Source organism: Aquila chrysaetos, chromosome 17 (genome assembly GCF_900496995.4).
Source record: "Aquila chrysaetos chrysaetos chromosome 17, bAquChr1.4, whole genome shotgun sequence".
Lineage (NCBI taxonomy): Eukaryota > Metazoa > Chordata > Aves > Accipitriformes > Accipitridae > Aquila > Aquila chrysaetos.
Window position 1 is genome coordinate 6,926,679 of NC_044020.1, and position 72,089 is coordinate 6,998,767.

General features: G+C 35.9%; 1 protein-coding gene across 1 annotated transcript; it reads left to right on the forward strand.

Moving 5' to 3' along the window:
* The first annotated feature begins 6,090 nt into the window (after window positions 1–6,090).
* Window positions 6,091–53,852, forward strand: IGF1 (insulin like growth factor 1). The gene is made up of 4 exons (XM_030041246.2): window positions 6,091–6,399; window positions 10,768–10,924; window positions 45,523–45,704; window positions 53,432–53,852. The coding sequence occupies exons 1-4, from the start codon at window positions 6,337–6,339 to the stop codon at window positions 53,489–53,491; spliced, it is 462 nt and encodes a 153-aa protein (XP_029897106.1). The 5' UTR covers window positions 6,091–6,336; the 3' UTR covers window positions 53,492–53,852.
* The last annotated feature ends 18,237 nt before the right edge of the window (window positions 53,853–72,089 follow it).

Consider the following 72,089-nt stretch of genomic DNA (forward strand, 5'->3'; position numbering starts at 1 on the left):
TGGCTTCAGTCCACAAAACATTGTATAAATTTTATAAGATAAACCCCTTCTGTGCAGTAAATCATGGGAGCGAAGAGAAACGAACCCAGAAGAAAGAGTCCGAAGCAATGCAGTAGGAGCCAGATTAACTGTAAATTAAAGAAATTAAAAATGGACTAAGCAGATGTTCTTTTCTTTAGAGACATCTTATTTCATCTCCAAATAGTGTTTGTTTATAAGTAGAGACTTCAGAAAGTACTCCTTATTGTAACTCATGCAAGAATTCTTCAGGCCAAGATAAAATAAACAGGCATTTTGCCATGGGCTCACACTGTTTGCTTTGTATGGAAATATGCAACCTGCTTGTAACAAAAATTTACAGTATTCAGTTTGTCCTCTTTTATAGTTCTTTCTAAGTCAGCAAACCAAAAAAAAAAAAAAAAAAAAAAAAAAAAATCACATATGAATGCTAATGCCTGTATCTACCTTACGGAAAAAGCAAAACATCATGAAATATAACTGCTAGATGGTATTTTATATAAATCTATGATCACAGATTAACCCTTGAGATGACTCAGGAAAAAATGAATATGCCTCTACATTTCATCTAAATGTGGATGTAAAAGTTTAGGAAATGAAAAGAATATTTAAGGCCCTGCATTTTTTTCCCTCTGATACAGACATTTAAGTGACTTGTGGAAACCATCCTTCATCTAGCAGGACGCTATACGCATATATGTAAACCCCAGCCTATCACAATTCCCACATGTTTTGCCTTCTTTCTGTGCATGCAAGCACAGAGCTTATGCAGTCATATTTCTCAATTTTCTTTCTTTGTTAATTCTGACTTTTTGCTTCTTTTAGGAATAAGAAAGCAAGCAACTTTTTGGAGCAATGATGATCTATTCAGTGCTTAACATTGGGAAAGGGAGAGCAAGACTACAGACAGCTGAAACTGGGAATTTCCAGTTTAATGGAAAATTCTGGTGTTCTGATTATTCTGAATCAGAACAAACTATTTCAAAATTTCCCACAAAACAGAAATCAAAAAACCTAAAAAAATGCTTTAAAAAATGTTGAAACACATTCTGTTTGAGCTTTTTAGTTTTGTTTATTTAATTTTACTTTTCATATTTTGTATTTTTGTTTTACCAGTCATAACTACACATCATCTCATGCCACTTAATTATAATTAATAAGGAGTTTCCATAATATATTATAATTTTAAAAAATCAAGTTTTTAAATTGTGAAAACAATATATCCAATACTTGATGTACATTTCATTTGAGTAGGAAAATAAGATCAATATTTGGCTTTCTATTATTTTTAGCAGCAATTGTTTCTGAAATCTAGGGAAAAAAAGCCTTGCCAATACAAGGATATTCAAAATGGTAGCTACTGTAACTTATACCATAAATTAAAATTATACAGTACTTCATTTTATTCATCATAGCATTCTAACCACACACTTTCTCTGCATCCTAGTTGCAAGCAATAAAGTCTTTGCCTTCTTGTGATCTTAGTAAAGCTATTATTACTCCACACAGTGTGAAGTACTCGGTACTTTCAGTTTACAAGTCTGTGGATTAATTCTGACCTGTATTTAACACCGATTGTTTCTACCACTACTACCTATAAGCATTAATTCTGGACTGAGGTTCTCAGGCATCCAACCTGCTCTTGAAACACTTGTGGGTTTTTTGATCAGTGAGTATGAAAGGTTTCAATTTACTTGATCCTCATTCAGTCATGAAACTTGCACTTTCCCGGTTTTGCCCAAGTGAGAAACTGGTTTTCATGGCACTGCTCTCTCCTTTGTGTCTCTTCAATATTGCCGACGTAACGACAGCTCAAATTGCATGCCCTCATCCTCCCCATCAAATTGTTTTTCATGTAGTGATGATGCTACTTAGGCCACCATGCGAAAAGGTGCTTGGGTTTTCTTTTTAAACAGTTCATTAGCTCAAATGAATAAGTAAAATGATTTCTTTCTTGATTTCCTAACTTTTAACTTGATGAAAGGAATTTTCCACCATATACTTGATTTGCCACTAACTTCAACACAACATTCCATATGAATAAAATACTCCCTTTCACCCCTTTCTCCAAAATTGTTTCCTAGAAAAGAAAGCCAAACTTCTCCAATAGTAAACACGCAATATTTTATAAATCATTCACTAGAGACTATAAGAGCTAAACAATCATTTGTGTGTTTCAGGAAATAATACTAACATTGCAAATAACATTTTATCTTATCCAAAAGTAAGGAGATGATTTATGAAGCAAATAAAAAGAGACAGCTCCAAACCAAAAGAGCTTAAGCTGGAGGATAAGCAAAGGAGAGTAAGGAAAATATACACTCAGATCATGCTGAAATTCAATGAAAATTGTCGTGTTCTCCACTTTAAAACCTCTTCACAAATGGATCACAAAAATAGTAAATGACAGAAGACAGAGTATCTCTATTTATGAAGAAGCCAAAGGTAATACTCAGGCCAAAGGCTGCACTTACAAGAATCCCAGATCAGCATGCCAGAAGAAGGCCTTATGGTGGGGTTCAGTTACCTGCAGGTGCTGAAGGCCATTTGAGATGCCCTAAAGTATGCAAGAAATTTATATGAGGTCAGCAGATAGGACACAGAGACTTATGGGAAACAAGTATCACTGTAGTGGAAGCTGGGGGCATGCAGGATATCCCGCAGCACTGAAAATGACACTAGATGCCTAGATTTAGGCAAATTAACATGCTTTAATGTCTAATATCACGATTTGGGACCTCACCCCCCCCCCCCGGAAAAAAAAAAAAAAAAAAAAAAAAAGACCAAAAAATACAGTTCCCATTGGCCCAGTGAACTGAATTCAGTAACCAGTCAGTAATCTAACAGAAGACTGCTAAGGCATCAATCCTTCAAAAGGTTCTTCTGCTTTTGGCTGGGGGGTAGAGAGGAGAAGGGACATATTACCCATGGCATTCAATATAGCTCCATCATCTGTTCACGCTGCATGAATCTTACTGCATCTGTGTATGTTCTCTGCAGGATGAATGTCCTTAAAACAACATAATAAAAGACAATTTTGTCTCTGCTATTTTCATATAATGAGGAACAGCTGTTCGCCAGCCACTGTGTTTATTGTCTTCTCCCATCCTGTCTTCCACCATGGTCTCAGCCCTACCACCGTCTCAGGTGATATCTATTATAGTGATTCTATCTGGGTTCCAGAAAACTTACAATCCCAATGTAAGGAAAGAAACAACCGTTACAGACAACAAATAACTGCATACAGGTAAGAGTGATCTAATATAGAAGAATGCAAGAGGATGGCATGCCAGTTGCCTTACTATAGTTCAGATTTTTTCAGGCATTGTTGCAATATTTCTACCTTTTAAGGAAGGATTTAAGGAGGGATAATATATTAATTAGGATAATTGATTATTTGTAGTTTTGCTGTCTTCTATAAAATGGAGTTCTCCCCAGAAAAACTGACACATGAGCTCTACAGCATTACAGCACATTAGTGATATCACAGGAGTATTAGAGTGCAAAAGATGAGGATCAGAACACAAATTCCTAAATATCTGATTATCTATGTCTCACACATTTCATATATCTTTGTGGCTATTATATCACTGTAGGTTATGCTTAAGAAACCAAACAAAAATATATATGCTATTGCCTTTTAATGTAGAATAGCTATACACATTCCAATTAAATAATTTTTTTCTGATCTGGACTTCTTTTGTGAGTATTTTGTTGACTACCATATCCTCTGTAGTCTACAGGTGCATTTTATTCAAGGAAATTTATGTAACTGCATAAGCACTCAATCATAATGTAGTAATCATACAGTACTTTATTCTAAATGGTTTATAAAGTAAAAGCTATTATATTTAACAAGGGAGAAATGAACAAATCTCCGTTAGTTAACAGACTGCTATACTGACTAGAATATTATCACCAGAATAGAAGCTATATTTTAGGAAAGTAGTGATCTCCAGATCAATATGTCCCGAGAAATGTTTAATTTTCTAGACAAAACCAGAATTACTTCGTGAGGAAAAGCCCTGCACTAACAGTAAGTCTAAAGCTTACTACCAAACCCCTCTCTTGACTCTATTCTGGCTGGAAAGAAACAGGATTAGCAGTTGTGTAGAGACACGACAATTCTCTGGCTGCCCTGAAAGCCAAAAGTTGCATCTTCTGCTGCATGCTGCTCTCATGGCCGAGAGAAGCCTGGTGAAACCTAGGAGAAAGCAAGCAGTGAGGAGTGAAACGAGGGTTTGAGGCGCAGGCAGTGGGGAAGCAATGAATGAGTGGATTCTTTCTGTTATTTAGGAAGAAAAAACCAGAAGTATGTGTACCCATCTGTAGTACTGTAAAAGTGAAAGATAAAGAATATCAGAGCTTTGATAATTTGTCTTCCCACATTCTTCTATTAGGCCGGTGAAATAAGTAAGTGATACATGTGCCACGAGTTGCAGCAGGCTACGTACGTCAAGCTATGTGTAGAACTGTGCCGCTATTCAATGACCTCTGAAATGCAGAGGAAAGAATAAAACAGACCAGAATATTAAAATACAGTACCTGCAGTGCAAATGTGTATTAGAATACTTGAAATACTGGTATTACCTGCACTAAACAAACTTAACTCAAAGCCCCCCGTGATTCTGCCATTATGCTACATCAGAAGAAATCCCTTCCAAAGATTAATCAGCTTAGCTAACCGTACACCGTTTAAAACTGCACAGGGCAGAGTATTAGCCATTCATAGAGGATACAAATAGCTAAATGTGCCCTTTCTGCCTGGCAAGCACCATATAGATCAAGGTGGATCTGAAAACTGAGAGGGGACCTGGGCAAACACGATCTCAATTGTTATTTTCAATAATAAAGTACAGCTAGCACCTCAGCATGCAACTCTCACTTGAGTGCAAGGGGACAGGGACAAAATGCAGTGTTCTGAAACAGCTTTTATGGAAATCATGCGCTGTTTGGTCTCTGGAGCTGTAGTCTTGTTTAATCTTCTACTGTTAAATGCCATCTTCCAAAACCAAAGGGTAACAAGTACAAATTGTATCTATAAAACAGCATCACAACTTTATTCTCAATAGCTAAGTATTGAAATGCAAGCATACATTATAAATAGAAAAACAGCTGGCTTGGAGCACATTGCAAGCCACTAACACAGTTGAGGGATTTGAATGACATCATAACCCGTGAGAGCATGTTGCTGGCCAGCTGGTGTTATTTATAATATACTCATAATTGAGGAAAAATAAAAAGGCAAAAGTTAGGTATTGCAGAACTAACAAAGTTGAATTGTCTCTCTCCCAGTGTCATTTAAATTGTTATCAAGAGTAATTATGAAGATTACTACTAAAAGGGGGGAAAAATCACTTTATAATTACAGCAGCACACTTAAGATAAATGTCACGGAAGCCCCCCAATCTGGGCTACTTGTGTTACTATATTCATAGTACTGTAAATTCTAGGAAATGATACGACTTCTCCTGTGTGGTTGCTAAAAGATCACAAAGCTGTTTCGCCCTATTTACAAGTAGTGCTCAACAATTCTGTTATTTTTAGCAAATTACAAACTGCTATCTTAGGGTTAATAGCACAGAGAGTTGGAGGTTTTAATTGTTACTCAGCATATAGGCGTGCCAAGTCTAATAACGTAAAGATGCATTAAGAAAAAAGTAGATAACCGACTGCCTGTATTTCTATACTATATAAATAAAATACCTGTGCCTCTATGCATAAATAAAATATGTACATACAGACAAAGGTATGCATATATACAATGCCCTTACGTGTGTAAGTTTTTATATATTTGAAATGCAGACACACACACACATAAATACAAATGCACACATAGCTATCTGAAAGTTAACCAGAATACATTTTCTTATTTTTCATGGCAGCACAAGCTTTTTTGTCTGCTCACCCCTCAGTCACTAATTCACATTCTTTTAAAGGGAAAAAAATATGCTTCTGTGCTCTAGTTTTAAAATGCAAAGGTATGATGTTATTTGTCACCATGCCCAAAAAAGTCCTTACTCGGTAACTTTGCCAGAAGAGGGAGAGAGAGAGAAGGCAAATGCTCCCCCAGCTGTTTCCTGTCTACAGTGTCTGTGTAATGTAGATAAATGTGAGGATTTTCTCTAAATCCCTCTTCTGTTTGCTAAATCTCACTGTCACTGCTAAAATCAGAGCAGATAGAGCCTGCGCAATGGAATAAAGTCCTCAATATTGAAATGTGACATTGCTCTCAACATCTCACATCTCTCTGGATTTCTTTTTTCTCATCATTACTGCTAACAAATTCATTTCCAGACTTTGCACTTTTAAGAAGCAATGGAAAAAATCAACAGTCTATCAACACAATTAGTTAAGTGCTGCTTTTGTGATTTCTTGAAGGTAAATCTTTATTACTATTTCAAATAATTTTTTAGTTTTATTTTACTGTGTATTGTCTGCTTCTGGTTTGAAGAGTATTGTGCACTTTTCAATAACATTATTTTAGAACTGAGAATTATTTATAAATTGCTGAACATGCAATTTTATGTGATCTGGAAAATGGCTGTATGTAATAGTTGCAATTACATAGATAACTGTAAGGGTAAACTATTGCAGATACATGTCTTAAATTTCACTTCTATTCAGAGAACTTTGCAATTTTTCAGTTATGTCATTATTAAAGGGTCCAATTACATCATTGTCTATATTGTTAATTAATGCTTCTGAAAACAAGAACTTTTAGCTATTTTCTGCAGGTGCAGGGTTTTATAGGAAAAAGGTATTATTCACATGTTAAGTTTCTGCAGTTTTATTATACACATTTATAGATAAAATGTTCATGCTTTCACAGGGAAACTTTTAAGGGATGTTGTCACTGCAGCAATTTTCTGGCAGCATTGTAGCAGTTACTTGTTTTTTGCTTTCATAAATTAAAAGTAAATGTGAAGTTCCGTTTGTTTTCTACACTAGAAACCAGCTGCAACTCTTGCTGACCTTGCATATTTGTATAGCTTAAGCAATTGTACATAAAGAAAATGGAAATTCCCCTACATGTTCATCTCCAAGTTTTCCCTTGTAGGGAGGGCTGTTTCAGGAAAGTTTGCTTGTGAAGTTTCACGTTACGACCCTGTAATTTCTACACATTAATGTAAACTGTCTTTAAGTAAATTTGGCTTCAGTAGGTGCATTGACCTCTGTTTCTCTCAGTTGGCCCTAGTTCAACTTTCCATTATCAGCAAATTTATACCCTTCACGAACTTTTTTCTTTAATATTTTGCAAGGACACTTATGCAGTTGACAGAATTCTCCTGTTTTAATTGTTTAGGGCCTGATTATTTTTTTAGAATGTCTTACACTTAAAACACACTTATGTCATTCCTTAATGTGATTCAAAAAAGGTCTGTAATTGCAATGGATGAAACCATTCTCTTAATGTATAAATGGGCATCCTTTCCAATATACTTGAAAGATGAGGCTGATTTTTTTTAAGTATTGAGCAAGGCACTAAGAGACATAAAAGTAATGTGCTAGTTCTTCAGCTGGTGCATCCTGCCAAGCTTCCTTGGAATCAATGGAACATATTGATTTAGGTCAGGATGTAGCCCAGATTCTTTAATCAAAGTTAGCAGTATTTAAACCTTGATCCATTCTAGAGTATATATGCTTTATTTATATAATAATTACTAGTGAATACTGTTATTACATACTAATTACATACTTCTACTATGGCTTGGCAATCAGGTCCAAACTTTATGTAGCAAAATGTAATTTTGAATATAAGTCTTTTTTTTTTTAATAGCAAATAATAGCTATATGTAGCTATTAGCTATAATAGCATATACTATCCATAAAAATCTTGCCCCCTTCAAGATATTTGCAATTATTGTAGATGTTCTTATATGTTATTAAAATCACCAAGCTTGTGAAGAATTCTTATGCATAACTTGTGCCAACTGATAGTTTGTTAGACGAAGAGGACTTACATAGAAGAATCAAGAAGTAAAAGAGATCTAGAGTGTTCATATGTGACATTCCTCTGTGGTGCCACTCTTCTGGACTATTAAAAAAGGAATGCAGCAAAAGCTGGTTATTTTACTGAAAAAAAGAGGAAATTCCAGCTGTGAAAATATGGTCAGTCATTCTATGCAACTAAAAGAAGTGCTTAACCAGGCTCATCCTGAACCTGTATTCAATTTCCAAATGTAATTAGATGCTTCAATAAACCCCACCCACATGCCAATGCATTTTCTTTTAAACTCTCAACTTTCTAGTCAAATTGGGGACACTGCAAGCACCCTGCCTCTTTGTAAAGAACCTGAAGCAATATTGGATTACAACTCTGTATTTTCTTAAGAATATTCCCCTCAGACATAAATGGGAACTTTGATTTTATCACAAACATATTGAATCAACTAATGTTATGTTTAATTAAAATGATGAAGCAAAGTTAAAGTTTTAAACTATGTTTTGGAATTAGTTTTGATGAAGCAGCACTTAATTTAACAAATAATTGATTGAGCCCTAGAAACATGTGAGTCTGTTTTCTTTTCCCCAAAGTTTTTACTTGTTTGAAAGTTCTTGACTGTTGTTAAATTTGGAGATAAAGTTAGAAATTCTCTGTGGTTTATACTGTGCAGACTTTTTGGCTTCCCCTAAAGGAAAAACAGTAGATAATCTGTTTTGTTGTAGTTCAGTGCTGATATTTATCTGAAAATGCAACCCAGCTGAAAAGTCTTGAAAAATACAAAATTGTTAAATGTCTAAGATTTATGTTTATTTCTGGCCCAAATGTTATACAAGAACAAATTGTTAAATACATAATGTTCTTGTATTTGTAATGTCTTTCAGCCTTCTGAGGCGGTGTGCTAAACAGCTTTCTGCTTTACCTCCTCAGAACTGGGAACCATCTTAAACTGCAGGTGCATCACATTTATCTTAGAAATTCAAAAATATGGCAAGGGAAGAAAGAAATTGATGTTGTTAAGATATGGAATCATTACAGGAAATAATGCCTCGTGTTATCATCACTCATTTATAATCTGATCTTCCTCCATTTGCCATTGAAGTCATATCCATGCATTAAAGTTTGTTGGGTTTTGCATGGCAAAGTTGGCTAAAGAGACTTGTGTATGGGAAAATAATTATTCTTTCTTTTTATGATATATCATGGGATTTAGATTTGTTCGTTATTTTCACAGTGGAAATATCAGAAAAAAAAGGGGGATAATTCCTGATTTATTTATAGATTTGTCTCTTACTCAGCTTTGACTTAAGTTGAAATAGGGGACTCATCCAGCAAGGTGCTAAGATCCCTTGCCAAGAAAATGAGCCTTCTCTAGTCAATAGTTTTTAAGAATTCTTAATACCCCACTGGATCAGATCCCATGTGAGCAGACAATAGATAATTTCATAGGTTTTCTGAAAGTTCAGTGAAAAAATAAGATTAAATGGTCCCTGAAACCCTGAAAGAAACTTTAGGGAAGATTAATCATTTTACTCCAATTACTTTGCACCAGTCTGCTAATACAAAGCCGTTTTAAGCCAAGGTTAACTGTATGTGCGAGAAAGATTTGTAACTTTTACCTGACTGCAATACTAATGTTAACCTTGAAAGAGAATGAAATTAAATTCAGATTTACACCTTTCGAAACTAGTATTTTTGGCAAGTGATCGGAATCAGTTCAGAATATGCATTAAGCACATTCTTCACTGTCCTGCTACTAAATATAAATAGCTTTTCCTAGTATTTAAAAAAGATAATGCTATCTTCTTTGACATGTTGAGTAAGGTCTTTGGTTGATATAAATTGATATAAAAGGAAGTGGATAAATGGAATGGTGCAAATTTACACCCATTGAGGATTGGTGTTTCTTCAATCATAAGTCCAGGAAAAAGACAGTTTGTAACCAAATGTAAATGAGAAAAGAATTATCACCTCTGTGTATACCTCATAGCCAAACCTGACTAAGAGGATATAATGGAGGTCATTGCTTCCATCAAGTAAAAATACAAATCCTTAACACTCCCACTAGTGCTCCTCTTAATTTCTTGAATGCTTCCAAATGTTAACTTGCCAGTAACAGAGAACTGTAAGAGTCATTGAATGCAGTCCCCTACTATGTAAGGTCCCACATCAACTCTTCTGTAATTTTGGCAAGCTCTACCTTGAAACTTCTTTTGTTTTGTCCTGGTATTTCCCTTTATAAGGTGGCTGGAGAACCATGGAGTACTAATTATGAACCCTTTTCCTATTGGGCCAAATTTCCTTCCATCCAGTTTACAGCCATTTATTCTTGTGCTGTTTGTTAGTTTAAATAGCTCTTCTCTGTCATATGCCACCTTCACCTGCCACAGTACATGGGCAGGTAACTGTCATATTCCCTCATTGCCTATCTGGTCTCAGACAAAACAATTCAAGGTTGTCTAGTCTTCCTTACTTTTATTATTCTGGGCTTCTCTTTGCCTGTCTGTTGCATTCTTCCATATCCTCCTTTTGCAGGAGCAACCATAAATCATAGTTACTACAAGGTTCTCTAACTACGTGTGAATGTGAACCAAGAATATTCGCCAGAGGAAGTAATCACTTTACAAAATACATGGACTAGAATATGTAGACAGTTGCAAAACTATGGTGAGGCATTTCCTGGTACTGTGTTTATTGTCTAACAAATTACAGTACATATGCATTTTCAACTCACAAGGGTGCAGGAGTCATTTTCTTTAGGACTCTGTTGGGAAATTCTGACACTGCTTTTGCTTCCTTGGCAGGTGAAGATGCACACTGTGTCCTACATTCATTTCTTCTACCTTGGCCTGTGTTTGCTTACCTTAACCAGTTCTGCTGCTGCTGGCCCAGAAACACTCTGTGGTGCTGAGCTGGTTGATGCTCTTCAGTTCGTGTGTGGAGACAGAGGCTTTTACTTCAGTAAGTCAACCCTTTCTTTCATTCAACTGCTAAACTTTTCCATGTAATCCACTGGAGTTTGCAACTGCTCTGAGTGAGTTTAGGAATGACCAAACCAGGCTGCTGAGTATGACTAGTACCGTCTATCATGGAGACACCCAAGTCTTCAGCGACCATGAAGTCTCAGTAAAGAATAAAGCTGTGCCTGCGTTCAGCCTCTCTGAGTTTCTGACAAGTTTTCCTTTTCAGGCATGTTATTATTGTTTTTAACCACTTTCCAGCTGCTGCTTTTCCACCTGCTATATTACTGCTTTCTGCTGACCTGCCACTGAAATTAAACGAATGAAAGCACATACTAGACCCAAGATATTCGTGAGGCAGAACTGCATGTACCTGTTACGTCAGACTACTTGTAAACAGCTTAAGTACACATTGTATCATATTAAAAATACACTAGGCTTCAACATCTGGTTTTTAAAAAAGAAAAGCTGGAAGGCAACAAGCAGAAAGTTACCCCATCCAAGTATCCACGTGCTTCGTCAGTTAAACACAGGTGAAGGAAAATTAATGCATAGTGAGATAATAAAGATTAACACCAGTACAGAAAACAGATAAAATTAAATCTGCAATAGTGTGGATACATTACTAGTCAAATAACTTTTTGGAGCAAGACCTACACTTTGGAACTGAACATCACAATATTTTTCCTTTGCTGTGATATAGATTGTGCAAAGCTGGGGTTGTTAGATAACTCTTTTATCTTAGTACCTTCTTGCAAGTGCTGTCAAGATTAAGATATACACAACTTGTAAATAATAGAGATCTATTTCTGATTCTCAGCTATGTGCTACTCAAATAACATAAAGTGGATGAAACTTTTAGCTAGGAATATATTAATTCTGAATTTATTCATTAATATATTTATTCAAGAATTCAACATGCAATAATGTGTGCTTTTAGTCCCTCTGAAGCTAGTGTTTACTTTTAATATTAATATATGCTTGTCTGAAGTTACCTCTCCTTCAGGGCCTCAGTTACCTTTCCAAACAAGAATATAACTAAGAAAAGGAAATCTGGGGTGGTTAGGCTATAAAGCCAAGAAATTAACTGAAGGGGTTTTTTTCTATTTATTTTTATATTCTTTGTAAGGTCCAGGTTTTGTACCTTGGTTTGCTTTTTGTTGTGGTTGGTTTGGTTTGTTTTTTGTTTTTTTTTTTTACTTTTATAATCCTCATTTTAGCCTAATCACTCTTGCTTTCTAAGCTATCACTTTTGTTTTTCTGATCTTACCCACCTAATTCCTATTCATTTCTATTCATGGAGTTATTGCTTTCAATACTTGTCTCCTTGCTTGCAATAAAAATAGAAATCCAGATTCTTGCACCTTTAATTTACAGAAAATCCTGATTTCCTCAACATACCACCTGCAGACATTTTCACTGTCTTCATGGCACTTTCTATTAAAGTCTACCTTTGAAACTGGGAGCCTTAGTTTCATATATGCAAATTAGTTCACTAAAGAACCCTTTTTTTCCTGTATTTAACACTTTAGCTAACATTAGTAAACATCTATTCTAGGGTGCTGTTTAACTTAGTATTCTGGTGCTAAACACAATATTAAAAATACTGGAATCTCTCATAAAGGAATTTACATTTTTCTACCAACTCTTTATGTGTTCATTTGAACACCAAAATCTGTTACATTTATCAGCAGCTGAGTTACACTTAAGGGGCTACTTGAGTGTCCTACAAATACTTTCTCTTTGTGGCTGGAAGGAATGTAAGGGAAGACGTTCATCTCCCCCTCCTGTTTCTGCACCAGAAAACAATGAGACAATATACTGCATCCTGAGAGCAGCATAGCAGGGTTTTTTACTGTGCATGTATCTTAGGCATTTTCCTAGTCATTCCTCTCCCTGCAGAATATTTGCTGCTTGTTCAGAGAACTATCACACTTGCTTACCACAAGAGTGGCTGTTACTGCCAAGCAATCAGACTTACTGTTACGTGTACTCTTTGTATTCCTCAAGGTGAGAGGACATGTGAAACGCTAATCATCAGCAATAACTCTCTTTGTTTTCAATCATCACAGTTATTCTAAGGTTGCACAATCCGTTTCAAATCTCTACATTCCCTAAGCTAGATCATACTTACTTTAAAACACCAGGATGGGTTTCTGAAGTTTTAAAGGAGATCTTTACCCTTGCAATCTTGAGTTTTATCTGCTGTCAGTAAAGGCTTTCTCTCTAGTTTTCTTTGTTGTTTTTCTACATTCTGAGTTTTCACTTGACATAATAGAACTGTTGACACCATAAAGGTCTACATTGTATTTTATGGAGAACTGTGGAAGGTTTTACTAATGAATGACCACCCTGGTTCAGGAAAGTCTTGCACTGTTGTAATCAACAGGAATTTTATGGACTTGATACGTGGCCCTTGGATGCTAAGTAACGTGTGTCCTCTACCTGACTACTTCTGATTCACGAGGCAGCAATTTAATCTGTTTTAGCCTTCTCCCTCTAATTTGTTAGTGTTTAATCTAAAATATAGAACTATAGAAAAGTAAGTCCAGTGACAGTGGTAAAACAACTTGAGATTCTCATAACAAATGTATTACAGAATGCAGCATGTTACTGGAAGTTAAAAACATTACTCCATTTCTTGGGACTTTTTAAGAATGCAGAAGTAAAAATCCAGTGAACTTTCCTTTATTGGGAAGAGGATGTCAATTTAAATTGTATTTTAAGCCTTCTATTCTCATACTCTGGTTCCTTTATATAAAGTATAATCAATGGTAATGTTTGTCTTTAACTTGCACAGGAAATAGCTGTGAGGGAAGGTTTTTATTCCATCATTCTGTATGTCACTAGAGACTCCAAATATAAAGAATACCTTTTGGCTGAGGTGGATCTCCCGGTTCCAATTCAAGGTCAAAACTTCTGACTATTCCTTGGGAGTTGTGGGTGGAAATGAAGATAGAAATAATTGAGTTACTTTCTGTTGAAACTCTACTCCACAACCACAAGGCTATATCTATGGCTAGGACTGGAAGGAAAAAAATTCCTTTATATAGTCTACTCTGCCCAACTTCCTAGCTATAAAAGAAAATTCTTTACAGCTTCTGAAGAAATGCCCCAGCTGCTTACCACACACAAAGAAAAGTATTGACTTCAGGAGGAAGTCAAATGTGGTTTCTACCACTCCCTTTCTTCACGACGTAGACTGGCAAGGAGCATTTCTTAAAAGGTTTTTTAGGGGAGAACACTACACAAATCCCAAAATAGAGCATCTGCCTTTTCCTTTGGTCACATTTCACCCCAACCAGCACTGGCTGCTTCTTGGACAGCTTCCTCTCTCCCATGATTCACCTGGGAAGAACAGTTTGTTGCCACCTTTTATCTAGCAACACCTCTCTGGCAGAACTTCTGCCACTCAAGTTCCTGCACGCTTCCTGATGTTAGGAGAAGCCAACAAACAGAGAGCCTGGCCACAGCTACACAAGTGGCTATGCTTAGATACAACTCTTCTCAATTAACGTTTCTCTAGTCTCAAAAACTCTGGATTCAACAGTCATGAAGCAAAGTGAGACGGCTGCTGTGTTCATTTGCATTTTAATGCCTAGGAAGGTCTACCATGCCATTGCTATTACAAAACAATGCTGAGGGCAGAGAATGTTGGAAAAACTGAAAGGACAAATTACAGGAAACTTACAGAAGCCATGGCCCAGGAGGGGGGAAATTTTGCTTGAAATAGTCTAGTCTTATGACAGGAATTTACTTTGTAGATTAACCAAAAAAAAAAGATTATTTTTTTTTTCCTTCATACAAGTTGAATTTGGTGGACAATCATTCATTCTTGCTCATGTTGTTTCCTGAGGACTGTTACTACCATGAGATAGGAAAGCAAATGTAGTTTGCTCTAAGGAGCAAATGCTATATTCTTTTTTATCTAGTTTCTTCTCCTTTGAAATATACCTTTTCCTTTTCCAATAAATGGATACCAGTTTGGCTAACAGTACGCACAAGTGCCAATAAAGAAATACCTTTCTTGTTAGACACTTTCAGTCATTCTAATTTCTAAAGCCCAAGTTAGATGGCAATGCTTATTTAAAGCCATGGCAATCAATTTAAAGAATTAAAAAACCACTTTTTTTCTGTTAAAAAACCTGCTTTGGGCTTATGGTGAATCTTTTGAAGCATCATTTGCATGGAAAAGAAGGAGCTGAATTTACATACCTGACACAATGGAGTTCCTCTGATATTCTTCAGAGAATGGAGAATGATCTAGGACATGTTGCCATATGCAAAAGAGTGAATCCCATAAAAAACAGGCTTTTCTGGTATCCAGCCTAATGGTCTTTGTGTCAACTGCTTTGTGGAGAATCATTACAGATTTTTACTACCTTTTTTTCCCACTAAAACAATCAGAATTCTGTGATGTCCTTGGGAATATACCCAGCTGTGTGCAACATAAGACTATGGGTTTATAATCATCAGAAAATCAGGATAAGACAGCGAACATAATTTTGGGTAATCAGAGATGTCATCAGATCTCGTTGCTTTGTAGAACTAAGGTATATATGGAGGAATTGCTGCCTTACAAAGGAGGAAATAAGGGGCATAGCAATAGGCAATTACGTTTTGCTGCTTCCATTTCCCCTTTAGTTAACAGCTTGTTTACTTCAGGAAGTCTGCTTTTAAGATGTTATTAAAGTTTCTAGGCCTGTCAAACCTATCAACATAATTACAAGAGGTGGCATGACACTCAGTTCTTTAACTACTCCATACCTGTAAGGAGCTATGAGTCATTAGCTCCTCTCCGTGTCCCTGATTGAAAGGAAAGTTAATGTTACAAACCCAGGAGAGGCATGCTGAAAAGCTGCCGTGGACACACACAGCCTGCGGTGTCAGTGACAGCCTTACAAATCTTTGCAAAGAAATGCTGGTCATCTTGGCTATGTTCACACAGCAAGACCTGAGAGTGTTTTTCAGTTCCTTGGTCTGGCTATATGCCCCATTCATGTCCAAATCCTGTAGCCATAGAAGATTTGAGCGTATTCCTCAATCTTTATCCCCAGGTTCCTTACTTCTTTCAGGAAAGCTAGCCTGGAAAGGAGCTAAGATGTGCTTTAGCCAGGTCTGCAGGGTCAGTGGTCAGGGAACCGGGACTATAGGCACAGTTATTGATATACTTCTGTAAGAAAAAAGACAGCTCTTGCTTCTGGAATTGTATCACTGTGTAGTCAAATAACTGATATGTTAGTATGGTGTGTGCTCTATTGCCCCTGCTAGTAATCATTGAGGAAGTTCTCTGAAAATAAGCCAGTCTTTGACAGAATTTTGTGCTTTTTTACCACATTAAGAAAGGCTAGGGAGTGTTCATAAAGGCTAACCTTAGTTTAGTGCGGTTAATCTTCTGAAGTTACCTCTTTAATAACAGAGAAAGAGGTTCCGCCTTCTTTCTCCACGGATCACACAGTGAGTTTAGAAGGATTTAGCCTCTAAAACACACTAAATTTAGACTCCTCAAACAGGTCTCCTCTACAGCTAGTTCTCAGTTCGCCAAGGATTTCATAATTTTTCAACCTTTTCATTAAGAGGGACTGTAGTAGTAATGATAATTTTAATGAGGTGACTGGAAGCAAACCATTTATATAAATTTCAGCAAGAAACATCTCTGCAGAAAGCATCCACTACCAAAACCAAATAAGTACAGTTTCTTCAGAAGTTCAATTTATATGTGTCTATATTAGTTGTTAGATGTTAGAGATGCTAATGCTTTTTATGGTGTTTGCCTTTATCTATGCACTAGACCAAGTTTCAAATTTGGTCTCAAATAGCAGAAAGCTGTTATTTGACATTTGATTCCCTAACTGCTATATGTGTATTTAATACATTGTTTAGTCTCATGTTGGATAAAATCACTCAAAGAAGCACTTGGCAAGATCAGCATTAATTCTTGGCATAGCTGCCCCTCTTACTTTTCCACTGAATCTTAAATACCAAGAAAAACCCTTCACTGACTTCAATTCTGGCATATGCTCTATGCAATTGGCCAAAACCTTTGCATATGGACCTCTTCACTTATTCTGGTAATAATCATGCATTTGCAATATTTGATCAACAGCAGCAAGAGTCACAAGGCAAATTACTCAGTTTAGCAGAACCACAGAGTCTCTTAATAAAAACTTTTTACATTAAATACTTGAGCATCTAGGGCAATCTATACAGAGTGCTCATTCAGAGAAGGAAGTTCATACAGCCATTTCTCTAGAGGTTATTCAGCACTTTAGCTCTTATGTATGTTTCAAACCCTCTTACATCACTGAAAATCAAAGAGACTTAAAGCCATTTTCATTTCAGAGCTTTGCTAAAAAAGGATGGAACTGAACTTGTTTATTAAACCACACCCATATATCAATATTTCCCTATGATAAAAGCTTAATTGTTAAAAAATATGACAACAAATGAAAGGGGTAACCAACACTTATGTCATTTCTCAGTCTAGAAATCAAGACAAAAGAAATACCACAAATGTATACTTATTGAAGAATTTATGCTAAATTTATCTCTGGTAATAACCACAGGAACTTCCATGTCAAAAAGAAGAAAAAGCCATTAATTCATACTTTCTTTGTGGTGCATTTAATGCAAAATCGCTATGTAAGATATAGTCCAAGTACTGGGTCTAATTGTTAAGTAATGACAGTCATATTTCATGTTTGTATCTGTGAATGAGGTTCTGAGAACAGGAATTTTAACACATCCATAGCCTTTGGAGGGGCATATCGTACACTGACCAGTCGGTCACTCCAACTTACAAAAAATTTTGCATTGTCACTCTAAGTAAAAGTTTAAAAAATTGAATCTAGTTAAATACTAAATGTCTATTTCAACCAAAAAGCTGTACCTTAGGCATGGGTTAACACATAACCTTCAGAATAATAGGATAAATTGCTTTTTTTACTGCATCAAAGCAAGAAAAGACAAATGCTATTTTCTTTTCAGACTTCTTTAAGTATTAGACAAATTACACAGGTGAGCTTATCTTGCTAATTTTATCTGAGCAACTTTTAGGTTAAATTTCTGATTGCCTCTCCAATGCCAATTCCTGGTAAATTGGTTTGGAATTCCTTAGAAAACTGCTTTGAATTCCTTAGTAAACCTAAATTCCTACAAAAATCAGACACACATCTGAGGTACTTGCTGTATTTTCTGACTGAATCCCATATACAGTCAAATTTCATATGTTTTCAGTGTTCTTGCTCTTATGAGACAGAGTGGAAGCTGTTTGCTTACCTCATGTTAAATCCTTTGCTAGTGAAAACTGGAATAGCTTCCTTTTATCAAAGAAACAATTTAGGGCTCATCTCTCTCTTTTTTTTTTTTTTTCCCCCTGAGTCTACAGCATATTTATATATTTCCCATCTTACTTTTGAAATTTTCTGTGATCCCAGCTTTCCCATCTATGTAATATAACTGTTCTAGAGTAAGAGAGTGCCTCCAGACAGCAGATCCTTCTGCTTCCTTATGTGCCCATAAAAGTGTGGAAGTAGGGAATGAGTGTCCTGTTAAAGCACTTCCATTAGGAAATTATGACTCACACCCAAACCTGAAATTATATGATTTTTTTTGATACAGAACTATTTGTTTATAGTGTTTGTGTCTTTGTGTGTTGGGCAGAAATTTACACAGGGCTGAGTACGCAGAAAAAAGAAGGGGTTGGCTCAGACCATTCTGACTCAATCCAGCCCAGTGAACAAAACTGCTTTCTTTCTGAAAATAAGTATTCTAGCAATACTTATTAACTATTTCTATCTCCAAACAAATAAGCACTTAAGTAACACCCCCAGATCCTACAAACTGCAACTTCTAAGGAAAGTAAATATTACTGAAAATTGTTTTGACTTCAAAAGAATGTTAATTAAACAGCCATATCCTACTAAGGCAATGGGTAAAAGCTGAAATTACGCACACAACTTCATATTTCACAACAAGTCTGTATTCTAAAGAATATTTTTAAATATATGGCTTATGCAAAGGTAGAAAAAGTATAAGTGTTGTGGGGAAAATGGTAGAGAAGATGTCATTATGGTTGTGGATCTGAAAAGATTAGTATATTCCTAATAAGCTTTGATGGCTGTGTGGTACTATATATAATAAATCCAGTTTACAACAGAGGGATTTTTTTCAGACTTGCATGAATTATACTGAAGGTTTCTTTTAACTCAGCCCCATCAAAATGACTAGATAAGAGCTTCTACTGTTATAATGAAATTTTTACAACTTCCTTCTGTAAGTCTTCATTGATTACTTTAGGTTACATGAAAGCTAATATGGACATCTATTTTACGTTAACATAGCAGGTTTAAATTGAATACGTTTCATACCCTGAAACTTCTGCAGACAAGTAAGATGTAATAATTTGTTTCTACATCCCCTGAATTCCTGAATTACTAGTCAACAGGTCTTCCATGAAAAAACTTAGTTTTTCCTACGTATTTCAAGTTTTATGTTTCTTTCCATTAAAGTTTCCAGCCTTTCACAGACATATTTAGTTTGGCAGGAAGAATCTGGTGACTCATAGACTGAAGAGATTTGAGAGCAAGCTACTGAAAATGTATCTAATTTCTTCTTGTGTAATTTGGGAGCAAGCTACTGATAGTATGTCTAATTTTCCTAGTTTAATCAGATGTATTATTGGCAAATACATGTCCTGAATAAAAGCCATGTTTATTTCTGAAATATATAGCTGAGGTTAAATGCAAAAACACCATCTATATTTGCTTTTAGAACACTTATATTTTTTCTAATTGTTTCTGGCATTTTACTCTAAATCAATGGGCACTGAATGAAAACAGAGGTACTACTGAAATAATTTGCATTATGATCCTATTTATATTTTGGAATTCAGTAATATCAAAGTATTTCTTACTGACGGTTTTTGGCAGTTTTATTTTCTTCTTTTTTTCAAGGGAGGATAGTGGTGTAGGAAGAATAGGTAATGTTGTTACACCTCCACGATTCATATAGAGAAGGATAGATGTATTAGAAAAGCTCTCATTTGTATTTTATGTTGTTGCCTGTATTGTTCCTTTTACCTCTTTTCAGACAAAAGACTTTTAAATTCAGTTCTCTCTAGTCAGACAATCTGTGACAAACACAATTTTCTTTCATCCTCATACAGACTGAACCTTCTGAATGATAAAGATTAAACAGAGCTTGATCCAATATACACAAGGAGATTCTGGTTCAGATTCATTCCATCTACTTTTGGGCACTTAAATGAGGTATCTGAGTTAGGAGCCTACTCAAGCTCATTCTACAGTCAGTGAGAGGAGAAAGAAACTTTCAGAGCTCTCATTAAGTTCTGAATATCCCATAGGACATACTTTTCCTTCTCCACTAAATTAAGCAAGGAAGCTATGGCAATTGTACCCTTAAGTTAGTTAAGTCGGTTGAGTAAGGACCCTTCAATAAGAGCCTAAATTTTGGTGGGATGACTCGATTTAAAACCAGACAGTGAACTTCAGTGTGGAGATAAGTATGCACTCATACGGACCACATTTCAGATCAAAGGAAATCCAAGCTTATTTTAGCTGCCATCATATAATACAGTTAAGCAAAGACCCAGAATATGCCTTATGCAGGTAACACCAGGTGGAGTTGCTCCTTTGGCCTTTAAGAACTGCCAGGCCTTAGTCTGACTCAGTGTGAATCCTATTGGACAAAGCACTCCGCTCTGTGACAGTAAAAGGGAAAAGCTTATCTATCTTTGCTTTCTTGATATAGTAGATAGAATATACTCTTACACGCCATAATAAGTAACACTCCTTCACATTTTATTCTTGCATAATGAGACAAGTGCACTCCCCCATGCATAAATAATGAAGCAATTTTTTACACTGCTGTTCACACAGATTCATTTCTATTCCTATGAATACACGTGGCCCAGCAGTTTTTTAAGAAATTGAGACAATAATAATATTTAAAACCTAGAGTGACATCTAAATATCAGACGTCATTAAAGAAGCATTTTCTCCATTAGAATGCTGTACCATAAAGTATTATCATGGAGAAAGGACACAGAATGATGCTTAAGTACAGTTTTGAGATACTCATTGATACAATGACCATCCAGTTTTGAGATACTCAGGCACTTTGAAGATTTAAAAAATAGCTACTGCTGACCTAATGAACTCATCTATAAAAGCAATAATATGACTGAAGTAAGACAGAACCCCACCTGAGGTTGTTAACCATTCAGTGAGTTGAATCAACAGCACAAAGTCCCTGTACCTTCCTCGCTTCAGTTCCTCCCTTCATCCATGGCAATATAGAAACAGTACAGCACCACTTCAAAGATAACCACATTCCATGATCTTCTCTGAAGTGATCCCTTTGCAGGGAAGAGTAATTGCAGTAGTTAAAATTTCCAAACCAGCTATGGGGGGTAGGAATTGTACTTGAGTTGTCCAGATCTTGACCAACCTTTTTCAGTAACTGTATTGTTTTGAAGCAGTCAGAGTAAAGCACTAAAACCAAGAAAGGATTATTTATACTTGCTATGAATAAATATGTTTACAATTTAGCTTATTTCAGGCTACTCTTAATATTGTGCATTGTACCATTTGCAGTTGGTCTGGCTTGAGGGAAATGGGGTAGAAATGAGGGTAGTGTTTCCACAAGATTCTCTCACTTCACAGTTATGTAGTGACTTCTCTATTTAAAAGTCATGAAGGGTGATCTTGTATGAGATACATGAATGATTTTTGTACACTTGTAGAGTTCCGCTGCTATTTCAGGAATCAGATACAGTAGATTTAATATAGCTATCCCGAGATAATATGGTCATTCAAAAAATAATAGGAAGATTTTTTTGTAGAATTTGACCCTTATCTTTCTGGTTTGCAAACAATGGAATGAAATTCTACAACTGCAGCGCTAATGGCGTTAAGTCAACTACTATAATTTTTGTTACACAGTCATCTTGGTTTTGAAAGCAGTAGAAGTAGATGCAATAAAATACAACTATTTCCTGTTATCACTAAGATGAAGACTAATAAAATGAGCAGAATTCATAAGTGGTGAAATTCTTATTGACTGCTGCTCTTTTCAAACATAAATTTATACTCTGATATGAAACAGATGAAGCTCTGTGAAAACAGAACTTTTTTTTTAATAAATCAGGCCTGAACCCCCCTTCAAGAATCAAATAACCTGCAACAAATTTTGAATGCAAAACGATTACCTTTGAATTATGAAACAGGTGGGAATGCCCTTGTTGGGTTTTTTTAGGATGTAATATAAAAAAAAGTATATAGTTATGATTTCATATGGCAGAGAAAAAAGAGACATTGTCAAGGAAAAGCTGATATATAGTATAATAAAGAGGGGACAAAGATGATACCAAAGAAGGGGAAAATAGTGATGTATTAGTAATCCAGGCTGGCCCTGTCCCGGAGTTTCTTCACTTCATAATCCGCAATCAGGAGTCCATGGATACTTACTCAAGGTTATCTATTAACTTCAGTTGGCTTTGGCTCAGTGCACTGAGGATAGTGTGAGTTAATTTGAGGAATTCTCTATGCTCACTAAAGAAAACATTGATCATTGATTTTCCTAGGTCTTTTGGCCATAAGTATCATTGCACCACAAATATTTTCCCTTGACTGGATTCCCACTGGTTTCTAACTAGTCATCTGTTTTTCCTAAGAACTACCAGCTGAACTTCTGATATTTTTCCTTCTGTATTATAAATATAGCAAATAGAGGCTCTTCTGAGCAATCAATAGATACTACTTGTGCCTGATTTGAAAAGGGTACACGTACATCAAAAAACTCCTCGTTTTTTAACATTCATTCAAACCAACCTGAAAGGTTTGTAGTGTAATTTTAAAGTTCATCTACCATTCCTGGTACAAACTATTAAAAATTATCAATTCTTTGTACATAAGTGTTTGCTGAAGTGCCTAAATTGGTCTTGATTTTGTGTCTGGTAGATGGCTACATCTAAAAGACTGAACACTAACTTTTTAGAAGTGTTAATCTATTTTCAAAAATTAGTATGAGTCTCATGAAAAGTCAGTGAGACCTTGGAGGCTCCTAAAGGCATACGAGGCAGATTTTCAATGTTTTTTTAGGCACTGAAGAGGCAGATGGACACTCAAGAGATTTTTCAGAAGCAGTCATGTATCTAATTTCCACTGAAATCAATGATAGGTGGTCCTAGGCAGGGTTGTTTTTTTTAAAAAACCTAGGCATATGCCTGTGTTTTTAGTTGCCTTTGGAAATACGAGTCAGAGTCCTTAGCTACTTGTCTAAATTTTGCTCATGGACCTTATTGACTACTTGTGAAAAAGCTATCACTATTAAAAGCTCTTTAAAATAAGAATTGGCATAATGACTTGGCTTCCTCTCTGACGTTAAACATACTAATACGCTTAGTATGAAATCTTCTTATTTCTAGCATAAATATGTGAGGCATCAGATGAAAGCTAATAATTTCCCAAGTGAGCTAAAAATAATGAAGGCTGAATTTGAATAAATATTCTAAGAGGCATTCTGGAACAGACAGTGGTTAATAAGTACTGTAATGCTACCTTTCTACTAACCTCATTTGCAAGATGCCAAAGCCTAAACATGGACCACAAACAATACAGGATAAAGATTGAACATGAGTAAAATTATAATAATTGCAGGAAGTTGGAGACAATGCATATTTTATTGGGTTTTTTTGTCTTCTGACCAGAAAAATATAATTTAAAATCTCTCAAACTTCTTTAGGATGTCATATTTTGAAGTTTCATGTACTTGTGAATTAGACCTAGTCTCCACTGCAATGAGACCACCTGATGACACCTAAATTTATTGCAATAATTCTAAATACGTTGTAATATAGGGAGTAAGAGAATCTGCAGGTGTTATTAAAAAGTATTAGTTTGCGTAAGACAAATAATGCAGGACTGTATGAATTAACACAGTTTTTAAACATGTGCTGCAACTCAAACAGAAGAGCTTAATGAAAGAACTAGTGACTTAAGCTGTGGTCTTGAGAATCCCTTAAAATCAGGGAATATTAGCATTAATTTTGGTCACAGGCCAATCAGTTTTACATTATGATACAGTCCACCACTAAATGACTACAGTCTTTAAAAAAAAATTGTATCCGAAGTTATGCAGGATGCACGCTTCTTGGGAGAAGGAAAAAATCATTCAAATATTTATTCTGTCCTCACTATGTAATGGATGGTCTCATGCCCCATTGACTTCCAAGATCCAAACACTGCAGACAATAAGAATTAATATTTTCCTCATAAACTCCTCCAGAGTGCTCAGCATAGAAGTATTTGATTGCAGAACCCAGACAAATCCATTTTATCCTACAATTTCCTAGGAAATCATCTGTTTCTTTAAATTTTTTTGTTGCCCTAGTAATTGCATATCCAACTGGAGATGGCAAGGATTTTTTCTGCAAAGTAATTTTAACATTTCTGCTAGTACTTGGTATGTTCAAAACAGAATACAAATGACAATGAATTTAACCTAGATATACAGTGAAGTAGGACCTTCCCTTTATACAGAGGAAACTGAAGCAAAAAGGCAAAAGTAGATTTTAAAACATGCAGCTGCAAGTGTGCCACTTGCTCAAAAGCAGTTTCAGCATATACCCCATCCTACCTGAGTTAACAAAGCACTTCTGCCAAGACAGCTGGAAACAAAAGCAATGTAATCTTCCTCTCTTTTTATTCAAATCTAAGCACCTTTCCAAAAAATCATTAGCCTCTTTCTGCTTTCATTGGAGCGACAGAAATTACCTCATCCTTGCAAACTGCAGAAATTCCAGAGCAGCTGCTGTGCAGGGCAGCAGCAAAGCACTGACCAAGAATAGTTCTTGTTGCCAAGTGGCTGGTGATAAATAGAATTCAGTGCAGAATCATTTAAAATTTTAAATGATGGAAATCTCTTGGTCAAGAGATCTGATTTTAGATGAAAAGGTTAAAAACAATTAAGAAAGAACATAAAACCAATTCTTTTCCTTTTCAACTAAAGAAGGAGGTCATGAAAGGTGGTACAGAAAATCCCTATATCTGTTCACAAGAAGTTCCTGGAGTACCGTGGTTGTGTTAACACCTCTCAGACTTGCACGTTAAATCTTCAGCTGGAATAATTAATTTCCTATCTTCCGTAATGACAACATAAATTAGGCTTATCCGTTCATGGGTAGTCAATAGAAACTACCAACTGGATGAGAATTCATTCAAGTAATTTTATGATGTGAATGTTAGCAGAGACCACCAATGCATATCTCAACAGTCACTATAATGTTTTTCACATATCAAGCTTTGTTGGCAATGGACAGTAATCTACTAAAAAAACCCCACTTCATACGTCAATTTGGTTTTTTCCTGCTTTCCCCACTCTGCATCACTGTATTGTATGCAACACGTGGAAAACTGTTCTGAACAACCTAAACATATAAATATGATTTTGTTGGTCGAGTCCATCCTAACTGTCCTTAATTTGACTTTTTTTTTCAGACAAAGGAACTGATATGGCAAAATATTGCCATATTGCCTGTATAGATTGATAATATTTTGATAAAGTTTTCATTTTGCTGTTTCCCTATAGTCTCAGGAGATGGAGAGATGTCTTGGAAAACTAAGACCTAATTTGTATCAACAGTAGATTGATTTCTTGCTGTAACAACTATAATCACAGAAAACTTGTGGCTGAAGTAGGCAGTTGAAATCTGAAAGTCCCATTGTTTCTTAGTTTGAGCCACTACAGAAAATCCACCTTTTCTTTGAACCACCTCTACCTCTTTGGTTTGTGTTATATACTTGTGCCATGTTGAAAACAGAGTCATCATGCTGTTTTAAAGTGCTGCTTTGAATTCTTTTTAGACACATTTAAACTAGAGTAATTTAGCTGATGGCTGCTTGATTTCAGTGCAGCCAGTGAGAAAGCAAGCAATCCAATGACCCCAGGTTCACTGAGATTGCTGGAAAATAAAAACAAGGATTTGGAAGGCCAGTGCTTCAACACATAAAGAAATATATTGAATACTTCAAAAGATATAAAATTCTTAGAACTGTTGGACAGGCTTCTGTGTGTGAACTTTCCTGTCCAAGTGGCATTGCTAAATACCATGGCACCAGTCAGAGGGCTGACATCATGTTGTTGTGTAACTCATAACCATAGCAATGTCACTTTTTAAAGTGCATTATATGTGCATTCAGCAGCTTAAAATCTCAGCTGTGTCAGATGTTAAACAAAGTACAATTCAGGAGATTTATTTTGAAATATGAGCTTTTTATAAAAAAAAAATATAAGGGGAAAAGAAAATGTAAATCTTGTTAAGCCAATGTTAACACTGGAAGCTTGGGTTCAGGCAACAGACACAGTAAGAACAGGTTTCATCACCAATATAACTCATAGTGATATAGTCTCGTAAGAGAGCTAATCCTGATCATTTTAATGGACAACAATAAACTTGAGCTTCTACATTACAAATGGGCCACAATGCACCTAAATATATGCCATCAATAAATAGCATAGTACTCCCAATTGCTGAGTAAATGGTCTATCTATCAGTCCAAGTTAACTTATTATAGGTTAGGCCCGACAACTATAAGCAATGGAGAACAGCATGTAACAGAAACTGGGAATGTAATCCTCCTCTCTTTTTCTTCAAACCTAAGCACCTTTCCAAAAAATCATTAGCCTCTTTCTGCTCTCACTGGAGTGACAGAAATTGCCTCATTCTTGTGAGCTGCAGAAATTCCAGAGCAGCTGCTGTGCAGGGCAGCAGCAAAGCACTGACCAAGAATAATAGTTCTTGTTGCCAAGTGGCTGGTGATAAACAGAATTCAGTATTGCCAGGTACTAGTAAAGGGAATGACACATACCCTTTGCCTCAAGTGACATGCAGTAGGGAGTATCTGGTGTTATCTGTTACCTCCTTTTAGAATATCGGTATATTGGAGCTGTAAACCAGAGGCACTATGTTGGACTCGTCCCTTTATGTGATCACAGTCATCAGCAGTGATGTAATGTAGCCATTGCCCTCTTGATAATCCACTTAGGAGACCACTAACACTGCCTTTATGATGCATAAAAATATGAAATAAAGGCTTACTATACCCTGTTGGCTGTATCCTATTCAATGAGTTTTGAGGCTATGCTTTCACAAGATAAGGGATGATATGCCCCGTACAACACCATCATCTGGGGTAGACTGAATTACAGCTTCTTTGGCAAAGATAAAAGGACCTGAATTTCTCTGGTAACGAATAACAAGACCACCATCTGGTCTTTCAACACTTGGCAATTATAACTGCTACTTAAAGTGCACAAGAATTCTGGACACAGATTACTTCCAGCATCAAACCCACAGTCACTTGATTTCTTGACATGCTGCATAAGATTATCTTGTTGCTAACCAATTTCTCATATGTACAGAAAATGTGTTTATAAATTTTGCACCCATATAAAGAAATGGTGAGATGTTGAAATGTATGAGTCCAGCAGTACACAATTCTGGCTAACAGAGTCCCTTTCTGTGCAATCCATGCATCCAGAAATAAGACTTCCGAATACAAGAAGCCTAACTGGTGTAAACTCTCTCTCACCTTTTATATTTCAGAGGACAGACCAAGTGCTTCTGTAGATAGGCAATGGATAAAGAATAAAGCAGCTGGGAGGGCTATGACTCTTTCTAGCTTTGGGACTAACTAGCTTACTTAACCTTGAACAAACCGATTTTATCTGTATTTGTCTTACTTTCACCATGTGTGAAAATGAAGCAAGGATGTTTATTCACCTTTTAAATGCTTTTGAAATCCCCTGATTCAGGTAACCATTCAGATCCATCCAAATACTATTTTTCAGAAGCTCACCCATATATAACTCCACCGCTGGAAGGGTTAAAGTTTTAAGCAAAATGCCACATTGCAGTAAGGATAGTAAATTATAGGTAATAGTCTATCAGACTTAGGAAGACAGTTCAGTAAATACAATAAAAATAGATCTGTTTACATAAGGGATAAAAATTGGCTACTACTTCCAAACTAGAAGTTAATGTATGCCATATTTCTGCAGAGAATCCCTCAAACTGTTTTTAAACAATACTATAACAGTTACATAAAACTTAATGGCAAGTTAAGTAGATCACCCCAGCAGGCCCTCTGCTTACTGCAAGTATATGGCACAGAGTTCATAGGTTACTTGAGACTCACTCTCCCAGCCAAACGAGTCAAACAATAACACTTCTAGGCACTGAAACACTTTTCCTTGGATTTCAGCAGAAGCAGATGTGGGGCTGACTACACACTGAACAAAAAGAATATTTTGAAAAGAGAATGGCAGCAAAAACATAAGCTCAGCTTGCAGTTTATCTGTAATCACCCTTGCCTTTCACCTTGACACTAGCTTTCTAATATTACCCTCTTCATCTAAAGATCAGTGCAAAGCTTCAATAAATTGGAAGCTCATTTCTTCATGTGTGCTTCAGATTCCTCTGCTAAACAAATTGGTGCAGTGTTTCAATCTTCATTTTACTTTGGGGTGTAAGTTCTGAGTCATCATCATTTAATTTTCTCCAAGCCTCCAGCTCGTGTTTTCTGTTTTTCTTCCTGGATGTGTCATAACAACTGAATTGTACCAACCCAGTAAAATGGTGAAGCCTAGCAGACATCTGCCAGCAACAAAATACAGTGCTCTCACTCTAATTCCCCACACATTCCACTTTTCACACCACTTTCCTTGCATCCTCTCAATAAAGTGGTAGAGCCTAGTAAGCAATTTCTTTTCATTCTCCACAACATTCTGCCAATGCTAACACAGAGATGAGGCAATAAATCAAAAGAGTCGCCTCAGAGAAGAGCTCACTTGCCTTGCATGCTTTTTTACTAGCCCTGTTTCTATCAATATTCCCATGAGGTTAACTTCCCTGAAGTCAGTGACCCCCCTGTAGGTAAGATATCTGTCAGTTCTGGGTCAGCACTGTGTTAATGAGCTGTGACGATATTATTTTTCAGAATTGCTAAGTAATTTTGGTTTGGGAAAATCAGTTGAGAAAAGTTTTACTCTTTCAAATTTAATAGAAACTCCTTACAAAGTTTCTAGTATTCTCAAGGCAGGAACAGTAGAAAAAAAATCCCTTAGTCTGAGCTTTGAGATATCCATCATTAATTTAAAGGAGTCAATACTCTAGTACATTTCTTTTAAAAACAGTCATTATACATCCAAATTGCATGCAGAAGAAAAGAAGGTGAGAGTTAGCAGTAAGAGAAAGGTGTTAACAAGCAAGGCAGAAAAAATTCATCTGGAAAGAGGTGAAAATGATGAATCAAAAGAAAACATAATTTAAGACAGAGGAGCCTTTAAAAGTTGGTAATAAAGTTCTGTATTTGGCAGCTACCTTACCTGAACTAGGACTTTGATTCCTTTGAGGGTGAATCATGTTTGAACCAGGTTTCAAGGACAGTTCTCCTCTCACAAACTCACAGCACATGCAACTGTGTCCAATTTTTCTCACCAAATCTGGGCTGGGCAGTAACTGCACCATGTACTAGCAATTGCACGTCAGTGGCTACCTATAGAAGTATTGATCTTGCAGTCCCGCTTAGCGCAGAGCGGGAAGCAGGCTGTGAAGCATCTCTATAGAAATACCCACACCAGATCACCTAACCACAAAGTAGCCACATCTCAATTAACTTCAGTCTTAGTAGAGTCCAAGAAAAAATGTTTTTAAGAGAAACCTCACCTCAATGTTCAGATGGGGAAACGTCAATATCAGACAGCAGGTTCAGTTATGGTAGCAGTAACAAATGATAGCAGCCGTTCTGAAGAGCAAGAGAGTTGCCAAATGACAACTCCTTGACATTATCGTGAGGAGGGTATAAAAAGAAAAACATTTGTGGCAGCCCAACTCTTCAGCTAACTGAACCGGTAGATACTTATACTGGACTGATAAATACCTATACCTACCTTTACTGATAAATACCTCAGAACCTTGGAAATTTGCAATGTTTAGGTGAATTTCCACATGCAGGACACAAGTGTACATATCTGAACCAAAGTAATTGCCCTTTTGCCTCCTCCACAAATTCCACCTTCACATCATGGAAGCACAAGGGTTATTCAATAAAATAGCCATACACTTCAGAGAAGAGGGACTTACATTTTAATAGGGGCAAAACCATGTGGCTTCTAATCTTATTGTAGGAAATGACTCAATGGTTTTAGCCGCACCTTTCACTCTTCCATTCCTTTACAAGAAGACGACAAAAAACCACCAAACACTTATCAAAGATGCACAATACACAAACCCTGAAACCTAGACAGCTAAGTTTTGGTTAAGTTATAACAACATTAAGGCAATGATTAATACTAGAAAGTGTGAGGCAATCTGAAGTTTAGGTGTTGTTACCTGCTCTATCAGTGTCAATGGCAATATTGTGGTGTCAAAGAATGAAAATTTATATGTATGATTACCAAACTTTGTGTTTGGCTGCTCAGTTGATGATAGTGTTAAGGGACATTTAGTTTGCTTTTGCAGAAGTATTTAATTTTCAAACATTTATATGCACTCTGTGCAATAAGACAGGATGAATTGTTCTTTAGGGATTGGGCTGCCCCTCACTGATTCCTGCTTGAGCTATACCAGATGCCATATAGCCCATCCAGAAGAGCTAACTCTTAATCTTTCTTCTTCTATATCCACTAAATACAACTTTATATAATTGCGCCAGAGCACTGAGACAATAATGAATGAATGGTCCATGAAGAACTCTGGAGAGGTTTCAGCAATTTCTGTAAGGAAATGAGTCAAAATGAATCTGAGCGAGATAGAGGACATGGTGCAATAATGTCTGGTTTCTTCTGAATAAAAAGAAAGAAGAAGTGTCCTATCACTGATATTTTATCTTGAGCCAGTATGGTATCTAATGTGAAAATTTACAACATGAAATAATAAATTAAGAACGTCTGTTCTATTAGGAAACAAATATACTACTCAATAATTACTACCAGCTTCAACACTAAAATGTTAACAATATGTTTGAATTTTTAAAGACTGCATTTCTTAGCAATTTTACAGCATATCATTTTGAAAGACCTTGTAGATACTTGCCAGATGTGATACAGTGGTCGAGGAACACTACAGCAGAGAGCTTATTTATCCTTAGATCACCCCACTCTTTTTCTCTCAAACCAGAGAAATGATTTCTGAATTTCCTAATGATCTTGCAAGATAAACATTGAAAATTAGTAGAGCTAGAAATTACTATATTAAAAGGAGTATTATATTCTTTAATTCTAGTGTTAAGTACATAAACCTTTCCTAAGTCCTACTTATCAGTACAATGACGTCATCCTGGAGTAGGGAAAAGGATAATCTTCCTTGTTGCTGCATTATTGAAGAATGGCAAGGAGTTCTGATAAATATACTGCTCTTCACGCATATAAGTTTAATTGCAGCCAATACTAAGCAGTCTTTTACATAGGATGGAAAATGTTGTGGATTTTAAAAGCCATATATCATTTTCTAGATTTCGAGTATCTTTTCTCCCTACAATACAGCAACATGTTCCAAGCATTTTTCAATGCTTCCTCTCTGCTCTTTGCCTTCACTCCACCAGCTGTCACTCCAGTGACATTTCCCAAGCATGAAGCTGACAAAGAGCAGGGCAGGGCTTAAGTGCTTAAGCTGTGGAGATCAGTAGCAGTATTTTAAAATATCAACATAACTCAGTGTTTTGGGAGCAAGTTCTGATATCCTTACTTGAATGGACAACGCTGTTTACTACACAACCCCTCACACTGAATACAGTTCAGTTATTTTAGAAACTTAAAAGGTTGCTAAACTACAGCAGACAGCTATTTTGTCTGTAAATTTCCTGGTTTGCTACTGTAATACTTCATTTAAACTAGAAATGAAGAAAGCCTACCCTGATTAATACTAAGAAATTTCTGTGTAGACAATTAAGAAAACTATTAATAGTGCAGAAAAGAGGCCAAAGGACAGAGTACAGGGCAGATATCGGAGAAGTGTTTTACTTCCTGATTTGCACATCTTCTTTACCAATTTATTTTTCAAATTCCAGAACTGTATTTACAGGTCAAAATTATCTGAAGTTCTGGTCTAAAAAAAGTCAAGAGGAGTTGTCACATGGGGGTGCCTTCCTCCAACAGTTAAGTTTCCTTCTCACTTTGTAGTTCTTGTGTTATTTGAGCCACTGTAGTCCAAGATCCAAATACTGACAGGAAAAGCTACTGCGACATGCAGAGCTAGCATAAGCATTTTCTTCAACCTGTAAAAATACAGGTCCCACTACTGAAATTAAATCAGCTCAGCCCCTCTAAAGGCAGAGAGACAAGTTGACGTGATTTTCAATAGCCTCCAAAAAAGTTACCTAGTGACCATAATGTAAGGAAACTTTCAAGGTAAGATTTCCAGTTTGCCAGCTGGCTTGATTACAGCATTTACCATTCACCTGTGTACCTATAAACTGAACAGGGAGCGAATGTTAACTTCTCTTTGCCCAGAAATAGTTCCGTAGTGTTTCCTTTCTCCCCACGTTATGTGGTAAGAAGGAGGAAAAACTATCACAGGCCTCTCTAATACTGCTCGTGAGGTGACAGTATCATGATACGCAGAAGCAATTTCTGTGACGCGAAGACGCGGCAAGCCTGTTATGTCCTATAACGCAGGCATACCCTTACACTGCAGCATGTTTCCACTGCTCTGACTTGGAGGTTCTGCCACACTGCTAACCAAGGCTGGAGGAGCCCTCTAGTGTAAAAACCAACCTGAACCGACCGCCCATATTTTGCACATAAATAATGCAGCAAAACAATGACCACAGTGCCACTGTCAGTCCCCAGACATTCCAGCAGCACATGCTGGCCAGAAGATGTGACAATTATAAAACCTCCTGGATCTCAACACTGAAGGAAAAAAGGTATATCTACTTACAGCTAGTCTTAATGGCTGCTACGGATAATGTGATTTCGGGGCTAATGTGTGACCAGCCATAAAACCAGCCTTAACTGAAAAAGGAAACCAAAAACTTGAGAATGGTGCAGAAATAAACTGCAGTCCCTGTCAGATAAATATTTGGTTTAAATTTTTCAGTAGAACTTAACCTTAAGAACAATTGATAAAAAGCATTTAAAGGACAGAAAGTCTTTTTGTAAACCTTATGTACTAGGGTAAATTTTATCTATTATGTGCTGATCACTCATATCTTCTGGAGGCATAGCCAGTTTGCCCTATAATATAAATAATATCCAGGAAATTACAGTGCTCAGATCTATTTGCTAGTGATACGGCTTCGTTACAACAGCTCGATCTCTCTATCTCTTATGATAGAGAAAAAAAAAATTCTATATATTTCACTACAGCAGGTAATTCATATAATATTCACATACTATATACAGTTGAAGACACAAGAAGCCATTGGAGAGGCAGCGTATGCCTCCATGGTACCTGTAGTATTCTATGAGGATGCTGCATAGTAGCTGTTGGCAAAAGATCACAGCCATGCAAGTAGAGAGACAGACACGTAAAGAGAGAAAGATAGAGATTCAGTCCCACACAGGTTCATAATATGCAGCTATTTCCTGCATCAAAGCTTTCGATTTATGCTTCGTATCACTAAGATTACAAAAAAATGGCAAGGATGATGCTTATGTTGATTGTATTTTATTGTCACTAATTCTAAATGAGATATATGTTAAATTTATCTGGTCTAAACCCAACTTTGTTCTGAGGTTGTATAGAGAAAACCATATGCAATAGTGTATTTTTGTGTTTTTAATCTTTAGAGTGATCACAGTTGATTGCATAGCAGTTTTATGATGCTGGATGGAAAGTCAAAACAATTATGAACTTTAAATTGATAACAACTTATTTAATGCCCTGCTGTCTAACTGCTAGAGGGATAAACAAAGAATACCTAGAATACTAGAATGACTTTAGGAAATTCATTAGAAAAGTTCTGAAGTGATATTAGAAGAAGAGAAGTAGTAATGCATGAGAGGCATAAGCAACTGACAGATGAGGAGAGATTGCAAATAATTAAGCAAAATCACAAGAGAAGCAGTTTAGATAATCATTTAAAAGCAAAGAAGAGAAAACTCAGAGCCATTTTAGACAAACAGAATTGTGAAAGTGACTTCATTTTACTTCCCAAATGGGGAAAATGAGTTCTGCAAAATTAAAGCGTCATCCCAGTTAAGGCCCTTACGCTGGAACTTTTACATGAACAGCCACTCTCACTAAACTTGCTGAACTTCTCACTTCCGGACAGGCTGCACAGCCTCCTTGGGTTATTTTGGCACCTCCTTTTCTGGCTAGCAAAGTGGACTTCAGAGGAATGTAAAATGAAAAACAAGGGGAAAAAAATTAATCCAACTTTCCCAAACCACAGAAAACTTTCATTTGGTATACATTTTGACCAAAGGTTCAGTGAGAGCAATGGTCATATTTTATCCAAAAATCACTCTCAATGGAAAGAACTCTAAAAAGTTTTGGTCCAGAAGGGCTAAGAGAAAAAAATATTGTACTGCTGGCATCTACATCCACACTCAAAATGTATAAATACTAAAAGTGCAGGAGGTTGCAAGTATTATCACAATTACGCAATAGTAATTTTAGAAGGCAAAGTCAGAGGAAATTGTATAGATTATTCCACTTCTAATGACATTTGAGTGGCTAACAACAAAGCTAATTTGAATATGTTATAAAAAAACCCAATTTTTAACTGCACATCTATAATATCTCAAAATGACGTAACCTCTCTTGGACATTTGCCCATTCCTTTAGTTGTATCAAGTTAGATAGAAGAAGCAAACAAGAAAAAATTACAAGGATTTTGGTGTTTTGGTGCGGGATTTTGTGTGGAAGTATTGTTTTCTGTCCTATTTGATTCAGTTTATGTATATCAATATCAGATTTAATTGTAGGATTAACTACAATTAACTACTTAAGGATAGTTATTTGAAAATACTTATGATCTTATTAAGTCAAATTTTGGGTACCAACAGAGTGTGCCTGAACATAATTTTCCTTTGTACAGCTTGACTCTTAAGGTCATATTTGAATACTAGATTATTAATTTCAAATGCAGCTAAGTAACTTGTAACTTCAGAACTGAATATCAAAAGACTCACAACAAAAATATTTGAAAAGGCCTTAATACTGATGCTTATGTCCAAGCAATATCTTCAGACACAACTCAGAATCTATGCTTTTCAGATGATCAAAAGCTTTCTTCAAAGTCCTGCAGGCTTTGAGATTTATTAGCATTTAAAGGAATAAAAATTAAATGATAGATGTTGAAGGCTTGAGAACTAAAAAGGGCTGTGATTTCTCATAACCAACACAGGAATAAAAGAGATTCTTTAGAAATGCACTTCATAGGAATTACTTGGTTCCACTTTCTCTTTTTCTGTGATACCATGTAAGCCCTCCACTGGCCAAGTATGCTTAAGACAAGTATTTTTTTCATTTTTCCACAATATTTTGGGGGGGTTTGGGGGGTTTTGTTGCATAACCACCATAGCTCCTGAGCAGGGTTAGGCTCAGCCTGATGAAGTGGACATCGTGATGTGCAAAAACACTGACCCAGTGCTGGGAAGAATGATTCTGTAGACTGAACTACATCTAACAGAGTTAGCATTTACAGACTCACCTTACACTTTAATAAGGTGACACAGAGTCAGCTTACCCACCAATAAGATAAATGAAAAAGTCTACACCATTGTAAGCATACTTATTCACAGCCCTTCTAAAGTTTATAGTATTCCTATAAGCAAAACAAAAGGACGGCAAGATTGACAAATAAGAGAAGCCATTGAAAAACATCTTTAACTGATGCAGAGGTTTCAATCATTAATCAAGTCTAAACAAGTTGGAAAGGAAATAGTAAAAGAAGAGAATAATTCTGGTTACTTAGAAAAACTTCTCCTTAAATGGAAATTAACTTTTAAAACCTTTGAACTTCCCTGAAAAGGCCATTGAAACTTGGCAAGTGAGAACTTAAAAAGATCTACTCAGAAACCACATTCCATTTTAAAACCCGTGACTGGAGAGGGCATTGTCAGCCCTGTAAAAGAAGAATTACTTCCTATTTGCTTCATAAACCAACGTTACTGCCTATAAGCACTTCCATTTTCAACAATCCTACAGAAACTGTAGGTTTGGTATTTAAAATGGTATACTGGAACCAATTCTCCCTGCACTATACCAGTGTTCCTTTATAATCCCCCGTGCAAGTCTTCAGTAATAGCAAGGTGAGTGGATGGTCAAGGAGAACATTTCATTTATTATTCAGTGGTGACTTTTTCTTTATGTTCCTGGCACTAGAAACAATTCTCCTAGCTCCTATTGCAGTATTAAATCACTAAAGAATGGAGCTACAACTGGTAGAAAACCAGTGTGAGTGAAAGGTGAATCAAGCATAACAGTATATTTTAGCTAGGTTTGGTTCTGGTTTTGTTTCCAGACACAACTCACTGTCCCTTTCTCATCCCAGTGACTTCATCCTCACTCCCTAATGACTATGGACTCCACTGGAAAATTTCACTTCTTCTTTCATCTCATTAGACAAGTTTAACAGGAGCATCATGACCTCAAAGGAATGCTTAATTTCGAGATTAGATTCTTACATGCCCTACTGACTCAAAAATAAGGTTAAAGGAAGACAGGTATATAGTTAAAGCATTAGCCTTGTGCTTATGTTGATGTAGGTTCAGTTCTGGCACTGTCACAGCCTTCTCCCGGGCAAATAATTGATAGGTAGGTGCCATAAATATTAGTCAAATTAAGTACTACCTTTCTCTGCAAAGAGGTCTCTCAATTTAGGATAAAGTACTGTTTAACATCAGTGAAGCTAAAAGAATCTGTCTCTTAATCTTTCTGTCTTAATTCCCTTTCTGAATGTAGTGGTTAATTTGTCCTTTCTAATCAGGAATCTTGTAAGTCAGTCTTCACTAGTAAAAGTATCCCAATATGCCAAAAGTAGCAGAAAATCAAAAATAACTTTTCTGGAAAATAATTCATGTTTAAAATGTTGGCCTTAAGAAAACTACATGCTGGACTTCTATCAAAAGCATTAAGTCATCTTACCGCGCATAAAGTAATTTTTGAAGTAATTAAAATAATGTCATTCTGACTTGTACAGAAAGGTTGAATAACTGAAATTCTAAACAAGATTCAGATAATACTGCACAGGCACAATGCTGAATATTGTTTATTCCTTATGCTCTGTTGCTGCATCATTGTACAAGGTTGGATGCTTCTTGCTGACAAAGCCCTCGGCAATGATATCAGATCTTACTAAACAAAGCTTATAGCTCTAGAGCTTAGAGCACATTTGAGTAAATCCACTGAAGTTAACTGCATTAGACAAATACAAAACTAGTGTAAGTGAGAAGTGAGCCAGGCCCTTACTGTTATCTTCTTTCTCCCTCCTGCTTTCTTTTCTATTGTCACGCTTGTTTCTAATAAGGGAATGAAAATTGTCTACCTCTATAGTAGATAAGATGACGGTGGCCTGCGCTCAACTGCTTAATCTCCTGCAAGTGCTAGGGCTGTAAAAATAGAAATAAAAATTAACGTGTGTCAATAGGCGCACTTCTGTATAGTGTGACTAGTATTAGACAGGAGTTACTTAATGCGACAGCTGTTCATACCTTCTGCCTTTAACCAGATGATGATTCCAAAATGCAGGAACAAGGGTACCATGTTTGTCATTTGTTATTTGCTTTCATGTCTCAGAATACAGCTGAGAAAGAGTACCTATAGAGATAAAAATCTTGATTACACAGTGCAAAGCAATGTACTGCTTTGTTATGTGGTCAGCGGCATTAACCGCACAGCAGTCGTTCTGCTTCACATTGTACATCATTTTGTTCTTACCTCCTTCAAGGAATCACATCATATCCATTCCCTGCAAATCTCTTTAGATGCCACTAAGATAGTATTTACTCACTGAACTGTAAGGTTGGAAGAAAAAGCAAGTGATTGTTCATTATCAGCCTGATGCAAAGCCTACTAAGGGCAATGGAAGTCTTTTCACTGATTTTAATAGACCTTGGATCAGGTTATATAAAGTAGCTTCTGGCACCAGATTCATCAGGACATGATCCTGACTGCACTAAAAGATTTCTCAGTGACTTCATTGATGCTAGGTTTTCACCCAGTTATGGTTTTTGCATTGTTATTCATTTGGTAATCCAAATAAAAGGCAGTTTTACATTGGCTATGGGATAAGAAAGGTATGAAAGTTCCTATCATGACTGATCATCCCTCCACCACACCTAAGGGTGAGCAGTAATTATTTGCTGAGAGAGCACATACAAGAAGAGGAGAGAATGTATCCTCATTATGGATGGGTGACTGTATTACCATTGTCCTCCTTGATGCACTACAGGGGGCAATATTCAAATGTAACAATGACCTACTGGTTTCTAATTATCTTGTCCTAAACCCCGATAAACCTGGCTATTCTTGCAATAGTGAATTTCTTTCCAGCAAAGCATTTCCCTTGCCAAAGTATATATTTTTTGGCAGCTTCTGGCACTTTCCAGCCCTGGAATCTGACGTAGGCTTGTAAATTGTGCTAGGTTGGCAAGGTTTTCACCTTCTAGAGCACTGAATTGGTGTAAAATAATACATTATATTGTTTCCCACTCTTTCTGCTATTTTTTTTCCTCAAAAGAATTCTAAACTCTGAAATTTCCGTTTCATATCCCAGTGCAATACTCACAAGACTCTAGGTCTTTCTCTTCACACGTTGCAACTGGCTTAGGAACTACTGTGTGAAGCATAATGGCTCTATCACATGCTTCATATACTTAATGGCCTCCAAAGCAGCCATTCCATAAAAAGGGCAGAGTACAGTGCAGCTATATGTGAGAGGAAATTGTTACAAGTGCTATACTTTGGAAATAAGTTTAGGGGAAGAGGAGAATTTTTTTTTCCAATTAACTACACAATGAAGAAAAAAATGCTTCTGAAAGCATATTTCTAGAGGAAAAAATTACCTTCTTCAGCTGTGTGGCAGACTAAATAAACACAGACATACAAATTAAAAATCAAGACACCTTTTGGAATAGATCTACATTTGTCAGCTAACTGACTTTAAAGAAGCGAAATAGTTATTTTACTCTCCATTTGAAACATCAAAGAGTTTTCATTTTTTCATAAGGTGCAGCTTATAAATCTTAATTATTCAGGCAAAACATTCTGTGAAGTCTTAATAGATTTCTCTTATAGATCAGTACTAACTGAGTGCCTATGTTTTCCCAGTCTTACTCGCCTAGAATTTCAGAGCAATGAGCAAACATCTTGCCTTAGACTCGGTAATTAATGCAATCCAGTATTCCACAAAGCAGTAGCTCTAGTGCAGTATCTCAATATTAACAAATGCATATGCTTTCATAAAGATTTTACTTGTGCATACTGATAAAGCTTATCCTCTATTCTCATGCATATTAAATTAGACTTCAGAGCTAGAGCATCCATTCATTGAGCATTTATAAATGCTAATATATGCTCATTTTGATGAATACAAACAAAAATCAGTCTAAGCATAATTATTTTTTGGCACTAACAAAACATTGAAGGAAAATGGAAGCTAAAAATTAAATATTGTAGCTTCAAAATGCATGCAACTTATTTACATGAAAATCAGATTGCCTACTTCGCAACATTTAAACCTTGAGGTATTTCTCTTAAGGGACTTTACAACGGTTCACAAGATCTGTTGTTTGCTTGTTTGTTTGTTTTAACAGTTCATAGAAGTATCAAAATACAGGCATTTCCTGCTGATTGAACATTGACTCATAATTTTCCAAATACAGATTAGAAATTCCAGAGTACCCTCAAGAAGTATTACCAATATAACATTAAACCATTTGTCTAAGATCACAAGGAGACGAAAAGTGATATCAACAATCTCTTATTTTGCATATGTATGCATTTATCATGAATACTAGCCTGATGTACAGAACATAGTTGAAGAGGTAGGGAGATATATAATTAAACAGTAGTCCGGCTGCTATGCTTTTTAGAACAATATGTGTCATTACATTTAATCGTTAAAATGGAAATAAAAGAGAATGGCTTTCTACTCTACCAGTGACACGCATTTTGTGATTTAGGACAAATCACTTTCAATGGAATTCATTTTCTTTGAGTTCAGTTACCTAGAAGTTGTGCGTATACTCTAAATCAAGTAGCTTTATCTGTAGTCGATGAAGGAACACAGGCTCTTTCAGAGGACAAGGATTCATTTCATTTTAAGGAAAGCATTCAAAGCAGGAATAAGTCACTCTCCAGACACACCTGCTTGTTGACTTGACTATCTTAAACTAGATCCCTAATTTTCAGATAGTAAAGCTAAGTAAGGTGAATCTCAAACTCAGCATCCCTAGTCTTCTGTGCCACCATAAGGCAGATAGTACATGCAATTCAAAAATACTCCAACCACCAGCTCCCAGTCTGGAACTAGTGTACAGGATCTGCTTGTCCAGTTACTACATTGTAGTACAGCACCACAGACTCTCAACCTTGTTGTTCAAGCTACCGAAAAATTCTGTCTGCCTGACCTACTGCTTCATAGTATGCTTACGTACATCCACATACTGCAAGCTGCAAACTGGGCACAGTGGTAAATGAGAAAAGAAGTTTGTCATCACGCTTCTCTGGAGGATCCCTCGCAGAAGTGCCCCCAAACAGCTATCAATGCTTGAAAATTGTACAAATTGTATAACCCTGATGTTTTGAAGGAAACATTTTGAGTTTCTCAGGACAAGATTATAGTACAATGATAGGTCAATAGCCTTTCACATTACTTTAAAAGCTGCAGTTCTAGCTGAAGATTGACTCTAATAGTAGGTTAGGAATAAGTTCACTGTTTTTCAGATTTATGATGTTTTTCTGAATTACAGTCTAAATGGCATTCTTGGGCTCTATTGCTGGGCTAAAAAAGACACTACGTACAGCAAATATAAAGAGTCACATAAAAGCTCCAGGACACGTTAACCGCAGTTCTTCCTGGAATCTTCTAAACAGCAGATGAGCTTTGTGTTTATCCTGGGCTATTTCTCATGTAATTTCTAACGTTAATGCTACAACAGTAGATTATAATTCTCCACAGAATCCCTAGATAGTTTGACAGTTGAGACTTCTATAGTCCACCTACACCAGTGCTTCTCACATTGAAACCATCAGTAGAGCAGAACCAATGGCAGCACCAGGGAGATATTTTGGAAAGACGGAAGGGAACAAAGAAATGAAGCGTAAACAAGCCCTGCTGAATTACTCCACTGACTTTGCATTATTTAAAGGGAAGTGCTGTTAGTACAGAAGCCAGCTGTTTAACTATTGGAATTCTGTACCTTGGCCTGCTTTCAGGGGACTTCAGAACAGCGTGACTAGACTTCGTATCTGCCTGTAGCACATCGAAAGAAACATTCACATATTTGGTACAGTAGATTAAATGAGAGCCAAAAATTCTATTAAATAAACTTTGACCTACATGATATGAAACCTCTTTTGAGCTAGCAACTGACAAAAAAGGAAAGAAAGGAGATCAGTGTACATCAGCAAAAAGGAATGCCTAGGACTGTTATATGTCCACAGGCAGCACTTTGAAGGTTGAGTAAATATAAGGAACTTTTTGATAACAGCTGGAAGGCAGCACTCAAATTGTGTCAGAAAGACGAGAAAGAACTATACGGGTGCCCAGTATACTGACACAGCAGGATCAGTCAGTATTTTAAGGCCACATCATAAAATAAAATTAAGGAACAGAAAACTGTTAAAGCACCAGCCATTTATTTGCTAATACAGATTTTGGTCTAGAAATTAACTTAAGTGTTTAGTTACATCATTCCCTATGTAGGAGAGCACTCAGGCATGTCCTTACTGTTGAATATGTGCTTTAGTCCAACAGACTGTGTAGGAGCTTGAACATTTGTCTAGATCTAAGTGCATACTTTGGTAACTCGATGAACTGGGACCACCTGCTCCTGCAGTCCTTCCAGAAGAAGATGGGCCAAATATTGATAATATGGGTAGAAGTGGTAGTATCTCCTTGTAATTCTTTATCTCATCTTTGTCTGCAATAACATCTTTGTATACTGCAGCACTTAAGAGGACAGCAGCAATTTAAAATCTCTTGGTTTAAAATTAATTTAGACATCAAATAGTTCTCAAAAGTAGAGTCCAGAATCATTGTTACTGAAAAAGAATAATTTTTCCTATTTTTTTTTTCTATTTATTTGCTCTATCTGTTGTATAGCACTTTAGGTAATATCACCTTCTATTTCATATGAATTTTAAGTATACTTGATTGCTTAGGTCTTCCAAAAACCTTAGGAAAACTTTTTTTTTCAAGCAAAAAATTAAAACCATTTGACTTCACAATACTAATGTTATCTTTTTTATGAAGGATGAGCATTTAGTATGCCATGTAATACATGAATTGTTATACATGAATATTTCAGTCTATAAATAAACATCAAGTTTCATTGCTGACCACATCACCGATGTGCTAGTGTTTCCATTCAAGCTTCGTACATGTACTATGCTGTTTTTTTAAAGAGTTATAAGGTATTATATCCTCCTTCATAAAGTTATTTTTCTGTCAGAAAGAAAAACAACTCATAGACATCTTTGGTCTGTCTACAGTAAAAATAGTTGTGAAGTACACTGAGATTTTCACCTGAAAGATTCCAGGTTTCAGGATTTGTATTAACTATTTATGCATATGATAGTGCAGGAGAAATGTTGCTACTGATTACTAAATAAGGCGGGCAATGCATCAGGGGTTATTCAAGGTATTTTATCAACTTTATGAATGGTTAAATTCAGACGCTGAAGGGTAAAATAACTTCCACATAATCACACAACTAGATAGTAGCTAGATCAGAATAAAACTCAGAATTGACAACTTCCAACTAACAAAAAAATTGTGTAAGTTCCTGCTTGACTTATTGGGAAGACATCATACACGAATAAATGAGTGATGCTATTAAAAGTTAGAGTACACAGCTCTAGTTCCTCTACGTCTTGTACCATCAAAGAAAACCTACCTAGCACGAATGTCATGAGCAGCTACCATTTGTAAGATTCTTTGAAGTGCAAAATATTACAAATCCTGAAATCTTCTATTGGATTGATAGAATTTTTTTAATAGGTAACATCTTTTCCAGGTAGAAAGGTCGTGATAAGCCAGATGAGACTAACCAATGAACTGTCCATCCTTATTTTTAGCAGTAGGCAGGGAATCAACCAAACCCCTATGCCTGTTAGCTGCTATGAAATACCATTTAAAGGAAAATTCTCAAACAGAAGCTTTTAGACTGTGTTTGCTCATGAAAAACTGGCAGACTGAGAAAAGAAAGGTAAGCTTAACTAATCAACTATTTGTACCTACAGTTCAGCTGGACCTATTAGGAAGAGTTACACCTGTATATCCAGGAACAGAATTTGCCCTTCCATGTTTTAAATGGGAGCAAGACAAAATGTGGAGCAGCTCTGGGTATCCTGTACAGTAATGACACTCCACATTTTACCATGACTGCTAAATTTCAAAAGTATTAGGCTAAGACAACCTGATTAACAGACTTCAGAAAAATCTCCAGGAAAAAGCTTGTACTTTATATTGTAATTCAGTGAGTGAAAATAGTCTGGGGAAAAAAAAAAAAAAAACAAACTCTGTGTCTTAGTATTTATAATACTTTTCAGTGATACACAGAAAACAACACACACACACACACACAGAGACAAATCAAAATATTACTGTAATCTACTCTTGGCTGGCTGTTCTGTTTAGTCTTATGAAACAAATAATTTAGCAGGCAATGTACAGTATAGAGGCCCTCAGTGGATTGCAATATACTAAGTAAGCATGTTTTTCTTTTTGTTTAATTTATAGTCCCTGGAAAAAAAGACATTTAAAAACCTATTGTCTGGGTTTATAAAGCTCATAGGGATAGTTAGTTCTTAGCTGACTGTATTGCTGGCTAAAATGTTAGACATACTTTACCACTAGAGGTCTTTTCATTTACGGATGTGCTAAGGCCTCAAGGGTTCTTCATCAGTGGACATATGTTTTAATCACAGAGAATTGCAAAATGCAGTGTTGTCTTCAAATTGACAACTGCAGGACAAGTATATGGATATTAACCTAGAATTTGCTGTGTAAGCATTGGAGCCAATAATTTCCCAAAGAGAAACTGAATTTTCATCTTTTTTGATACCCTTATTCTTTATCTAGCTTGAGTAATTTCTTAAAAAGTAAACTCCTGCCAAAATCTGTGAATAACAGATTTTTGGTCTCAGTGATAAAAATGAAGGGGGGCGGGGGGGGGGTGAGGGGGTGGGGGGAGAAAGAAAAAAATTGCTGACTAAATTGAGTTACTTCATTTTTTGGCTCTTGCTGCAATTTTCTTTCCTTTTTTCCACATTTTTGGGTTCTTAACCAACGTGGATCATTCTGTAAATGGAAACATTTAATGCTTAAAATGTCAAAACAAAACATTTAACCTTTACAAAATTTTACTGTCTGAAACCAAATTCTACCAGAATTTTAAAATAGATGTAGTAAGTAAGCAACTACTTATTTTTGTGAATTTACTGTTCCTTCATTTCTAGTTAGTCATAACAGGGCAACTGAACATCCAACTGGGTTGCATACAAACAAGCCCAGGAAATAATTAGCCTGTAATCTTTGCATAGTATAGCAGAGAAATCAACAGTTACTAAAGAACTCATAAATCACTGGAAAAAAAAGAGAACAGTGTAAGAGTTCTATGAATGAAAACATCACCCTTTACTGGAGCTGAGTGAAAAAATATTTGCCAGTCAAGTAGTTTGTACAGATGCCCAGTGCAAAAACAAAACACAGGAAAGACCACGTTATGTCAGTCCCATTTTCTGTCTTGTGCAAAGCTATAGAATATAAAATCTTCTGCTTTTATCTGTCCTATCGACCATCTTCCTATTTCTGCTGCATTTCATTGCTTACTTTTTTGCCTTATTTCCTGCTTCCCACTAGTTTTTGAGCTTGCAGATCTTGCAGCCTGTGCAGTTGTATACAGTATTTATTTCCCCTTTGGAACCCATTCTGACTTCACATAGTGGCTCAGTGTAGTCTTTTTCATTAGAAAATACTTGCCTACAACACAGGCATGATCTATGATCTTTAAACACCAGTCAGCTCAACAATCAGTTTTTATCCAAAAGCTAAAGGGCAAATTTCCTTTGCAAGGCTTCTAAATGCCAGGTTTCAGCTTCCTCCCTCTCCATTTTAAATGCCAAGGCAGTTCAAGAAAATCTTTTATTACATTTCTAAGAAGATACAACTTTGCTCAAATGCTTACATAGCAACCACCCATAGACAGAGATCAAAGCTGGCCTTTTCCAGGAACATCTTTTGAACCTGTGTCTGAGAACAGGGTCTTAGAACAGATACACACAGGCAGCTTCTACAACTGTCATTGGTGACTCAGTTAAAATAATGCAACTTAATATGATTGCTTCTGAGATCTTTGCATTTTCTTTCTAACATAAAAACTTTCCATTTGTGTTTTGAATAGGTAAGCCTACAGGGTATGGATCCAGCAGTAGACGCTTACACCACAAGGGAATAGTGGATGAATGCTGCTTCCAGAGTTGTGACCTGAGGAGGCTGGAGATGTATTGTGCTCCAATAAAGCCACCTAAATCTGCACGCTCTGTACGTGCTCAGCGCCACACTGATATGCCAAAAGCACAAAAGGTAGGCCAGGCTGGAAAACAAAACAAAACGAAACAAAACAAAAAAACACAAAAAAAGAACCCCAAACCCCTGCCTATTTTAGGGAAGGAAAATTCTATCAAGGCTGGTAACATAGCAAACAACTGATGTGTTCTGCCTACTAGGGACACTGAGATTTAGTGGAGTTTTGGAAAATAGTGTCCATGGTAGGAAATAAGTAAAAAATGGTGTGTTATATCTCATTTCTTAGAACACTGAATAAAACATGGAATTGCTCAGCTAGTAGTTGTGAGGCTTTATCCTGCTACTGGGTAGTAAATGACAAGTGCTCACATCATTCAATCATAAATAGCACCTAAGACTTCTTTCAACAGAGAAACCAAACACTGAACGTTTAACAACTGATCTATCCAGAACCTCCTCACTCATCCTTCCTTGTCAGGAAGAGGTAGAGTGAGTGATCAAGAGGGAAAACACAGTCTTCTGCTATTCATTTTATATGTAAATGAACAAATGATTTTTTTCTTTCCTCATTATTTTGGCCTTTTTTTTTTTATCTATCAGAACGAAATTAACTGCATAGTCACTGTAGTCATTACATGCTTCATTTTAACTATTTAATGTTTAATATGTATATTCTCCAAGCACTTCAAATATTCATTGTTATTATTTGTATAGTTGTGGAGTTCAGGGTATTCAGATTTTTGTTCCTGTCATACTAGATATATACTGTACATATATGTAGTTAAATCTCATCTCTCCTCAACAGAGGCTATAGTTCAGTAACCCATCTCAGACTAGGCTACCATTAAGCTCACGTCCAACTGTCTCTCCTGTTTGAGTTCTGAACATCTGTTTTACATGTTATCTGTCATCTGCTGTAAGCCTCTAGTGATATATTTTATTGCTGTTGACCCTGTCTGTCCTACACATATGTTGACTCCACTCCTGCAGTTATCTGAAAATTTTTTCTTATAAGAATGGAACTGCATGAAATCCTAAGATTTCATAGGAAGTCAGGAAACCAGCACTATATAGTAATTTCCTTAATATCACCTTTATGAAAAGAACAATTTTAATTGTTCCAGCATCCATTTCTTTTCCATAAGTCAAGCCATAGAATGGAATCCTTTCACCTCTTCCTCAGGAGTATTCAACCTTTTAAAATAGTGGCTGTACGATTCTTCCGGGGAAGTATCACCTTAGCTGTGAACACCTCAAAAGGCACACATGACGACGAGTGAAGTCCTCTTCAGGTAGAGCTCAACTATAGACAAGAAAACCCTGTGGTTCATTCCTGTCTGGGCACACACAGATTTAAGCCTTGCGGGAAAAGAAGAAAACAGGCTTAGCCAGCAATCTGTGTGCTCCGTCCAATACTTGTTGCTAAGGTGATGGGTAAAACATTCTGTAACTTCAAGTAAAAGGAGACAAGATACCTGCCAGCTCTCTGATGGATCTCCACACCGCTTTCCTTGGAGGGCTAAGGAATGATGTCATTCTTTAGGCAGCTGTCCTCTTCCCAGCTCAAAAGATAGGCAGGAAAACACTTTTCTTACAAGCAGGAAGGAACAGAAGAAAGGCCTTGCATCTTTCTGCAGCAGCAGGGGAGGTAGTGTTCAAGAGGGAATACTGGAAGAAGAAAAAAATTAGAAGGAGTATGTAGTAATTGAAAGAACCTAGCTGCAGAAGAAATCATCCGGGAAATTAAAAGGAGAAAAAATCAAGATGTGGAAAGGGCAGTAAAAGGACAGTGAGGAGCAGAGGAAAAGAAAGGGAGGGGAATTAGATCAGAGAGGCTGAGAAGATGAGAAATGTTGAAGAACTGAATGAACCATGGTGCATTACACAGAAAAGACAGGATTTTGAGAAGAGGGGAGAGAAAATAAAATTAGAGAAAAATTAATATTAAAGAAAACAACACCTTTGAAGAAAATGTATGTGAAAAGGAGAAGAGAGGTGAACAGAAGCAGAAAAATCATAAATGCTTCTTGATGGGAACTTGATGATAAAATAACAGTAATCTGATGGAAGAAACAGACTGAAATTTTCATTAATATCTGTGGATGGAGAAAATTAGATTGAGGAAACAAAAATACAGAAGAGGTAGGAGAAACTATTATTCAGATCTATGATAGATAAAAGGAAAATACAGGGAAGGGAAGAGAAGGGAAACAATTCATTAAGAAAAACTGTGTGAAACACCTCTGGTACATATTCTTAAGTAATTATTTTTTCTTGCTTTTTGCAGTCAGCTGTACATGCCTCCATTAAGAAAGACAATGTTATGTTCATACTTTTTTCTTTGGATAGGCTCCCCCAGTATGAATGCATTTAGCTAATTCATAGTGTTGATATGTCACTGATTTTAATTAAACAATTAATTATACTAAAGTAAAATTATTTTTCAGTTGAGCAATTTTTTTCTGCTTTAATATATTTTTCTCTCAATATTATGTTATTTATGAGACATATATCTTGTACATATAAAGTGAATATATATATGTAAGATAATATATATGTCCTCTTTAATATTTTCTTATTTAGATACAAGATTTAAGGCAGGCTTAAGTGGAATACATAAGACATTGTACTGTTATTCTCAGATTCCATACACAATCAGTTTCTTATGCTTTTCATACTTCTAAAGTAATTTTTATGTGGCATCGCCTCATAACCTTTTTAATCAACAAATACAGGATTTGGGTTTTAGTTTAAGTGTTTTTGTAAGTAAGTGGTCCACATTCCCAATTCCTTGAGCAGATCATTCCTCCTATGCACAATTTGGTAGAATAACTTAGTTCAACGGCGCAGGGCTGTTCTGCTTGGAGGTTATGTTAATGCTGATCTTTAGTCATTACATTACAAAAGTTGCTACACTACACGCACAAATCTGAATGATGAGGGCCAGGCACTGAATGATTAATGTCGGCTGGGAACTCCCAAAATGCCTATCTGCTGCTATAAGGCCAACATGAAGAACTAGTTTTAATCCAATTACAGAGACTGTATGTGTAGAGTTTTATTTGTTTGTAGCTAACGAACAAAATATTTCTTTCTCTATAAGACCATTATTTGTCCTGTTCTAAGACCTTCACTTACAAATAAATATAAAAGTATATTGAAAAGTGAAAAATAAACACATTGTTATTATATACTTAGGGTTATTATATACACAGCATACTTCACAGATTCACAAAAAAAGAAATGAAGAAATCCAACCAACCTGGAGGATCTGTTGGTCGCTCTTTTACGGATCACTCATCAATTACGCTCATCCAATGCCTGTTTTGTTTACTTGCTTGCTATTTGAATACTCTGTTGAAAGCTTTCAGTAGAATTCTTACTGTTAAAAAATGAGAGATATTTAAGTTTTCCTCTTGCCAGAACTAATTAAAAAATAGGAAGTGATCAACTGCATGATACAAATCCATTATAAAATTCTACCTCAGCTGCAGTTAGTTATGTATATGAGCAGAGATTATTAAAGAGGACACAACTTAATCATATGTCAGCATTTCTAAAGCCAAGAAAGATGTCCCTGACTTTTTAACAGAGAACAGGTGTGAAACCAAAGCACATTACAGATCAAGATGTTTTTTAACCTAAAACTATAAGAATAATTGTTGACATTGCTTTCAGATTAAAATCTCATTTAGTGAGCAAATACATCAGCTCGTAAGGTAGGAGTAAGGAAAAGGGAGAAACTTTCAGTATTTGTGCTGGAAAGCAAAGTAATGGTTTCACCTATTTTTACACTAAGTTTATGTTTATAGTTCTAAACTGCGAAAGAGGAGCAAGGAGGGGAATTAAAGTTCTGTCTTCAGTGTACATGGTTCCATCTAGCTTTTCTTTCATTCGTTTCTTTCTCTTCTGAGAAATACTAATAAAAGTTTAGTCTATCTACCCTTAAGTGAATTAAGTTGTAAAGCAATTTGGGAAACTAGTGAACAGAACATCGAAAAAACCCTTGTTCTCTATTCAAGCAAAGGAAATAATTGAGCTATTTCCACAACAATTGTGTACGTGAGGGAAGACTGACCTTTTTGAATGAACAGTGTCACAGAACCAGTGGCACAAAGTTCTTACCAATTTAAGGCTACAAGGTACCTTGAAAATTATTACATGAATGTGAACACTGGTAAGGCTGATTTTAAAATCCAGTAAATAAAGAAGAGGGAAAGCAAAAAAAACATAATGCCATGCCATCCCCTTGCACCCTGAGCAAAAGGACCAAAGAGGGGTACATCTTGATATAACTTTGCTCTTCCTCAGATTTTTAGTCCTTATTCTTCTTTAGGCCTCATATGTGGAAAATACACATAAATATATATATATACACTAACAAAGTATCAATAGGAAGCAGATTGTCTCAAAAATCCTTTTCAGATTTTATCTACTCTTCAAAATTTAAATAAATACTAAGTGGGACTAAGAGAGAGAGGGAAAAGATGTTAATATTTTTAGTGTAAGAAAATGCCATTAAGAAAACAGAAAAAGTATAACATTATTTCTCATTAATCTTTCTAAGATTGGCAGATTCTTTTGTATCTGGCTCAATATCAGCTCACAGATACATTTACAGGCCAAAATATGCATAATGGCACTAATCCTAATTTCTACAGCCATGCCACATTACCAAGCCAATGGGGGAACCTTTAGGTGTACCAGATGGAAGAACTTGGCCTCTTCGTTTCAGAAAATTATTTTCTCCCGTTGCTTACTTTCCAGCCCTGTTATGATGTTACTGATCACACTGCCCACAGAACTAAAAAGTTTTCAGAGACCCCAGGGAGTTCTTAGCTAAGATATCATGCCTGTTACTACAAACATTAGACTTTCCATTTATTACCAATAAAGCAAGAGACCTTTTAATGTCAATATGAGGTTTGAATGTCCAGCCTAATAGGATAAGAATGCTGCTGCATGCTTCCCAATACCCCTCCATCTTAGTCAAATGATCTTTACTATCACTGAGGTTGTCGTTATCCTTATGTTAATGCTGCCGTGTCTCCAAAGATCCATGCTTAAGGTGACAGGCTAGAAGTCTGCACTGCTCTGTTCCTGAACTGACTTATGCAAAGTTGACATTTTGCACCTGCCACCTTAAAATGCTTATTGTCTTTGTCTGGGTCTGAATATCAGTTCAGAGGATCTGATAATGAAACAAGCACCACAGATAACAATTTTATTTCTAATTACCTTTTTTCCAAAGACTTGAGAAATAAGGCAAGCTTTTCTATAGCAGTGCAAATGCAGGTCTGAGAACCTGATTCAGGCATTCACACTGTTTTTTTTTCAATGGTCTCAACACTGCATACTTGAAAAAAATGTGTTATGTGGGTCAAAGTATTTTCTGGCATGCATGTTACTGCTGCCACCACCAGTGCCACTTTGTAGTTATTCATCAAAATGCTGATTCCAAAGGAGAAACTGTTCTAAAAGCAACCTGCCCATCTTCCCTCAATTTCAAAGCTAGCCTGTGTATTATGACAGCTCTTTTTCTATCTACATGTCAGTATTAAAAGCTATAACCAAAACCCTGCTGCATCTTAGTATTTGCTTTATTTGGATGACAAAACCATTTTAAAGTCAGGCAACAACAGCAGTGGAGAGAATTTATATTTTCATTTGGGAAACATGTAGTTAATTTTCAATCTAAGTATACTTTGAAAGCCACTGTAATGCAAAATGGCTGTTGTTTCATAATAAGGCTCTCACTGTCCATTTTATAGGTCATGAGTGTGCAGCTTTTAAGAATGTATGACTTTTTGCAACTAAAATGTAGCATATAATTTTCCCTATATGCTTGTAAACTCTCTTCAAAGAGGAGAACCTAGGGGCAGCACTGACCAGGATATTTTACTTTGTTGCCATGAGGAAAAAACCAGGGCAGATGAGTCCAGGAATTCCTGTTTTCTTAGTTCATTGTTACCAATATAAGCATTTGTAGCATAAGGCAGGATCCTTAACAGTGGCAGACTCCTGTGAAGTGCTGCAATGATGATTTTAGTGAAAATCAGTGCAAATTGAAGGGTTAATCCAGAATGAGTACTTCAGGGTGAAATCTAAGGTACAACTTAGGGAAAACTAAAGACAGAAAAGGTATTTTTTGAAAAGCTGCAAGAGAAACAGGCGACGGAACAGCAAAATTTTAATTTATGGATAAGGAGATTTCTGTTGACATTTCTGTTTCTGTATTTGACCCGTGCTGAGGAAGCTATTCTATAGCGGTATTAGCAAAATTTGATGAAGACAAGCCAGTATCCTACTGAACTGATCACAGGAATAATGACTAGATGATTAATCTCTTCTTCCTCATTTAGTATTGCATTTCGGACTAAGAATGTCTAGAATGGCAGATTGCTAACAAAGACATTTCTTCATTATGAATACTTTGCTATTAACAAATTTGGCTTGTCAGTGATGATAAATCTTAGTTTGGCTCAATGTTTTACTTGTTGGTGGTATAATTAATTTAACAATTACTAATACTGCTTGGGGTTTTTTTATATTCTGAAAATAATAATTCAACTCATATCCATCAGAACCCAATCCAAAACCAGTGAAAATTAATAAGCTCTATGTGAGCTCAAGTTTTGTGATCCTTTGCCAGTTTCTGATTTATTTTGTGTTTAATAGATACTAGAGGCAAATGGAAAAGTTATATATAGAATAGTTTTTTATATAGGAAATCATTTTTAAAAAGCCACAAAACTACTGTAATGCATCAAATCAGCTTCCATTTTCTTTCTGTCCATCAGAAAAGCAGGCAAAAATTTCATTACTTTTTAAATTTTAGAGATTACATTTCCTTTTTTTTTTTTAGGGCTTAAATAGCAGATAATGCAGTGGTAGAGCTGCATACACATGCCTCACCTTTCTCAGGGAGATTTTTTATTTTTGGCTTTTCTTAGAACAACAGACATGATTTCAGTTAACTGAGAATTTTACTTCTGATGAGGATTATAAATATGGAGAGTCACTTAAGAATTCTGCCTCTAGTCTGGTACTGAATATGAAAAGATTTGGGCCCAGCTAATATTTACCAGCATGGCAAATAAGGAAATCAAACTGAAAGATCTATGCCACAACCACCACTGCTGCTGGAAACTGGCCTGTGCATGGAATGACAGTGAACCAAGGGCATTATTCATTCCAAAGCCCTCTTGATTTGCCTGGCACATCAACAGGTCTCTTTTTGAAAATACAAATTATTTGGCTGCAGCTCCTGCAGTGAACCCACACTTTTTATCCTCCTAAAGGCCTTATCCAACAAAAACCTTACACATCTAATATGCCATTTATGCACTATGTAGGTAACAGAGTCCCACTCAGCAGTTTTGAAAACCTCTGACCACTGGGTACCAAAGCCCAGGAGGCTCCATAAATCTTGCAGTTACAACTCTCAAGTTCCCTGGCCCCTAGACATCTTGCTCTTGCAAATGTCCTTGTTCTGAAAGAAAGAAAATCTTTGGTTCCTACTGTGTGTCTAAGCCCATCCAGGTTCCAGTATGCAGATGTTTCCTCTGCCAAGATCAACAATGGCAGCAATCAAAGTGCTTATGCCTGGGAGAATGGGGAATTTAGTGTACAGAAGTTTTGTATAGTTAAGTTCTCTGTGAACTGGCAGAAGGGCTCTAACAATTCCAGCATTCAGGATAGCTGTTTTCCCACTAATATGAATTTTGTGGTCATACAGCGTGTTAAAACCTTTCTGGAATAATTATTTTTTTCTACACCTTCAGGAAGTGCATTTGAAGAATACAAGTAGAGGGAACACAGGAAACAGAAACTACAGAATGTAAGAACATGCCATCCACAAGAATGAAGAATGAATGTGCCATCTGCAGGATACTTTGCTGTAAATAAATTATTTGTTAAACATTGGAAGACTTAAAAAACCCTATGGTTTAATAAGCTTGATGCAATCTCAACCAATGGGCATTCTCCCAGCGAACAATGCAACTAAACATTCCAATATTAAGTCTTTAGAGAACAGAACATTTTAACCAGCCCAGAGCTAAAAAATTCTGTGGTTGATATATTACTGTTTGTTAACCTGTTTTAAATGTCCTGCACAAAATCTCTTAAAAGTCCTGTGCCCCTCAAAAGCCTACAAATTTATGGGCCTTTGATGGATCCAATTGCACTAAATTAACCTATGAACACTGGCTGCTGGAGTCATTCATCAGCCTTGTCTAAGTGGTGGTTTTTTTATTTGCACTTCTATACAAGCAACAGGCTGTTTGTTTTACAGTGTCTGATAACATTGTTTGTCTACCCCTTCATATTTGCACAGTTTGACATTCCCAGTAACAGCAGCAGTAAGGTAACATATACAGTTTTAAACATCCATTAATTCCATCTGTGGCATTTTGACAGAATATGGGTTATAGATGCATTTGTTTTAAGACAGTTTTATTTTTCCTTCTCTTGCAAAGATGCAGTTTATTGCAATTTGTGAGACAAAAGATTTTTGAAAGCAGTTAAAGCATACATAGGCTCTCAAACCATTAATGATTCTTCCAGGTAATTATTTTGCAACAGTATAGGTAACTTCTTTCTTCCTCCATATAATGCAGTATGTAAAATTTAGCATATCAATAATACACATATATCAAACAGTATGTAAAAATCTCTGTTTTATAGTACAATGGTGCTATTTTATAGTTTGTTACATGAAAGGGTCTGGCCAAAATGGTAAAGGGTAAAAGCAAATATGAAAAGATCAAGCCAAAGATTAAATAACAAAATAGTTTTTAAAATACTCAGTTTAAATGAACTAAAACAGATTCAAATTCCTTCATGGAAATAACTTTCCCATCTTCAAAAGAAAATTCAGATACGTGTTTCCTTTCAGATGTGTGAATGGTGGTGTTTTCACTTACAGTTATGTGGAACACAAATTCATAGATGCCTAGGCCCAGAGAAGACAATTAGAAAAAACAACCCTTAAATGACTTCAAAGGGTAGCCCATCAGGGCCTAAATCCTTCTGAAATATCAGCATTCTATTCAAAGGTAACAGAGGGTTACTCAAGTTCTCTGCCATTTTAATTCTTCCCACAATCAGATGTGACTAAATTGACTGTTAATTAGGCTGCTGCATCTCTCTGTAAATCAGAAAAGCTAATCTAATCACCAAATTACAGTGTGGAAAGAGTCCTCAAGAAGAGGTGAAGCATAACGTCCTTCAAACTGCTGCTTACAATAGCCTTTCATGCACTCTTGCGGGAGACATATTTCTGGGTAATCTCTGCCCTGTAACCGTGATAGGTACTGCACTGATTCTACCTTGACTGACACTGTGTCCTACGCTGCGTTTCTGTAAATCAACTCAGTGCTAGATCGGCCATGCAGTACAGGGGGACAGGCAGCCAACAGTGTCCCAAGGCGAGTAATAAACTTCTCCGTGAGAGAAGGGAAGAGAGGGCAGAGGAGAATGCGCCGTCCCACCCCATCCAGAACTGCAATGTGGTTCCTCTCGACTTCTTCCCCCCATTCCCCTGCACGCGGTAAGCTCAGACAAGGGGTGAGGTATCCCTTGGTCAGCCCGAAGGAGGGCAAGGAGACTACTGTATGAAGGGAGCAGTTAGGGAGATGTTAGATTAGATCTGTAAAGGGAGTATCTCTTTTTAAAGGCTCAAATCTGCCTTACTTTCTACTACATCCATGGGAGTAGATGACTGAACTATTGATTACAACACAAGAGAAGAATCTCTGCAGACTGCATATGGTACAGCTCCTCAGTAGTTTCTTGTGAAACAGACAGGAAAGGTAGGTTATAAAAGTCTAACAAATTATTCTAGTTCCTTTTTTATCCCCATAGAAAATTTGGGGGTTGTGTTTTTTCCAAGGAAAGTGCAACATATTCCTATGCAATTCGTTAAACCCTCCACTTTCTGAGATGCATGTTTACACGCACAATAGGCTGCTATCGCAATGTAAAAGCAGAACAGTAAATGAATAAAAAGAATATGTCACAGCTGTCACTGACTGAGATAGTTATGTTGAAAAAGGAAGAAAGTACAGAGAAACAGATGGGGAAACTAACCTAAAATATTTACCACCAATTCAACAAACAGAGGTAGCAATTCTGATATTTATCACAGCTCTTACAGGCCTTTTTTGGCAGAGGGGATGGAGAGGGAAGTATTTTTACTTCAACGGCTGTTCAGAATTCTGAAATGTATTCTAAGAATAAGCCATTATTTTGATGCTTCCACAGACATAATACATACTTCCATTTTGTGTCCCATGACTGACTCTGTCCCCTACCTCCTCTGAAGTTCTAAGGGGAGGAGGGAAAGATATGAGCACAAAAAGCAATTTGTAGATCTCTGTGGTGGCAAGTTACTTCATAGCTAACATTCTACTGATGCTCTGTTAACATAACTGAATAACCATACATCATTGTGCTATTTAATTCCTGTAAATTAATTCAAATTTTGGTCTTATTTTGGATTCATGCACTCACATTCATGCCACCATATTTCCCCTGTTGAGAGATCATAATTAGAAAATGTCACTCATAGACAGCAACACCTAACATCAGAGCTTGACTATCTAAACAAATTAGAATAATTCTTGAAAGAAACTACACTAAATAATGAATAGCTACAAGCTTCAAAGGCAATGCTTTGCTTTACTAGAGAACAAATGGTATCACAAAATGGAGAGTAGCTCCACCACCATAGAGGAGAGAAATGCATGGATGGGAAATGCATACTTGTATAAGAAATCTCCAGTCATATGGCAGGGAGCACATGATATACCAGTCAGTGTGAAAGATAAAGGGCTGCATTAGCTTAGTAATCTCAATAAATCTGCTACTTAAAGAAGTTGAAGCATGAGCCAAAACATCTCCCTCCCAAAAGTACAAAGTAGTCTGGCTTGAAAAACTCCTAATTAGAGAAATTGAAGGGTTCAGCTGGATTTTCAAAAGCACTCCAGATATGTAGGAACAGGGCTCCCACTGGATGCCATTGATACTCATAAATCGCTTAAGTGGTAAAGAAAATCCCACTCCCCATCCTTCCATATCATGTAAATCACATGACAGAAGTCACAGATTTTTGCATTCTAGAACAGACATAAAACTCCAATTATTACACAGAATGTCACTGAAGTGCGGAAGTAAAAAAGTGAATTAAGCCTCATTACTTTCAGTTAGTTCAAAAAGGACTGCAGATCTAAACCCGCTGAAGATAATATATCTCTTTAATCAAGGTAGCAAAATTTGAGCCTCATCTCCATAGTAACAATAATTAATCGTTAAGCGTTTGAACGGAAAAGGTATAAATTCTATATTCTGCTCAAAATGTACTTACAAACCTACACTTATATTTGTGTGAAAGACTTGTATGAGGCTTATTTGTACCATCCAGTCAAGAGAGAAAAGATAATCAAATAAGGGAATATTGTGTTCAGTCCCTGTAGGTACCTTAAAGTAGGCACCTTTTGCCCGAGACAGATTACAGTCAATTTTTAAGATTAAAGGGTAAATTAGTGGTAGGCTTTCTTTACAGAAGTGAATTCCATACACAACTAGTAGCTGTGTTCAGTTGCCCCATGAGCTGTTTGTTGACCTAGTATCAATGGTTACAGTTGATTAATGAAGACTCTAGGCCAAGTACGGTGTCTTCTTGGCTCTCCATTTTGACAAGCACATGCGTGATAAGACAAGTTCAGAAAAGTGTATGTGTATTTGCTTTACCTCTTACTGGTTTGGCCAACAATGCCAAAGTGGTGCTATTGTTTTGTTTAAGAAAGTACTTGACTAAAATATAAAAGAAAGCATAAATATTTTTTTAATGTATGAAAATGACAATTATATAGGTATGGTTATTAAAATAGAAGTACAACTAGCCATAACTTTTCAACTTTTTGTCACTCAGTAATGGCAAAGAAATCTTAAATCAGTGGAGATGGGGCAGGAACAAGAGTCAAAATGCCACAAAATTTCATAGACTTGAAATGCAATTCTGAATCTTTACTCCAAGTCAGAAATACAGATGAAGACAAGCATTTAAAGTCAGGGAACAATGGATATAACTGAAAGCCTGTTCAAATTAATGCAAGTCCTATATCATACCAAAGATTTTTAAGCCACACTCTAGCATGAAATCAGCGTAGAGTTTGGCTTAAAGTCAGTGGCATGATATGATTGAGATTTTCATTGATCACACATTTTTATTTTTACCTGATTACCTTCTGTCTCATGGCATGCCCCCCAAAATTCAATAATCTTTAAAAAAAAAACCAGAAAGAAATGCATCTGATTTTAAAAAGGAATGAAAAAATAAATATTCCTAACATGAAACTGATGCTATTTGTAATTCTCACCAGTTTCAAATGTGAGAAAAAGTTGAAATACATGGCTAACAGTCTGTGAATTTTTTTTTAACTTTATGTGGTCACTATGAACATCCTGATGTGCAAAATTTCACATTTCATTGTTTTGTTTTGAAATGATGGTAAGTTAAGCCCAAATAGAGATTCTTGGAACCTATAGGCTAGATAGAATACTTATGTTCTGATGAAGGTATAATCAATATATTTAAAATGTTTTATTTTTAGTCAGAAAAGGAATAGTAATAATTTATTTGGGGACTCAACCTATACTGGTCCCTCTTTTAAGGATACTGTTCAGTGCAAACAAGTCTTCCAAATGCCAAACTTCTATTCAAAACCAACATTCATTCCTCCCTCCCCCCAGCAAACATAGTTAAAACACTATTGCAGCATATTTTATTGTTTGTCTGTGTGTTTTGGGGGGGGGGGGGGGGGTTGTTTTGATTCACTTTGTTTTGATTTGGGGGGCAGGGGTAAGGAGGAGGAGATGAGGCTTTCAAGTGATTAAGATTTTTTCCTCTCGGGTACAATCCACAAAAAATAAAGAATTTGCCTTGATGAGCTTACTAATTATCCAATTCATCTGTGGAAGTAGCATTAAGTAAAGCAACTAGATTAAAGTTGTCTTGAAAGAAGGAAAAATGTTATTAACACAAAGTTTTTACTCATTGTGATCCTACACTATACATTTTGCTTCTCACAGCATTGGAATATTCTACTGGACTATAACTGTCCAAACACACAGTATCTGATATATATATAAATCTTCTTTGATTTTTTACATGAAGGATGTTATGGGAATATCTGAAACTTGATTACATATAGTACAGTATAGAGATACCAGTCTAGCAGAGACCAAAACTAGAAGGACCTCCTTGATGCTTACATTAGGAAATCTTATACTAGTTGCATAAAGGGTGTGTGTATGTATATATAGATATATACATATATAGAGACATATGTATGTATATGTGTATATATATAAAATGTTATAACGTGTGCACATGTATATTATGCTTTTCTTCTTTTTCCTCTCAAGTAAAATTTAAACTTCTTGCTTTTTACACATTATTTCTCATGGATTATATTCAATAATCCAACTGGAATCTAACTGTAGAAGAACATTGTATAATATGGGTGTCACAAATCCACCTAAAGAAACGACCTGATTTTTAAATCATAAGATACTTCTTTGCTGTCATCAGGCAAATTTATTTATCTGTTTAAGCAGAGACATAAAATACTAACTCTGAGGGCCTTATTATGAAAACATTGATTTTAAAATTTTCTTTTATTTCATTCTTCTCCAGATAACTTCTGTTAAGTGAGATTTTTTTAAGTGTAAGCATCCCTTCAAAGTAAGAACAATGGGTAATATAAACAGAGAAGAATGAAAATTTCTGTCATTTAATATCTTCTCAAGTATTCATCAATTAGATGGTTTTTGTAAGAATAATTCATGCCTCTCTATAGTACCCTTAACTATTTCAGAAGTGGAAAAGACTTAGCACTGTAAACTCCTATATCCCAAATTATTTATAATAATTTTTGATTTCTCTATATTCTTCAGTAACTTTTTGTTTTGCCAGCTTGGCTCACAAAAGTCATAAAAAGCATCAACATGATACTTCTGCTGCTAAACATCCTTTCCCACAAATATTTAACATACATACACCCACCTACAACATTTACATATTCACACTTGATTGAAGTTCTTAAGAAACAGCACAAATATAGTTGAGAGATATTTTTTTTTCACATTTGAAAGGTATGAACCATTTTTTAACTAAATCAAAGACATTCCTTCTTACTGTTTTTTATATTCATTAGTATAATCTCATTCCTCTAAAGCAACTACAAAATACCTGCAGAACAAAAAGGACTCTATCTTGATAAATAGGATCATGCTTCATGTACTTGTGTTAAAGAAAAAGGTTTAACCAGATAACTATATTTACAACTGATTCAATGAAATTCATCTTTTGTAGTGAAATATTTAACTTTGTACATTTTAAAATCAAATGAATATTCACTCTTCCTGGTTCACCGGCATTAACCCGGTTTATGGTATGAAAAAGCCCACTTTAACAATGGTCAAAGACAAAGAATCCAAGACCAATAGACTAAAGTGCTACCAGTGAAAGAGGTACAGTGTCCTTATTTTGTGCACAGGGATGAATTCCATCTTTTTTTTTCTTTTTTTTTTTAGATTAGAATTTCAAATCAAATTGATATAAATACTGCATAAGAATTATAATACTCTTCATTATTTCCACTTAGAGACAAGTTTGAATATAATAAATAAAGCACATGCAAGTTACACTGCATGATACAGTATATAAATCTTACCTTTTCATTTATTACCATTTCTAAGGAATTAGTTCAACTGAATTCTATAGAAATCCTGTGCAAGATGAAAAAACAATTATTGAAAGTGTATAATGATAATAGTTGCCTGATTAAACTAAGTCTCATCAAGCATGAGTCATAAAATGCTCCACTGAAAGCATACTAGTACTTCATAATGTTCTGAACAGCTTCACCTGTAGTCTGATACTTCACGTTGCTTTTATCAGAATGCGAAGGGTCTGTTTTATAGTTTCTTAATCCTTGGAGTCTTTGGGTTGAATATTAAACATGTTTATCAAGCCTCAGGATTTTAGGAAACAAAGTTAAAGTAGAAGAAGCAGCACCACCTGCTGCTGATAATCAAATCATGTATGAGCTTTCTCTCCTCCCAAATTATCTGCAAAGCCACCCAGAAGTGCTAAATGAAGAGATCAGTAGCACTTGGTTTCCAGGACAGCCTTTCCAATAGGAATAATAACTGTCCTCCCTTTCTTCACTGTTGGACTTCAATTGGTATCCTGACTAAAACTGGGGTTTCCATGATGCAAGCATGAATGTGGATACATGAATTTCTGATTTCACTACTGAATAATGCTACTATTAACATTTCAAGTCATTATAACCAAACAGTGACAAGTGTTAAATGTTCATTCACTAAAAACCATTTAAACTCTCTATTAAAGTTCTAACTGGATTTATTCTTTCTTTTTTATTTTCTTGTGCTTACTCATAATACAATGTCACTACTTGATGACAAATAATATTTCATACTGTGTATGTAACATCATTGTGTTGCAGAATCCCCCAAATACCTCAACAATGTCTTTGTTGCGCTATTCTCCCCATTTAGCACTTACAAGCTTTTCTAGTAACAACCAATAAATCAAAAAACAGAGCTCTTAATATGTACAAATATAAAAAAAATCAAGAATTTTTGCTAGTTTGCAGTTCATGTAATGCCATCTTGACCATTCTCTTCCCCTCTCTCTACGAGCTGTCTAGAACAGTAAACTTTGCTCCATAAATAATAGTGTATTCATGCTTTTAAAGGCTTTTATATGCATTTATGGTAGGTAAAGGTTGGAAGAGGTAGCTGACTGATTTTCACTTTTATCTATCTACTTTGATTTCAGTAAAGGGCTTTGTCACTCTGTATACATAAAGGCTAATGCACCCTTTGGTTTGTAGAATGTACTGAAATGTTTGCAACCCTCTTGGTATCAGGTCCAAAATGTGAAGCATTACTGTTAAGAGGGTATCTTTCTAATGTATTTGTATGTATAGTTTACACCTCTGTGAGGTCTAATAAAGGATTATGGTTAATAAAAAATGCGTTGAAAATTCCTCATCCACATAGATTTTGCAGTAATTTGCATTCTTCCTTTCTCTTCCCTGATAATATACGTTTCAATTCTCAGAATACACCAAAATCAGGACATACCTGAACAGGATGAGCCGGCTTCACTCCTAAGATAGGACTGACGTGGAAACTTAACTAGTGGCTCAAGAGCCTTGATAAGGTGAAGTGTCAGCAGAAGGAATTATGGAACCTATAGATAAAATTAACAGTAATGAATGCCCAGGAACAAACCATATTCACTCACAGATGAAGATATCTGAACTCTGGTATACAGCCACTCACTCAAAAGCTCCTTGCTGTATGAGAACTAAGTAGTATCTAATGTATACTGACTCTTCCAAAAATATCCAAGAGACATTTAAGGAACCACAAACTACTATGCCGTATATCTCTATCACTTAAATTGTTCTAAAGGCAGAATCTGTGGGTATGTGAATAAATATTATGTAATAAATAAGGTATCTTGTAGGAAAAGGAAGATGGTTGTTGTGAAGTTAAGCCTCAGAAATCTATTGGGAGTTCTTTGGAAGAAAGGACAAGCATGGAGTCAAGGAAGATCAGGGTGATCTTAGATTTCCAAAATTCTTGTCCCTCATCCAAAGTTCTTAAAAACACTAAACTGTTGTGGAATGAGAGAGAAGTTCTTCATATGTGCACACCACTGGTTAAAAAGCAGAAAAGATAAATCAGGAAAAATGGTCAGATGATAGTGGAGGGGCTATCTGCTGCAACCTGTTCTAGCACCCATGCTGTTCAACCTTTTCCTAAATGAGCTGGAGAAGGGGTGAACAATAAGAACACAAAGTTTATGGGTGATATTAAGGCAATCAGGTCGACCAGGCATGATTATGCCTTGGTAAATCTATACTGACTGTTCCCATTTGCCACCTTGTCCTTCATGTGCTTGGAAACAGCTTCCAGGAAGATTTTTTTTCTATAACTTTCCAGATACAAAGGCCAACTTGTATCTCCACAGATCTTGGCGCTCTCAGATGGGTACAATGTTTGCCTTTTCTCAGTCACTAAACTCCCACAGTTGCCATAACCTTTCTAATATGGTAGAGAGCAGCCTCACAACACCACTGCACAGCTCCCTCATCACCCTCATATGTATTTCATGTGGTCCCAAGAACTTGTGTATCTCCATTTGGCTTAAGTGCTCCATAAATCCATCTTCTTTTGTTGCGGGCAATGCTTTACTCTGCCAGTGAACTCATGGTTCTGGGAGGCCTGAGGACAGCCTTACCACTGCAAATGCAAATAGACACAAAAATTTGGCTCAGGAAGTCCCTAAACTGTAAATCAGTGGAGGGTAGGAAAGTTTCACTACATGTTGCCTTGTTCTAGCATTTTTCCCTACATATTGATTTTGGCTACAGTGCAAAACAGTTTCCTGGACTGGTTTCCCCATCTTATCTTTACTCTGACTTCTTGTATTTTTATCCTGCTGGCATAGTAGCCATTCTAAACTCTAAGTGCACAATCTCTAAGTGCACAATCCCTAAAGTAATACCCTTCACATAAACTTCTCTGTATTTAAATATTCACAGCCAATAATTTTTAAACCCACACTGTCTTATCATAATACTTAAGCAATGTGTGGAGATTTCAGTTTAAAAATAATCACCCAACAATAATAAACATATTTTCATTCTTATTTTCTGATGATGAGATGCAGTTAACAGAGACCACAACAACTTGCGGATTTGGTAACATGGCCAAGGAACATTTTAAAAATCCATTCATTTGTATTCTTAATCACAATTTTTTAAAGTTTTTAAACATACGTATTGCATACATTACCACAAGTTTTCAGTCTTGTGTGAACAACATGTACTTGTTAATAAATACGACTGTATGATAAGCTATGCTAACACAAGCAAAATAAGAACACTCCACAGGAATTAAGGAAATGTCTAGGAAATTACTAATAGTTCAGAAAAAATCAAAACTTTAGTAGCCAGCTCCTTTCTTCAGTTGTGCACTTTCTTACATGCAGATAATTTGATTTATAGAACCTTTTGATCAAAGAGTTGCTGCAGATTAACCAAGCCTGGATATTGACTTACTGGGAAATTATCTTATTTATTGCCCTAACTTGGACTGGTTTTGGATTACAGCTAAAGAGAAAAATCAATACAGAAATCCATTGCTACTTGAAGGCCAGCAGGACTTCTGGAAGCTTACTAAAATTTAGGACTATCAACAGCAGCTATTAAAAATGTCATGGAAGAAACTCTTATTTTATTAATGCAAAGTTTATGTTGTGTGTGGAAAACTAAACCGATTTTGGTTTTTTACTTGGGCAACTTCATTCAGCTATGTGTGGTTTTGTCCTGTATTTTCATACTGTTTTACACATGGTTAAAAATACCTTTATTCACACATTATTGCCTTAATTTTGGTTTATAACCTTATATTGTTACTTATGATATGCCTTGTACATACTTTTTACATAAAGTTCGTTAGTGGTGATTCTAAGCCAATTTCTCATCTCTACGAAAAGCAGTTACCTCTGAGAAGTATGTTTTACCAACTGAGAGGGTGACAGAGCTATTAACATTCAGAACAGTTTGCACATGTTGCAGTATACATTAGTGGTACACAGATTTTCTGCTGGCTTTCTGAATAGAAGTCATTTGTCATCTCTGTATTTGGACACCCAAAATATTGAGAAGAAATTGAACAAAACAGGAAGAAAAGTGTTAGTCAAACTGAGATAAAACAAAGATTAAAGCAGGATTTCCAGATTACCACTGGGTTGGTTTTGTTTGTTTGGGGAGTGCTTGAACTTCACCTCTAATACAACAACCATTTCAATTAAAATGCACTCTCTTTGGACCAGACTCCAAATCCCTCCAGGACTTGCCTTCACAGCATGTGCTCTCTCAACTAAGTAATGTTTTCACTCTTTTTGTTTGCTTTTTCCTTCTGTTCCATATACCACCTATTCTTGCTACATAGTGACCCAGTGCAATAGGAGAAGCAGCAAATGCCTTCCCAGTCCATCCAACAAAAAAAGCTGGTAAGTTTACTGATTTGGGCATGTTGTCAAGAATTGAGAGATAAAGGTTTGAATGCCATCAGGCTGAAAATGGAATCAAATCGGATCTCCCATTGATTCTACACATACTACAATAGCTTGCAATTTGAAAAAAAAAAAAAAGCAACAATGCCAGAAGTTTTTGGGTGCCCAATACTACACCATTAAGCATGCCCTCAGCCTTCTCATGAGATAAAGACCTTTGAAGACTTAAATTCTATACAGTATGGATTCCAGATCCCAGTGTGGCTTACAGAAGAGGGAGGTATTTTCTAGGCATTGGTATTTCAGATATAATTTTCTTGAATGCTTTCAAATAGTTTAAGTTTCTGTCACATCCATCAGTTGTACTCTAGTTCAGATTATGAAAGAATCAATCTGTTACCTGTGTTTGGATTCATATGGATTTTATTGAAACTACCTGGCAGCAGAATCCCTACTAAAATCTATATTCATACTGTGCAAGGGAGATAGTTTTCTTCATGTCATACTCTTCAAATCCTTGCTTTTCTGAAAATAATCTATATCTTTGCCTATCCTGCAGATCTTCATCTGTATATTGTTATCATTGCTGGTACTTCCCAGCTTCAAATATTTTTTCGCACACATAACTCATTCCTAGCTCTTAGAGCCAAATCAGTCAGTAAATTTCTTGGTAATTTAACATGCTGAACGCAATCCTGTACTGCTTTAAGCACACCTCATTGTTGTTTTAGTAATCAATAAATAAGCAATTGACTTCAGACAAAACATTTGAATTAGCCTTTTCTGCAAATATAACTTACTATCAAACACATTTCCTGCTGTTCTTGTTCTGTCTAAACAGCATTTAACTTTTTTACCCAGCTTTTTAACTTGGTTCAAATACTGCATGTTCTCTGCTATGCAAGCCAGGACAACAGTGCCAGTTAATATTAAAACATTTCCTCCTATCCTTAAGTTCACTTTTTGCTCTTTCTATTTAAGTGTCCATACTGTCTGTAATCACAAAATCAAGATAACTTAGTAGCTGAACTTGCAGCATGCTAACCCTATCACTACCCAAGGAGTCCAGTGAGTCAAGGAATTTCATCAGCATCTCACAAACGTAGATCTCATATTCAAATGGGGACAATTCTACTGCCTTTCTGGGTAACCACTGACATCTAGGGTTTTCCCTTACATCAGTTTGAAGCTTGTATTTCTGTATCCTGTCAAATGCCAGTGGCCAGCAAGTCTGGCTCTGAAATACTGCTGAAATCTTGAGGATAAGGTCAACCCACTTTCTAACCATTGTATTCTGAGATGGACTGGAACTTTCCTGGGACTAAATAAAGAAAATCTCTAGTTGGCATGATTTGTCTTTCAGTCTTTTTGCATTTCTATTTCCTTTTAACAAGGAAACAGACTGGTTCTTTAAACTTATTGGCTCTAAGTGCCAGTGCAGTAACAGAATTACCAGTATAAAAATGCCATCTGAGTCTTTGGCCAAGATTCTGTAAGGTACTTGAATCAGTACGTAAATATGTACCATAAATAGGTCCATTTAAAATGTTTCTTATTAATAAAAGTGATATTATTAAAATCATTATAATTCTATGTCCATAAGTATTTTTTCCATGTAATGTAAGTCTATTAATATAGATATACTATTATATTTTTTTCTTTACCAACTCATGATATGCCTTTTGCTAGTTCAACAGAAAGCTATGAAATGAGTTTTATTCTTTTTTAATTTCTCTCTCTGGCTATGCTTTTTACTTCCTTCGCTGACATTTTTCAACAATATTTAATAAGAGGTACATTCAAACCTTATTTTATTTAAGGATTTTAAATTACTATGTGCCTTTCAAACAAATAACAAACTACAAACTTCAGGCTTCTTATATTTCATATAGCTCTGATTCTTTCCCCTGTCAGAGTACAAATCCCTTGATTTGATTTTGTTCTGTTAGTTACCCATTTTATATATGCTGTCTTCTTTTCTCTGTTCCTTTAATTCTTCCTTCTTTCTATTCCCTTATCCAATGCAAACCCCATCAAATCAACGTATCCTTTCTCTGATTTTTGAAAGAGGGTTCTCACAGAATAAGGTTCTTCACTGCCTCCTAACAACAGACAGACTCTTAATTCCCTTACACTCTTAGGTTTTCTTTATGCAGCTGGATCTTTGCTTTTCAGGTAACACTGTTAATTAAGGAGCTGCCACCACGATTTGTTAGTTTCCTAGAAAGTATCCATATAATCACATTTAGCTAACACAATATATCCAAGGTAAGAATACTCTGTAAACGTGTGTTTAAATTTTCATCTGAAAGTATTTTTCCAGTGTATTGACAAATTATTACTTCAGAAAATGTCATTTGTTACATATCTTATTCTAAAACTATCCTTTCTGGCATATCTTGAGCATTCATCAGTACTGTAAGCACCTTCTTTCTCCCTCTGTTTCCTTTTCAACTGTTGTTTTCTGTGTGCACAATTTTCTTTGTACAAAAAATATCAGTGCTAAACATTCTTTCCCCATCCCTCATGTTCTAGTAATTATACATCCAGAGACTCTCTCAGGAAGCATTTTCCATGCTATCTGGCTTCTGTGTGAGAGTAAGTCTAGGGTATGAGGAAGAAACTTTGTCCTCCCCTTTGCAGTGCTCACTATTCCTTCAAGCTTCCCAGCAGCAGATAAACACAGTAATTCATTTGCTTAAAGCTGAAAATTTCCAAAGAATATTACAAAACCTCCCTCATTATGGCTCTCACATCTTCAAATGTGGGAAATGAATGGCAATGTTTCCATTTTATTATGGATTGTACAGAGTAACTTCCCCAATATCACTCAGCACACTAGCGTCAGATACAGGTAAATTGTCCCTGGCACCTTGATTAAAAAAATCAGAGTTTAACTGATGACACCACAGTGCTTCTCCAGCATCTTGTGATTTCTTCCTGACCTGTTACATTATTTTCTTAAATTCTTTCAAGCACCAGAAAGGGTGAGAATCATTAGAATTATATGGACGTATGCAGCACAAGCTTGTGTAGATGAGGGATTTTCCATCTGGACAAAAAGCTGATTTAATATGCAACACAAAATTTTGAAAGGTTCATAAATCTATCAAGACAAACAATTGAACAAACAAAGGCAACTTTTATTTGGAATGTCTCTCCCATTCTAAAAAGTTCTGTTCAATATTTGGCTAAAACCAATACTCAATAATTTATAATAATACAGTGGATTCTTTCCTATTCAGCTTGCCCCCTTACGCAGAAATGTCTATTACTTGCCCAGTTTCAGAGTGTACATACAATTACAGATAGTACTCAGAAAGAGAGTAAATCTGCAAAATTTTAACGTCAAAAGTTTCAGGAAACTGAAAGGTCAAATGCAAAAATGTAAAAGCTGAAACATAACAGTAATTATATAATAGTCTATGATGAAGGCCCTTCTAAAACTCTCAGTTTAGAAATGTGTCATGTGGTGTCTCAGATTACTGAAGCCTGAACACATTATCAAGGTGGTATGCCATATAATTTGAACATAACATAAAAAATTGACAGTAACTAGTACAGATAATTATGTTATGAGATCATGAATGAATAATTCTTTCTACTTATGGAACATCTCACGGTGTTTTTCAGAAGAAAATGAAGCAGAATTATCTTCATTTTGCATCAGACAAAAGTGAAAGACCAAATTCTAGCTAACTTGGTAAAAAATATACAGCTAGTCCATAACAGAACCAAGAGCAGCACTCGAGAATTCCAACTCTGGTTTTATATACGCTGTTAACAACAAGTATCTTGCTAAAGACATTCTATTATGCTAGATTTGGGAAACAAAGCATCAAGTGTACGATAGATCTGATGAGAAAGGTACTGAAATCAACAGGCGGTACTGTCAAGGCCTTTGAAATGTTTATGACATCCTTTTCCAGTTACAAAGAGTTTATCTGTCTTCATATGTCAGGGGACAATGCTACTTCATACATTTAAGTATGTTGCCTGTTTCTTTAAGTTTGCCTTTTAACTGTTCTTAGTCACTGTTTCAAATTATTTGTTGATGAAGAATTTAACCTCTGTACTAAAATACATACATAAAGTCAACCCAGACTTTTCAGAGTAACTTCAAAGAAAAAACTAAGCTATTACATTCTTTTGAACATAGTGCTAGATAAACGTATCAGGTACATGTATAGGGAATATATTTAACCCACTATTAACATATCATCCTAAAATTTAAGTATGGAAGTCTCAGACATCAGAATATACCAGACTGCAAATTCAAAAGGTGAAAGACAGTAAGCTGGTATCCTGACATCAGCCTAGAAGTCTTACTTAAAACACCATGTAGTACAGTCCTTAGATATCACAGACTTCTAAAAAGTTCTACAAACAAAAGGATATAGGTTTCTACAATCACTGTAAACACTTACATATAGCAGTTTCGATTGCAATCTAAACTACATATGTCCTCCTAATGGGTTTATTTTTATTATTTTTCTGCCAAAATGTAGCCTCATTTGTCTCCTGGAAAAACATACACAGAAATTCAGCTACCGAAAGAAATGGTAAAGGGGTTTTGTATCTCTCTCTCTCTCGATCTCTAGTAATCTCTTGAGAAATCGATGCCTAGATGGGACCAAAACAAGAATTTATATCATGTAAGCAGAGAACTGATATTGAATTAGGAGAAATCGGCAACTGCTACACATTTCTCAACACTTGCTCTGTCAGTAGGGCTGCACAACAGACGTTACTCTCTGTCAAAAGAGCAAAAGCTTCAAAACAGACAAAAAAAAGAAAAACGAGCTAATTCAAGAAGATAACAAACCAATACTTTTTGAATCCCTACTAACTGAGACCCCTCTTCTAACCAGCATGTGGCTGGTAAGATTTAAGAGTCTTGTAATATATTTATGAGGGAAACAAGGGCATCAGACAAGCAAGATGTAACAAGTACACACTGATTTACCAGCTGATTAAAGTTTCCAACTTTAATTGCAAAAGGAAATGCTTAAAAAAAAAATCTCACTGTGAAAACAATTCCCTCAGTCTCCGGAGAATAAAACTGTATTCATATAAGAGGAAAGACTAACATGCAATTTAACAATGTCTTAGAAGAAACAAAAGGAGGCACTGAAAAACTGAGTATGCATCAATACTCCTAATGGCATTCACAGAGGTTTTTTATACTTAATCAAATGAGATTTGGACAGTTGTTGAATATGGAAGAGACAATACACTAATTTAATGTGATAATTACTTGTCATGCATCTTGCTCAGAAGAGGACTAAAATTTTGCTTATTTTAAAGGTTTGGTAATGACATCTCTGTTTACATATTGTGTCAAGAAGAAAGCAGTAAAAGCATGTAAGCATCTCATTATTGATTGAAGAAAAACATTCATCTCACCTTAAATTCAAGATCTGAAGAAGATCAGATTCGTAACTAAGAAATTATAGTGCGTGTTTTCCTACTTTATGAAAAGTCAGGTGACTGCCTCAGATTTATATTTGGAAAATACTGTATGGAATATTTCAAGAATTTAAACTTGTTGAAAAAACATTTTGATATAGAAGATTATGTGAAGATTATATATTGACAAAGTATTTTCAGGTGAAAACATTTGTTTCAATATTCTCATTCTGATGTTCTAGGGCAAGCAGAGGAGCTAATCCACAGTAGAAACTTGAAGAGGAATGAATGCCAGCTGACCCAGGGACACCTCTAAACATCAAGTTACAGCTTTGGGGTTAAAGTACTAATTTTGGTCATCTATATTAACAAATGCACATCTACCTCACTGTAGAATTTTAGCCATCATGACACACTGAACAAGTGATTTCTGATTTCTATATTACAGTTCATTTCTGCTAACTTTAACTGCTGACTTTACGTTAGCATCTGCTTGACTCACTACAGAGAAAGTAGAGAGGAATTTCCAAGAAGTTTCCGTCTTCCTCTACAGTGGATTTGCACTCATTCATTGCCCTTACATGTAGCCTGTAGTTTTCAGGCCTTCCCTTTAAGCAGTGCAAAAAAATGTCCTCGAAAGTGTCATCATTTTGTCCTGCCGTACATAGGATGAACTTAGTAGACACTTAATATTTTAAATATTAATGCTTCACCTTTCTTTTAGCACAAAATCAAGGACTGAGAAATTGTGCCAAGCCTTCTCATACAGCAACTGAGAATGCCTCATCACTCATGTAAATCACAACTCCTGTGCTAAGGAATTTCTCACATCCTAATACAAAAAGACCACAGTGAGGAAAAAAAAAAGCGGCTCTTCTAATACTTTACATATAGATTTAATGATACAAGAAGAAATACTCTTCATCTTTAACAAACAAAATTTGCTTAACTATTTATGCCGTTTCTAAAGGAGCTAATTTGTGGTAAAATGCATCTTTCAAACTAGGGGAGGAGGAGTGGAAAATCGAAAGAAAACAGCAATTTCAGAAACATTAAGGCTTCCACTGGAATACTGTACTCAGTTTTTGCATCAAATTCCATAGATGGTGTTGAATAGAAAGTACTCAAAGGGGTGCAAAGCCAAGCAGAGGCCTAGGAAACATGACATACAAGGAAACATGAAAGGCTTGGGGTTTTTTAGTCTTGGAAAGAGATGGCAGAGTAAATAAAAAACATTAATTAAAATATTGTTGCATTCCATTACCTGCATTGTCTGACAGGCAGGTGATATTAATGAATCTATACAGTGCAAAACATAAATATTAAACATTTAGCAGAATGTTACAGATAAGCATAGTTGAGTTGAGAATTTATATTCTGCACAATTCTTTTTAATTCTGCATAGGAGATGTGGAAATCTGGTTTTACTGTAAATTTTGAAATTCATTATGCACAAGACATTCTGATAAAACTACTTAATTTGCAGAAAATTATAAATAACCCACCTTCAAAAGCTTTAAAAAAATGTTCCTCTAAACTGGACATACATGTAACATAGTAAGCCTTATTTTACCTCTGACAAACAAGAAACCATTTCCTTCTTGCAAAAGCAGTAGCTGCAATTTGAAACAGGCACAGATTTCAGATTCATTCAGTATCCTTTCTATGGCTATATTATTTTAAGTTCTGTCTCTGGTGCAAATTCTCAGCAGACACTCAAGGCTATGCTCGGCAAGCAAAATGTTCTGCTCTCTAAAATAAGACTTTTTTCTAAAATGCATAATTTTGATGACTTACTATCTTTCAGTAACACAGAAATCAAGGCAAGCTCTCTACCTTCATCGCATTGGAAATCCGAAAAGTTTAAACACACTTATTACAGCGCCAGTGTGAAGATATTCACA

What these genes read in the sequence shown, in the direction of transcription:
- IGF1 (XM_030041246.2), top strand. Translation starts at nt 6,337, where the DNA reads ATGGAAAAAATCAACAGTCTATCAACACAATTAGTTAAGTGCTGCTTT. An exon ending in GCTTTTGTGATTTCTTGAAG is followed by an intron (nt 6,400 to 10,767) that starts GTAAATCTTTAT and finishes CTTCCTTGGCAG; the next exon opens with GTGAAGATGCACACTGTGTC. An exon ending in AGACAGAGGCTTTTACTTCA is followed by an intron (nt 10,925 to 45,522) that starts GTAAGTCAACCC and finishes TGTTTTGAATAG; the next exon opens with GTAAGCCTACAGGGTATGGA.